The sequence below is a fragment of the Vicia villosa genome, linkage group LG2 (assembly GCF_029867415.1).
Source record: "Vicia villosa cultivar HV-30 ecotype Madison, WI linkage group LG2, Vvil1.0, whole genome shotgun sequence".
NCBI lineage: Eukaryota > Viridiplantae > Streptophyta > Magnoliopsida > Fabales > Fabaceae > Vicia > Vicia villosa.
This window is the reverse complement of record NC_081181.1, coordinates 83,438,906-83,510,994: the sequence shown is the minus strand read 5'-3', so window position 1 is coordinate 83,510,994 and position 72,089 is coordinate 83,438,906. Positions and strand designations below refer to the sequence as shown.

General features: G+C 35.0%; 5 protein-coding genes and 1 long non-coding RNA gene across 6 annotated transcripts in view; 5 read left to right on the top strand and 1 right to left on the bottom strand.

Moving 5' to 3' along the window:
- The first annotated feature begins 15,972 nt into the window (after nt 1-15,972).
- On the top strand, nt 15,973-17,704 carry LOC131649488 (uncharacterized). The gene is made up of 5 exons (XM_058919249.1): nt 15,973-16,100; nt 16,339-16,586; nt 16,714-16,916; nt 17,035-17,409; nt 17,585-17,704. Exons 1-5 carry the CDS (start codon nt 15,973-15,975, stop codon nt 17,702-17,704), a joined length of 1,074 nt encoding a protein of 357 aa, XP_058775232.1.
- Nucleotides 17,705-28,200: 10,496 nt separating this feature from the next.
- LOC131646362 (uncharacterized) lies at nt 28,201-29,296 on the top strand. The gene is made up of 2 exons (XR_009297433.1): nt 28,201-28,511; nt 28,991-29,296. It is a non-coding gene; the product is annotated as an uncharacterized LOC131646362 (long non-coding RNA).
- Nucleotides 29,297-45,606: 16,310 nt separating this feature from the next.
- On the top strand, nt 45,607-46,728 carry LOC131649487 (uncharacterized). The gene has a single exon (XM_058919248.1). The coding sequence runs from the start codon at nt 45,607-45,609 to the stop codon at nt 46,726-46,728; it is 1,122 nt and encodes a 373-aa protein (XP_058775231.1).
- Nucleotides 46,729-55,350: 8,622 nt separating this feature from the next.
- LOC131649486 (uncharacterized) lies at nt 55,351-55,815 on the top strand. The gene has a single exon (XM_058919247.1). The coding sequence runs from the start codon at nt 55,351-55,353 to the stop codon at nt 55,813-55,815; it is 465 nt and encodes a 154-aa protein (XP_058775230.1).
- A 10,778-nt stretch (nt 55,816-66,593) lies between these two features.
- Nucleotides 66,594-71,471, top strand: LOC131651602 (protein PTST homolog 2, chloroplastic). Its single transcript, XM_058921261.1, has 8 exons — nt 66,594-67,342; nt 68,205-68,367; nt 68,711-68,906; nt 68,996-69,243; nt 69,723-69,868; nt 69,962-70,109; nt 70,971-71,039; nt 71,141-71,471. Exons 1-8 carry the CDS (start codon nt 66,819-66,821, stop codon nt 71,237-71,239), a joined length of 1,593 nt encoding a protein of 530 aa, XP_058777244.1. The 5' UTR covers nt 66,594-66,818; the 3' UTR covers nt 71,240-71,471.
- Nucleotides 71,472-71,795: 324 nt separating this feature from the next.
- LOC131651603 (ultraviolet-B receptor UVR8) overlaps nt 71,796-72,089 on the bottom strand; it is a 7,940-nt gene continuing 7,646 nt past the window's right edge. The window contains exon 10 of the mRNA XM_058921262.1: nt 71,796-72,089. This exon is cut by the window's right edge and continues 275 nt beyond it. The gene's annotated coding sequence lies outside the window, so the exon portion shown is untranslated.

Genomic DNA, 72,089 nt, shown 5'->3' with positions numbered 1-72,089 from the left:
AAAGTCGGGAATTAGGGTTTTTTAAGGCATGGTGAGAACTCAAAATTTCACCTACACAACTCAAAAAACTTCCAACATGAAAGTTGTAGATCTTGCAAAATAAAACAACATCTTACAAAGGAACTTTTTTCAAAAGATCAATCATTTAAGAGTTTTAGAAGTTTTGGAGTTTTAGGTCATAAACACTTAGAAATTTTTCTGAGTGTTTTAACCTAGTTTTCTTCCAACTTTGGCCTCATTTTTCACAAATTTGCCAAAGGAGTTTGAAGAAACTCCAAACTAATGATTTGAAGTAGATGTTTAGGGCTTTCCAAATTGTGTTCAACCTTCTCCAAATTCATTTTGAGCTAAGAGTTATGCTTGTTCAAAGTTGGCCTCATGAAGTGAAATTATAGGTCATGCATCATTTTTGAACTTTGAAATTTTGTGCACATGACCTCAAATATGGATGCTACACGACCCATAACACATCTGAAAACATGCCATGCATTCATTTTCACCATGCCATGATAATTGAGGAAGATTCCTAAAACAAGAACATGTGATTATGTAATGATTACATTTGTGAATTTATGGCAAATTGATGAATCACCCAAGGAATCTTCTCACCAACCAATTAGAGCTCACTTGACATCTGAAATGTTCCCTAAGATCAGATAGAATCAATGGATGGGGGAGCTGGCTCGAAAATGCAATGATCACACTTGGATATTCTTTGAAATTTCTTCATGGCTAAGAAACCAAACTTGCTTCACTAAGCAAGCTCACTCTCTCAATCAGTACTGAGTCATTTGCCTATAAATAGGAGAGCATACTTCAGTAGAAAAACACACCAAAGCAACCATATTCCTTGCTTTCTCTTTCTCTTCTCATGCTTATTGTTTTTCAAAGTTCTTTGGCAAGAAGAATCGATTTCTTCAAACCAGAGCTTATCTTTGGAAAGTAAGCATTCTAACATCTCAAGGGAGGTCATTTGAGGTGATCCAAGCACCTGGATCATTTCTGCAAGTGGAGGAACACCATTGTTGCTCTCACTTTGGAGCAGTTGCAGTTGGAGGTCCATAGTGCAATTCAGAAGGTTTCCAATCAAGCTAAGCATCCAGGCACGTTCCATAGGAGGTAGTGAAGCTGTTCAGATGGCTGCAGCTCATCTGTAACTCAAGAATCATCACCCTCCATGTTCACTTGAAGCTGAAATCGAGGGAGGTCCATAGAGTAATTCAGGAAGATTGAGGTTACTAAAAGCATTCAGTTAGCATCACTGAGTCACAAGGAAGCTTTTGGGATCATTCATACAAGCTCAGTTGCTCTCTATCATCCTCACGACTTCCATTTTCAGAGGTAAGTTTCTGAACCTCATCTCTTTAATTTAAGCATTCTTTAAGAAATAGCTCGATTCTATCTTGTTCAGCATCATCAAAGGATTGAAAACCCTCTATCATCATTCATTTATCTTTCAGCATAGCCATTTAATTTGATTTTTAAGTTTTAGGGTTCTTCACGATTTCTGGTAAATTAGTTAGATATAGTTGATATAAATTTATGATAGTTACATATTTAGAATCGTGAGTGAATTTAGAGCAAGTTTGGTCTTTACATCTTTGCAAATGGTTGGGAAATGAGCAAGTTCATAAATTTGAAATTTGAGAGCTTGAGGTTGAAGACGAAGATGGTGGTGGCGCGCAATTTTCAAACTCAGGTCTAAGTTTATTTTATTTTGATTGATACCTGTTTCATTAACGACTAAAACGTGATAGCCCAGTGGTAAAGAGTGTTTGAGTGTTGCGCGTGCCCAAGGTCTGGGGTTCGAATCCCCCTCGCCCCAGACCTTTTGATTTTATTTCTTTTTTCACTTCTATGCATTTGAGTAATATATGAATTGCAATGGAACCATGCATATGACACCAAGCGCGCGTTGGCTCAGTGGTGTTGTTTTGGGCTGGTAATACAAAGGGCGTGGGTTCAAACCTGGTTGGTGACAAAACCCTATTTTTTACCACTTTTTCCCATTTAATTTCTTCACAACTTTAACCAATTATTTAACCTATCAAATTAATTTATTTTCACTTCATTTTTCACACACTTGTCATTTAATATATCTATTTTGTGAATAATAAAAAAAATCATAAAAATATTATTTATTTCATATATTTTTATTAGGTTTAAAATAGTATGTTTTAAGTGTTTTTCTTAAATACTTTAAATATATATTCACTTTGTTTTAACCTAATCATTTTGTAAATAAGGTTTATGATAAAACCCTGTTTGTTTAGGTTTTAATTAGGCATGGATCTTCATCTTTACCTTAATTAAGTTGACTTTTGTCAATTTTCAAAACTATTTTCAATCTCCGAATAAGTCAAATGATTAGGGTTTTCAAACAACAAAACCTTGTATCATTCTAAATCATTTTCCAACTGTTTTTATAACCAGTACTGTAAAGTACTGGGCCTCTAATAGAGTGTAAGTCCCAAAAACCTTCTCTTCTTAGCTTGTTTTCAAAACTGTATTTTCAAAATCTTCTTTCTGTTTTCAAAACATTCTTCTGGTATTTGAAGGGCATTATTCCCGGTGAAACTCTTCAGATACCTATGTGACCTTTGTCCATCTTCACTTCTTCTGTTTTCAAAAACCATTAACTGTTTATCATATATATATTCAACTGTTATCAACAAAACAACAAAAATTACTGTTGAGGCTCTGTACATACTTCTCCAAAGGCCTCCACTCCATCCAGGTTAGGCTTTACAAGCTTTCAATTTACAGTCTTTATTTAAATTACTGTCAAATATAAACTGTGCATATATTAGTTTAGAACTACGTTTGAGTATAAACCCTAGGACAGTTAAACTATATATATATATATTATAGGAATATGGCCTAGGATTGAGAATGTCTTCCCGGTGAAGGCTCTTTCCTAATTAGAGATCTGTAGTTCAAACCCCCAAGATGAGTTATTCCCGGTGAAACATCTTGGCAAAAACCTTAGAATCCAAAAATATAGGACACATCCACCCAAAGAGGAATTATTCCCGGTGAAACCTCTTACCCATTTGCTTAGAGCCAAAATAAGTTCAAAACTACATAGCTTTCTCTTGTGCTATAACAAGGACCCTCGATTAGCCTCCTCTCGGGCTTTGTACAAGGACCCACAGGCTTCTTAAAAGCATTTCCAGCTTCCTCTTGAGCTTGTATACAAGGACCCATCAGGTTTCTTATAAACATAGGAACAAGTCTTTAGTCACCTTTTAGCCTACCCTGGTGAGTTTCTTCCAATTAAAACCAGACTTTAAACAAGCTAAGTTTGTCTCAATTTCACAATTGAGTACACCTTTTGGAATGAGAGACATGGACAGTCTCTGTCACTCTTATCTTCATCAATCTTCCTTAGCAGAGTCTAGGATCTATGTTTATTTTCTCCCCAGCATGAGTCAGCCTTCATCTTGGGCTTTAAACAAGAAGTCTCCACTAGATAATCTTTCTGCCAATCATTTCAATAAAAATCCCTGGAAAGGGTTAGCCTCCAAATCAATCCATCATTTCAATAAAATTCCCTGGAAAGGGTTAGCTTCCACACATTCCTTCATGTTAATAAAAATCCCTGGAAAGGGTTAGCCTCCAAATCAATCCATCATTTCAATAAAATTCCCTGGAAAGGGTTAGCTTCCACACATTCCTTCATGTTAATAAAAATCCCCTGGAAAGGGTTAGCCTCCAAAGTCAATTAATAAATAAATAAAGATTCATTTCTCCTAGGAGATAATTTCCCCAAAAGAGTCAAAACCCCTGGAAAGGGTCAGCCTCCAAAAAACATGATAAAGTCAGTCTTTTACCAAATAATTTCTCCAGCTGAGTCAAAATCCCTGGAAAGGGTTAGCTTCCAAAGAAAAACAGTCTTTCAATAAATAAAATCTCCTCAATAAAGTCAAAACCAACAAAAACAGTTAGCCTCAACCTTGGGCTTCATACAAGGCACCAAACAATAAAACTCCCTTGTCAAAGAGTCTGCCACAACCTTGGGCTTTGTACAAGGCAGAAAATAGTGTCTTCCCTAGCTAAAGTCAGCCACAACCTTGGGCTTTGTACAAGGCACACAAAATAGAGTCATTCATAAATTCAGTTATCCTCAGCAGTTAGCCACAACCTTGGGCTTTGTACAAGGCACACAAATAGAGTCTCCCTAATTAGAGTCAGCCTCAATTCTGGGCTTTGTACAGAACACCAAATAAAAATCCATCAAATAAACACTCTCTAATTAGAGTCAGCCTCAATTCTGGGCTTTGTACAGAACACCAAAAACTCCTTAGTTTAAATTCTCCCCAGTAGAGTTATTATTTCAATAAGTCAATAAAATCAATCAAAAAGCCTCAAGCTTGGGCCTCATACAAGCCAGCTAAAGTCAAATCTTTTATACAGTAGATAGACATAGCTTATCTCTATAGAGAGATATTTTTACTACTCTACCACATTCAAACAAACAAACATTTCAATTTCAATTTTAATCAAGTCTCCCATTTAGGATTTTGAAAGGCATGAGCTGGCAGTAAAACCCAGACATGTGGTAACTTTCCCTAATTTGGATGAGCATCTTTCTTTCATTTAAGAGGCATTTGACTGGTATACTTGCACATACACAAGTAAGGTCCCCCTCTTGAATGAAATGAATTCAGTTATTCTGTCACTCCTTTAAATTGTTTGTGGTAGAATAGTACTAATACCTCTCTGTAAAGATGATTTCATGTCTCTTTACTGTAAACAGAGATTTAATTCAAAGCTTCAACCTTGAGCTTTAAGCAAGGCACCAAAAATAATTAATTTCCCTAGTTAGTTCCCCGAACTACATTAAGCTCTGACTTCCACTAGGGATATGTAGGCATGAGGTTCACAAGGAATCTCAGCGAGCTAATAAAATACCAAAAATAGTCAGTTTGTCTGTCTGTCTGTCTTTCTTTAATCAATTCATTTCCTTCTCCTAATACAAAGGAGAAACTTTCCCAATCATTAGCAATAAACACAAACACAATGACACAGAGAAGGTTCCTGTAGAGTACTACAGATATGTAGGGTGTTTAAACACTTCCCTATGTATAACCGACCCCCCGGACTCCAGAATTTCTAGTCTAGGTGAAACCCCCACACTTAGCAAACTCCTAGGGTTTAGTTGAGATCTTTTTTTCCCTTTCCTACTCGTAGGACCAATAAGAAAGTTCGTGTGATATCGTAGGAAGAACTGAAACAAAATTCATCCCACCACGGGCGCATTCTCCTTCCAAATTTCGCGTGAAGGGTCTAGCGTGCCGTCCTCCCAAGTGAAACGGGGAGGTAAAGAAAACGACACCACAGTATTCCTATAGGATCTAACCCGAGGAGGATTTGACGTGGAATTCAATTTTGCTTAAGATGAAAAAGCCTCTTTCTAGTTGGAAAGGTCGGTTCCTTAGTTTTTGTGAGAGGATTACTCTGTTGAAATCTGTGTTATGTTCTCTATCTATTTTTACTCTATCATTTTACAAAATGCCGGTGAAGATTGTTAAAGAGTTTGTTAAGCTTTCAGGCAAGTTCTTGTGGGGGTGGAGGAGAAAAAAAGGATTGATTGGGATAAATGGAAGGATATCTGTCTCCCTATGATAAAGGCGGTCTTGGCATAAAATGTATCGACAATTTCAACTTGGCTTTCCTTAACAAATGGAGATGGAGGATTTTAGAGGAGTCGAATTCCCTTTGGTACAAGATTTTGAAAGCTTGGTACAGAGATATTTGTTTACAGGTGGTGAATAGCTGCAACATTATTAAGGCTCCGTATTTTTCTTCGTCCAAGTGGATAGATCTAATTTTTGTAAACAAGAAAAGAATTGATGATGTTTTTGTAAAATGCTACAAGTTTGAGATAGGGAGAGGTTATACAACAACTTCTTTTTGGCATTATATTTGGTTGGAAGGGGAGTGACAGCGAGGATGATGGGTTGGTTGGAAGAGGAGTGACAGTGAGGATTATTTGGTATTACTTGGATTGTTTTAGAACTATCGTTTGTGGCAGCGGACTTGCAACAACTGCTGCTTCTGTTGACAGCAGAGGAACATATTTCTTATTGCAACAATGCACATTACTTTTGGTCCTCCTAATAGATACGATAAAGTGTTGAATTTGGTCAGAAGGCGGAGGTGCCGTTCAAAATTAAGATTTTGATTTGGAAATGGTTGTTTATTGGTGATATTACTCATCCCAATTATAATTTTTACAAGTTCAACAAAGATCATTTGTTTTATCTTTTGTAAGTGCAATTGATTTATAATTTCTCTTTTGTCAAAAAATTTATCTCGTGTCTTTTTTGTAATCAAGTTTCGAGAATCCTTAATTTTCTCGTCAATTTATTACTTGCTTAAAAAAACACTCATATAAAATTTCAATAAATTAGTAATACTGATTATCCTAAACCCGCATTATTATGTAATATCCACACAAAAATACAAATATTTAATTATATTTATTAATTTTTTTGCATTTTATATAAAAAAAAAAAATTTAATTCCAAATATTTTACATATACTAAAAATACGGTAATTTTTATTAAAAAATTAGAAAATGATTATTTAGTTGTCAATCCCGTGTTTGAAAATGTGTGACTTAACTTTAAAAATAAACCAATGACTAAAGGTAAAATTTTGATACTATTATGGTCTGTTTGGTAAAAATAGCGGTTGACTGATAAGCTAGTTGATAGTTTATAGCTTATGACTGATGGCTGATGACTGATGACTTATAGCTTATAGCGAATGGTTGAGACTGATAGCTTATAAGCTAATTGAAGTGTTTGGTAAAATTAGTGGTTCAATTAACTTATAAATGTAAAATGACATAAAAGATATTTAATATATATTTATTTTATTTTAAATTAAAATAAATTATAAGGATTAAAAATGAATTTTAATTAAAATAATAAGGATAAAAAAGGAAGAAAAAATGATAAGCTATAAGACATAAGCTAAAACGCTATTTGAAATAGCGTCTGGAAAATAAGCTATAAGCTAGTAAAATAAGCTATAAGCTCGTGATGAAAAGACCGTTACCAAACGGGTCTAAATTATCATTTGAGTTTATAAGACATAAGACATAAGACATAAGCTATAAGCTCAAAAACATGGCTTACCAAACAGAGCCTTAGTTTATCGGTCTTAAGCTTGGCTATTTTCGAGCCATTAATATACAATAAATTCCGTATTTTATTAGTGAACCGAACAACAAGACTTTGACTAAAACTAATGTAGCGTAGAATTTTGACAACACATAACTTAATTTGTATATATATATATATATATATATATATATATATATATATATATATATATATATATATATATATATATATATATATATATATATATATATATATATATATAATAAATGTGCACCAAAGTGATGAATGAATTCATACATGTATTGACACTATTATAGAAAAGTCATATCATAAATGTTGGAAAATCGATACCACACAGATGATTAATTGTTGTAAGGTAAATGATAATTGTATGTATGATACTTTCAACCACGGACGTGCGACCGTGATTATATGTCTGGAAGCGCACTAACTATCACAACGGTTATTCTAAATAACTATTGTGATATAATTTAAAGAAAAACATTTAACAATGATTTTTCTACACAATTGTTGTGCTATATACACTGAGTTTACTAAAAATTATGTGAAATGCTTATTTCGCCAGTGCTCACTAAATATATAACATGTCATTAATATAGAACATTTTAATATGACAAATTAAGTTATATTAGAAGAACAAATAACACGTTCAATACTAGACAATAATTCTTCAACTCCTCATCCGCATTTTGCTATTTAATTGTTAGAACTTGTTTTAATGCTCCTAGTTCTTCAACTCCGTTCCTTCACCTCTTGTTTATTTTCCAACATATTATTTACATTGCAAACTAAATTAGAGGTGGAGGAATGGGAGGATGAAAAATAAGAAGTATTAAACCAAGTTCTCTCTGTTAAAGAGCAAAATGCAGATAATGAACTAAAGGATTCTTGTCTAGAATTAAACGTGCAACTTTTTTTCAAATATAACCTTATCTATCATATTATAATTTTCTAATGCAATCTGAAAAGTTATATATTCGGTAAGGTGTCGGAAAAACAAGGAAACCATATAAGATATATTAAACATATCTAAAACAAATATTAACAACAACATTCATCAACAACAAAACCTTAAACAACATAGAACATACATGTCATATAATGGAATCCAAAATAAAAGGAAAGGAGGGTGAAACTAAAGTGAGAGCAGCAAACATCGGTTTGCAGCGCTTACACAAGTTTGTTGCGCTCCCTTTAGCTTCATCCTCGTTAATGTTTTCATCCATCTAACCATACCTACAGATACAAACAAGCAGAAACACAAACAGTAAAAGGAACAAGTCAGACCATTAAATTTTAGGGTTTGAAGCAAAAACAATAGCTAAGATTTAAACTTTATATGTTAGGGTTTGAAACTTAAACAATAAGCATAAATAGAAACATAAACGAAATCGGAGTATAAGTTTAATGAACGAACATGAAGAAAGCTATTAGTTTGAAGAAGACAACATAGATGTATTAATTTGGTGTAGACTATTTGATTTGAGACTTCACACACAGTATTAGGTAAATTGTGTCGTTTAGAAAAAACATGAATTTGAAAGCTTTGAAAAAATTTCTACATTAAAATCATAATTTAAAAAATAGTTTTCTATATCTAAAAAAGCAAAAAAGAAATATTGAAATAAAGTGCAAAAAATAAAGAGTTTAAGGGAAGACGAAAAACACCGAGAATTATATAGGTTTAGTAAAATCAAAAGGACCTACTCCTCTCCCCAAGAATTTATCTTGGGAGTTTTCAATAAGTACATGAGAGTATATAGTATGTGAAGCTGACGAACCCCCTTATACAAGAAAATGGTGGTTGTCCGACAACCATAATAATACATGACAAATGATATGGTCGTTTGCATCTTCTCCATTGAAATATTGAGAGTGAAGTGTCCAAGCTTCCTTCCCCATGATATATTGAAGTAATGATACTTCTCTCCACAAAATATCTGATCTCAATTTGATTTAAAAAGATAACCAATAACCTCTTGAGATTTTAATAGGTTGGTCTTCTAATCTATGGTTTTATACGGGCTAATCATGAACCTAATGGTAAGATCATCAATATTGAAGAACTTCATCCTTTGAATGAACAAGGCTATATAATAGCCTTAAGGGATGTTCAACCGTATTAACAATCTTCAACCTAACTAAATATCAGGAACTAATCACACAAATTTCAACCAAAGCTTTTAACATGTTTAACTTCAAACCACATATTTTTATCTCTAAATGAACTGTAGTCATCCAAGATGCATAAAAAACATTCTTGAAGAACTTATATAATGTCATGCATCCAGAATTGCAAAGACACCTCACTCACAAAGATCTTTCCTCACAAAACATTTGGCTATAATAACTAGTGAGAGAAAGTGAAAATAAAATTTAGAGAGTGTGTGTCAATACACAAATTGAGTTCTGGATGAAATGAAATAAAAAATGAGGCCACTATTTATAGGCTTCAAATCCTCCTAAAGAGAAAACCTTTAAATAAAAAATGACTGTTACTAATCGATTAGACCAATCGAGTAGATCATTTAAAAGTAACGACTATGAGTTCCAAAATAAGTAAGAAATGATATATAGACGTTTCTAATCGATTAAGTGCATTCAAACTACCTTAATCTTCAAAAATGCACCAATCTAATTGATTGACATAATCGATTTAGATCTAGTCTAAAAATATTTTTGGCTTTTTCAATGCTCTCATCTCTTTCTATGCAACTTCTATATATACTTATCAAGGTTTATTCTTTTCAAAGCATCTTATAAAAAGGTTTTAAGAGTGTGTATTCTTATAGTCATCCACTTCTATAACGAAAGACTTTTGCGTTTACAAAATTTTCATTCACTTACTGAAGTGGGATGACTTCCATAAGTCTATATCTGATGTATTCATTGTGTTGACACTTTGCTTGAGATCTCTTGAGACTTTTGATATAATCTATTTGTCCGCCTTTGTCTGAAGAACCTTTGTAAAATCTGAAGCTTTATCTGAAAACTTTGTGAATCCTTTATCAAACTCATGGCTTGAATCTTTAACCTCTTAAGTATATTGGTTGACTTTCTTAATGATTGTGTCTTTACTGTGCTAAATTTTTTCTTTTTTGATATTTTTCAGTTGATATCATGTTGTATCTTTATCATGTTGAATATCTTATTTTGTTCGTCAAAATTGTCATCATGTTGATATTATCTTTCTTGTCTTCTGTTTCACAGTCCTTCACAATTATTGTAACACCCTTCTAAACCCCCGAGAAATATTAAATAAATTCAGAGTAAAACATGCAAAAGGATGTTACAACTCCATACATTAAATAAAACACCTGTCATGCTTTTCCGAGGAACATAATAAAATCAAACATGTTTAAACACAGTGGAATCAACATTAATTTGGATAATGTAAACTTCAATCATCAACATTAAAATTCACCATTTCACTTCAATAAAATTATCCAAATAATTAAAAACAAGTGTTTATTAAAATAACTCTTAAAACAATTAACGCTCCCCAATGTTACAAGACCAGAGCATGACACCGATACGACCCCAAAATAAATGGATTAACTCTATGAGCTATCCTCACCAAAGAAAATAAGTCGTTACTCCTCAATCTGAAAAATGTCAACATGTAAGGGTGAGACAGATTCACAATTAACAAATGTTATAAGCTCATAAATAACAAACATCATAAGCAATTGTCCACCCTATTGTATCATGTTACGAAACTTAGTGTAAATCATCCACAGTTACGAAATACAAACCATCACAAATACAATTCTAAGTTATAACACTAGGAGTCTCCCAATCATGTTATAACAATACATACATCAATGCAAGACTCTATGCATGTGGTACCACACATGGGATAAACTCATCCAACTGATCTATTCTTCACCAAGATACAGCCCAACAGGCACAAATTCCACACAATGAGAATTATGCCCACCATTTGATCCACAACATCACCGGGATCCATCACCAAAATGTGTATGAATGAATGCACACATATGACATACTTATAACATCACCGATCCGATGCATCGCATCATCTCATTACAACTTGCAATTTCATCACCAATAAGCATGCACATGTCTTAGCAGTCACTCAATCATATCACACATATTCATGTCAAACACCATCCAATCACAATGAAAATCAAGATAGTTTCATCACCATAACAACACATTGCTACATTCACACATATATGTACACAATGCTACAATTCATCATTTAAAGCTCTTAATCAGCTTCGCAACACCCAAAACGACACATAAATCGGACGCTCGGATCAAAAGTTTCGAATATTTAAAAATAAAATAATTTTTCAAAAACTTCAGTGGTAGCCGGTTACCTCAATCCAAGTAATCGGTTACTGTCTGGCGGACAGACCAAAATCCCACTCGTAACAGCGGTAACCGGTTACCCCAATTCCAGTAATTGGTTACTGCCTCCCAGACAGCAACAACAACACCAAAACGAATAGTGGTAATTCAACTAAATTCATCATATAATCAACAAACATTATAGTACACAAGTCAAGTAACATCATGACACAATTAAATCTATTCATTAAGAAGAGCATATTTATTGTCAGTTCATCATAAGGCATCATTATGAGCTCACACGGATCGAATACGTACAACCAATTGTATCTAGCATACAACATCATTATCAACTCATATGGATCGAACACATACAACAAGCATAAGTTATATTAAATAATTTTCTAAGGGTTCTCAATCCATTTTTATAAGCTAGGAATTTATTATAGCTTTCCAACGGTCCAAACGGCACGTCAATCAGACTTACAGGTGAAAAGATACGAATTTTCGAAATTCTAAAAATTTAGCTTAACATGCAGGGTAACGGGTTACCTCATTTCAGGTAACCGGTTACCTCAGTCCAAAAGTCATTTTTTTCACTTTTTGCTCTCAGGTAACCGGTTACTTCACTGACAGAACCAAAAATTATGCATTTTAATGGTGTAGCTCCAATCCTTTCACCATCCAAACATTCCTAACATCTAAATATCATCCCAAAACGTCCCAAAACATTTGCAGCATAGAAACAACACCAAAACAATCACTTTAACACATTTCTACCAAATTTTAGATACATTCAACATCAAGTATTATTCATAATCAATCAATTGCATTGCATTCATCAATTTGACCCTAAAGGTTCCAAAATCTCAAAACCACAATTCATACAATTGAGAACAACAATAGAAATAATCAATCCCATTACCTCTAAATCGATAATAGATGCTAATTGGAAATAGTCAGCCCTTACCTTAGCCAAAAATCTTGAATCTTCCTCTTCCTCTTTTTATGCCCTTCTTCCTCTCTTTCGCGTTCTTCTTTTTCTCCTCTTTTTCTCCTTTTTCCTCTTCTATTTTCAAATTCCTTTATTTTCATAATAGAGTATAACTTTAGTAAAAAGGCCTAATAATCTTACCCCCTCTTTACTAACCACGGCTCTGGCCCTATAGCTCTATACTCCACATTTCTCTCATTAATCCAATTAAAATACCGAATTTCTGAATAGTTAATTTAAATCTCAATTAAATTAATAAATTGAAAATATGAGGTGTTACAATTGTCATCATCAAAACAAAAACATATTACCTACAAAACAAGGATTCACATTCTCCCCCTTTTTAAAGACGATAATTGTAACACCCCAATTTTATTAGTTAATTGTATAGTTTATTAATTAGCTATATATATATTATAATAATTAATTAATTAACTGTTTGATGTTGTAAGTAATTTATTTTATTTTAAATTATTTGATATATGTTCCATGTGATGGGTTAGTCGGGTTGAGAATGCCGAACCGTAGGGTTATCTCTAGAATATAATGTCGGCTTATGATGGAATTAATTAATTAAATTAAAATTGTAGAAAATAGTAGAACAATAAGTAAATGGGCTTAATTTAGTGGAATGTGAAGGGTAAATATGGGGGTGTGCTAGTAAGCCCATTAGTGGTTATTAGAGTGAGTGTTATTTGGTAAGAGTTTAATAAAAAGAGAAAATAGAGTTGGTAAGAGAAAAAAAATGAGAAGAGTCAAACCTAAAAAAGGAAAAGGGAGAAAGAGAAGAAAAAAACCTAAGGAGGAAACCCAAGAGTCAGTTTTTATATGATTATTGGGATTGTACGAGAATGTATGATAAATAAAAACATGTTTACGATGAAGTTCCTAAATTCCCATGATTTTGTAATTGTTAGTTTTTAATGATAATCCTTAATATGTGATGATTAATTGTGTTTGTATTGATGGATTAAGTGAAATTCATATATAATATACTGTTTTGATATTAGAGAAAAATATGTAATATAGTGTCGATTTCGTTTATCATATACATATATACATGTATACAGTAGCTTTCTTTTACTATGCGATACACTTAGAAATTAAATAAAGAGTGACAAAGTAGCAGGTACTGTAGCGACAATATAACAAATGAATAAATCACAAATTAATTGAGAATAACAAATTAGCAATACTGTAGTGATATTGTTATTTGCAAATTGGAATCACGTTTCTAGTATACTGATAAGTCTGGTACCACTAGCTCAACATAAAGTTCAAATTTACTAATATATATATATATATATATATATATATATATATATATATATATATATATATATATATATATATATATATATATATATATATATATATATATATATATATATATATATATATATGAGGATATGAGGAGGGATATATTTACTCCAAGAGTAAGTGTAGAAGACTTACTCCAAATCTTAACCATTAATTTTCATTGATCTAACGGTTTTAATTGATCATTTAATCTAATTATTTTTGGAAATATTTTCCAATATACAAAATTAATTAAAGCCCTTAGATTAATGGTAATCAATGGTTAAGATTTGGAGTAAGTCTTCAACACTTACTCTTGGAGTAAATATATCCCTCCTCGATATATATATATATATATATATATATATATATATATATATATATATATATATATATATATATATATATATATATATATATATATATATATATATATATATATATTAGTATAATTAATAAAATAATATTAATAATAATAATTATTATTATTATTATTATATTTTATTATTATTATTTGTATATAATTTTTAAGAGTTTTAAATTAGAGATAAACATTCACTTAATTAACTAATTTAGGTTAATTTTAATTTTGTTAGAGGTGTCAACAAAATTATTGGAGTTGTCAATAAAGTTGTTAGAGTTGTCAATAGAATTGATAGAGTTGCTTTCGAGCGGTTAAGAGTTAAACTTGAAAGCCGTAGAATTAATATTGAATGTATTTGATTCTTTAGAGTTTTATTATTACTTGAGTCAGACTCTCATTTAATTAAATTCATGAGATTTGTCAATAGATTATTTTTTAGCACTTTAGAGTTGTAGGAATTGTTGTAGAATTGTTTAGAGTTTCTTAAAAACCCTGTTGAGTTATAATTATTAATATTTGTATAACTTTTACGAATTAGGAGTATAGAATGAACTAATAAAAATACTCTGTTGAGATGTTTTGAACTTATAAAAATATTGAATCGTTGGGACTAGTTGTTGTGTATTGTGATAATATTTTGGTGCAGGAATACTATGAATATGAGTAGTATGTGAACAACTCATGAGTATGTGGTTGTTGGTGCAATTGTGTGATAATTCAAGTGTGATGAATTATAGTATATATGCATGAATGTTTAGATTAGGGAACAGTCTTAATTGTCTATGATTGTTGTAATTGCGCATGCGTCATTTGGTCAAGAGACGATGTTCGTTAGTTCCATGGAAGCTAGTGACTTGTCTCAAACCTAGAGTGGGATTCGAAAGCTTAGGGAATGATTTTTTGTTGTGTTATTAGACTAAGGAACGAACCCGATATAAATGTAAAAATCGAAGAAAGTAACAGGTGATTGGTATCACATCCATAAGTATTGCATTTTCTTGCATTGAGTCACCTTGTGTTTATGTGAAAATGTTGAATTGTGTGAATTGTATGAAAAGAATGTATTTTGTGAAAATGTGAAGTGTGTTTTATTCTTGAAAATAGTATTATGATGGAGTGATGCTATGTATGTGAATTATATGAAGTGTGGTGAATTCATATTGTGTATGTATGTTATTCGTTATATGTTATTATATATTTTCTATTATGATGTGAATTCTCACCCTTTTGTTGGAATGATGTTTTATAAAGGCATCGCTCAGGTACCGAAGATTAGAGTTGGTACTAGTATGCTTGGAGTTGGAGAAGCTACTTTCTTTATTTTTCGCATTTTGGGTTTTGAGTCGTGCTATGGTCATGTAACACTGGGAAATGTTTTAATTTATGTTTTTCGAAGGATACTTGTATTCTTTATTCTGTTTTGTTAATCCTAATAAAGGTTATATGATGTTTGGCTTTTATGCCTAAGATTTTTAATAAAGTGAAGTTATTATGAGATAATAATGTGTTTTGTCCGAATGAATATGATTCCGCTGCGAAAGTGCATATGTTGAGGTTGTGGAAAACATTATTATTATATAAGTGTTAATGAGCATGATAAGTGTTTGTGGTTTTTTGAATTATGTGTGACACCCTTAAATGGATATGCATGATATATTACTCTTATTTATGTTATATTTTCCGCGGGGTTTAGAAGGGTGTTACATTAGTGGTATCAGAACATAGTCTTTCAGTTGACCAAGTTGTTAAAGTATTATTCCCCTCTTGTACTTGATATGTGTATGTGGCATTATCAATACTTGTTGTTCTAACGAGAATTTGTTGTTTGAATTCTCAGAACAATGGTTGGAGGAAGAAATGATGATGTTGCTAAAGCTTTGGCATTGATGGCTGGAGCTATTGGAAAGAATCAACATATGCACTTGAATGTTGGGAATAATCAAGATGATGAGTTATGTGCTTTGGGAAGGTTTTAGAGAAACAATCCACTGATTTTCAAGGGAACACATGAACCTGAGAAGGCACGGGCAAGGCTGAAAGCAATTGAGAAAATATTTCGAGTCATGAGTCGTTCAGAGGCGCATAAGATGTGGTTTGACACCCATATGCTTGAAGAGGAAGTTGAGCACTGGTGTGGTAACACTACACAGAGATTTGCTAAGGAGGGTACTGAGGTTACTTGGACTATTTTGAGGGAAGCATTTCAGGCCTGAGATCAAGCAAGTCATTGGTTATCAGGGAATTAGGCGATTTTCTGAATCAATTAAAAAGAGTAGGATTTATGATGATGATATTAGAGCTAAAACTACTTTCTATAAGAATTTGAATGATAACAAGGGAAAGGGGCGGTTTAGAGGAAATCCATATGCAACTCCAGTTAAGTTTTATAAGTGTGGGGTAGAAGGAGATCATACTGTTGAATGCATAAGTGTTGAGTATAAACGTTTCAAGTGTGGCAAGCCAGCAAGCCAGGCCACACAGCTTATGAGTTCAAGCGTGCAGGTGCGACTTGCTACAAATATGGTGAGCAAAGACACATTAGTACTAAGTGTGATAAATCGAAGAAGGCTTTTCCCTAACAGGTTTGAAGACTACTGATGATGATGGATTAATCGGAGGTATGTGTTTTATTAATGGTACACCTTTGATTGCTATAATTGATACTGGAGCGATGCGTTCTATTATTGCTTTGGATTGTGCTAAAAGATTGAATCTCGAGTTATCTAATATGTGTGGAAGTAAGGTCGTTGATACTCCTATTATGGGTTCAGTGATTACTTCATCTGTGTGTTTGAATTGTCCGTTGAGCATTTTTGGTGTGCGTTCCATTAGATCAACTTGATGTTATCCTTGGAATGATCTGGATGGAATTCAACCATGTTTATATCAATTGTTTTTCTAAGATAGTTATTTTTCCTGAGTTTGCGGATGAAGTAAACTTGTTTATGTCTTCTAAACAAGTGGAAGAGTCGGTGAAAGATGGCGATGTATTGTTTATGATGTTGGACACTTTGAATGTTGGGGGGAAAAGAGAGATTGGTGATTTAGCAATTGTTCGTGGTTTTCTAGAGGTATTTCTAGAATATATAAGTGATTTACCGCCAGAGTGGGAAGTGGAGCTTGCGATTTATTTAATTCTTGGAACTAGTCTGGTGTCAATGGCGCCATATTGTATGTCGGCATTAGAATTAAAAGAGTTGAAGAATCAACTTGAGGATCTTCTTGAGAAGAGATTCATTCGTCCGAGTATGTCACCATTGGGTGCACCAGTTTCGTTGGTTAAGAAGAAAGAATGTTATATGAGACTTTGTGTTGATTATAGACAACTGAATAAGGTTACTATCAAGAATAGTGTCCACTTCTGAGGATTGATGACTTCTGGATTAATTGGTTGGTACAAGTGTGTTCTGCAAGATAGATTTGAGATCTGGGTATCATCATATTTGTGTAAAGGCTGAAGATATTCATAAGACTGCTTTTAGAACAAGGTATGGTTACTATGAGTATTTGGTTGTGCCGTTTGGTGTGACTAATGCGCCAGGTGTGTTCATGGAGTTGTTAGAACAAGATTGAGAATTTACGTTCAAAATCTGGTTTTGATGATAACAAACATATATTTTGTGAGAAAAATTTTATTACTAATGCTTTCATTGAGTGTGCAGATACTATGCTACAAAGCCTTATACGACAACATCATAAATAAATTCAAACAACCTTCAAGGAATTAAACAAGAAATATCAAATACATAGAGTCTCATTACAACAAGTGAATCACATGTGTAAATGATCAGAAGTTCTGAACATAAAGCAAGAATTCAACAATAAGTGACAGAAGATCAGAAGTCATCATAGAAGCAAAGGCTTGACATTACAAATAATATTAAGCTTCCTTAGAAGTACAAGCTACATCAACGTTCTCAACAAAAGAAGTTTGTGACTATATTTTCAGAAGCTTCAAAGAACAACAGGAATTGCTCCAATTAAATCACATGCAAGGAATCACAATACTCAATGAAAAGACAAAATTATGACATCTACTGTCGTCCACATCTTGAAAAAATAAAGGAAAACACGCTACCAAGAGAAACTGTCTGGAAATAAGGAAAACAAGGAAGACACGCTACCAAAAGATAAGATTCTCCTTGGAAATAGGTGGGTCATCATTTGGTATACTGCAACCATTAAATTATATGTTCAAATATAGTTCAAACGATAATATTCCAAGGGTAATAACAAACTTCTATAAAAAGAGAAAAACTATGATAGAAGCTGTGTGTAGGTACGAGCGAAGAAAAGATGAGAGTGAGACAGCATAAGCAAGAAAATAAGTATAAGATTAATTAAGCTGCTCCATTAGAGGCAACATACACAAAGTGTATGAGGAAAAAATTATGTTGAAATACACATCAATAGCCTATGAAAAGAAATCCAAAAGAGTGAAAAAGAAAACTTTGCATGTTCTGCAGTATGCTCCAATGGAGTTATAAGAAATCCACAAATACTTGATCAGTCCATATATTCCTCACATTGAATGACTAGAGAAACTGAATACACTGAGTTGCTGCTCGATAGTGTTTCATGTTTACTTATAATCATTAAATGTGTTATCAGCTGTAACAAGTTCCATGATCAGTATTCAATAAGAAGATGAAGATCAACTCACAAGAAGCAATCAACATGAGAGCTATTTCTCCATATCAGCTTATGAAGAAGAAAAGAATATGGTCATACAAGAAGGAATTACATTCAAGAGTTGAAGCTCTAATCTCCTTACTCAAACAAGAGAAGACCAAACTGAAAAGAAGCAACCTGATACAAGAGTTGTTGCTCTTAATCTTCTTCCAAAAGAAGAAGATCTCATCCAGAAGTTGAAGAAAAGAAGACGGCAAGAATATGTTTCAATTCTTGTAATAATATGTAAAGCACATAGAGTTGTTGCTCATTTTGTGTTATGTCTTAGGAAACTTCTGATAGATTGTTTAGGCACCAGAAGCGACTTCTAGTCAGTGTGTCATAAACATATGTACTTAGAATGGGAGAATATCTGCTTAATTAAGAAGCACACTTGTAATCTCCAGAAGAACAATTCTGAAAGAATTGTTGTTCCTTGGACATCCTCTGATATGGATACTTGATAATTCCTTGAGATCTGGTTAGACTCTAGGAGGGATCTAGGTCAATAAACGTTATATCTCGTGGAGATTACTGAACTGTTTATTATCTAGGGTTAGTCATGAGCAGTTGGCTTGTGCAAGGTTAGTGACGAGCAGTTGGCTTGTGCAGGGTTAGTGACGAGCAGTTGGCTTGTGTAACACCCCATATTTTTCTAATTTTAATTTAATCGGAAATTAAATTATTATTTAGAATTAATTGGTATTTTGTTGAATTATTGGAGAATTATGGATTAAGGGCCATTGGGCCGGATGGTGAGATTAGTAGTATGGGGGTGCTAAGGGAGTAAGCCCATTACTAACTATTTTATGTTTTCATAAAATAAGGGAAATAAGGAAAAAGAGTCCGAACATGAAAAAGGAGAAGTTGAGGAGAAGAGCTGAGGAACGTAAAGAGGAACCAAAGAGGAAGAGGACCAAAATCAAGAATTTGGCTAAGGTAAGGGGGGACTCTTCCAATTACCATCTCTTATCGTGTTATGAATGATAGGGCATGATTAGGGATATTGTTTAGGTCAATTTGATCACATGTCAGAGTTAGGTTTCAGGATAATTTTAATAGAAGTTGAATAATTGATGAATACCTCTGTGAATTCTATATAGAATTGTATGTTAATTGATGTTTGTGTTGTGGGCATTGTACCAATTGTTGTGTTGTTGCGTTCTTCCATGAACACTGAATGTGAGTTATGGGTTTGCAATAATTGGATAGAAAGTTAGGTTTTAATGTGTAAAACTTACATAGGATAAGAGATTGATGAAATTGGATGAATACCATATGTTAATGTGTGAAAAGATGGTGTTTTAGACTTAAAATCATAGCATGTTATGAGTGAAAACGAGTGGAAAATGGACTGGTACGAAATTGCATATTTTTGGAAAAATACTGGTGTTTTGCGTATGGAATTGTTGATACGCGTATGGGATGAGGCCATACGCGTATGGGCGTGTTGATACTCGTATGGAAATTCTCAGTGGAAAATTAGTTCTGTTGATATGCGTATGGGATGGCTGATACGCGTATGGGTTTGAGTGATACGCGTATGGGAGGTGCCATACTCGTATGGCTTCTGTGTGTAAAAATTCTGTTTTGTGATTTTCTTCGAAAGTTCTATGATGCGTAACTTTTGATCCGTAACTCCGTTTTTAGTGCCGTTTCGAGTATGATGAACCTTATGAGATAACCTATGAGCTTAAATGATAAAATGAGGTGTAGCTTTCAATTAATCTTGAATTATGAATTTATTGCTTGATGAATGATGTATTGTACATATATATGATGAGATATGACAATACATGCTATGTTTTAAACATGATTCGTATGATGATTTGTTTGATTTTGTAATGGAGCTCATGAGATATTTCATGTGATGATATGAGTATTATGTGAATACTTTGTTCGTTTGATGGATGATATATTGTTGACATATATGATGGGATGTGACAATATAAGATGTGTTTGAAAACATGATTATGTGGTGATTGTTGAGAATTGTACAATGATGATTGACTTGTTTTGGAAGATGTGAATACATGTATATTATTACTTTTGATGATGATGATGATTAGTGTAATACATGTATGTTCTGTAATGATGGTGATGATGATTGATTTGTGATGAAAGATGCTGATACATATAAACATACTTAATAATGATGATGATGAAATGAGTATAGGATGATGGTACTCATAGAATGATGATGATGAAAGTATGTTGTATATATGTTTGCATGCATTCATGACCATTTGATGAGGGTTGAATCCTAATGATGAGAGGATTCAGTGAAGGGCGAGATTGCCATTGTGTGGAATCTGTGCTGGCAGGGCCGTATCTGGATGATGTTAGATCGGTCGGTGGGTTATTCCCATTGATGATGTTTGGTACCACATGCATAGAGTCAGTTGCATTCATATGTATGAATTTGATAACATGACTGAATGTACTTCATTGTTATGATTGGTATTGTGTGTTTTGTGTGATGATGGATTATCTGAATATAGATGGATTGGGTGAATAATATAACTATTGATGTGTTGTTATTTATAATGCAATAATATTTGTTAATTGAGAATGAGACTCACCCTTACACTATATTTTTCAGATTGAGGATAGCGGATTTTCGGCTTGGTGAGGATTAGCTCATAAGCCATCGTTTAGTTTAGCGTCAGGTGTCATGCTCTGATATTGTAACACTGGGGGACGAAATGTTTCGAGTTTAATTGAATAACTCTTTTCTGTTTTAATTAATTTTGAGGATTATGGCATCGATGATGTGATGTTAAGTTTGATGATTTACTCCGCTGTGTCAACATGGTATATTATGAATTATGAGTTATAATGAAATGTTCCTTAGTGAATGCATGAAAGTGACGGATGATAATTGATTTATTTTAATTGTGGCACCCTTGTTTGCATGTTACTCTGATTTAATTATTAATTTCCGTGGGGGTTTAGAAGGGTGTTACAATAGTGATATCAGAGCAGGTCGGTCTGTCCGGCCAACTGTCGAGGTCAGTTGAGTTGCGCGACAGTTGTATATTATCGGTGTTTTATCCCTTGGTACGCGACATGTGAGTGAATCACTGTCGGTACTTGTTTGTTTTGTTGCAGATGTTGGATTGAAACAAGTGGGGGAGAAGCTTCACTTCTCGGTGATGTTTCAGTTGTAAGATGATTGGTTCAGTAGGCTGTTGTTGGCAACAGTGCAAGCGTTGTTGGAGTTGTTGTTTACCGAATCGAAGGTAACTTGGAATTAAGACTTGACTGGTAATTAAGTTGGAGCATCTTGAAGGAGGATGATTAGATGTAATTGATGATTATTTGCGAGAGAGGGAAATTAGAAAGTTGCAATGTATCAGCTCTGCTAGTGGACTGCGAAGTTGTCAGTTGAGTAGCCTTGCGTCTCGGAAGAGGTTCAGTTGCAAGTTTGCAAAGAAGATTGTTGTCATGATATTTCAGAAATGGAACTTCAGCGATGGAATGTGTTGCTCAAGTTATAATAAGTTTGGAAGCGAAGAGATATGATAAGGAACTGTTTAGAATGTGGTTGATTTGAAGAGGATGAGTTTTGGAGCGGAATTTCCGTAAGCAAAATGCAGGAAAGTTGTTGAAGCGTTATGAAACTTCAGAAATTCGTAACTGGAGTTCTAGACATCCGATTTGAGTTCCGTTTGAAGCGTCGGAAATATAATGATATGGACTTTGTTATAAAAATGTTTGCAGCAGCTGTAACAAATTTAATTGTGATAGGATGATGTTAGAAAGAGGTGAAGTTACGGTTACACTTGTTCTTAGAACTAGACTTGTTCGTTGGTACCGCACGAGACATCAGTGTCAGAGTTAAGAGGATTGAAGGAATAATTAAAGGTTTGTTGAGAATAAATTTTAAAAATTAAGTGTACCATTTGAGGGGTTTTGGAAATATCGTTCAGAGTGTCGCTGCATGGCGTCGGTTTTGCATTTTTGGATAACGATTGGAAAATGCATATCTTGAGTTCCGAGTATCGGATTCCGAGTAGAATGCTATTAGGACGTGAAATATGTAATGGGATTTAGAGTAAAACCACGAGTTATGAATGTTGTCGCAGTATTTTGCTAAGATGAGGATTTTGATTTGGAACGAGATGGATAGTAATGTACGAGTATATTAGTGATTGTGAAGTTGGAAGTACTTAACAAGCGTGTGACGCTAAGTGACTATGAAGCGGGTTGTGTAAAATGTTTGGATGTTGTCTCACCGATAAGATACAATGAGAGGGAAGCGTGCGAGTTGTAAAGACTCAAAGTGAATTATTGGGCTATGACGATGTTAATGAGTTTGAGTGCAAACTCGGAAAGGACACTATTATGTAGTAATGAAGGTTTATGCTTAAATATGGTTGTCGACTATCTATTGACAAATTTAGGACTTGATCACCCTAAATATCTTGTTGGTAGTAGATGGAATCATATAAATGAGATGAACTTGTTTTGTTACCTTAATGGTATAAGTTATGATGGGTATTAAACCGTGTGAATAATTACTCACCATGCTGTGTGAACTTATGAAGAAGTGAATATGAAAGAGTGCAACATATTGGACGGTGACTTAAGACGGGTAATCACAGTCGCACAACGAAAGTGTGATGTAGAGTAGTGTTATGAGTATTACTCATGGGCAGTGAGGAATTAATATGTCGGGAGCCTACGTTGAGAATATGTATTGATCTATATGTTGGATTTATAATCTAGTGGAAGAATGGATGTCGTTCCGGAGAATTGGTACTCTTTTGAATAATTTCCAAGATGATGAGTATGTTATTGTGGTTGTACGTAATTAACGAGTATGTATTCTGCGAAGTTAAGACGATGAGTTGATACTATATGATGTTATAATAATTTGGTGTTGTTGTAAGATGTTACTGTAGATTCCAGATATAATGAGGAATTATAATCTATGAAGGACGAAGTTGAGTTAATTCTTAGAGAAAAGCGGGACTCAGTTTGAGCTATTTTATAAGAAATGGTATATTGAGGCTGATGAGTGTGATTATAATTACTTGTGTGTACTTGTTCTAATGGTTAGAATGTTTAAATAGAAGAAGTAAATCAGGACTTTGTTTTTGAGTGCGAGTAAGTATTGCTAAGTGGTAGATTAGTACCATGTATGATAAAGAAGGATTCTTGAACGAATGAGTAAAGAGAGTCGGAATTGGGTAAAACTAAGAAATCTAATTGGTAATGATGATTGTAATGAGTAATCAAAATAGTGCAGCAAAGGAGGAATGTAACGTGTTGGATAATTGCTGGTGTGACTTGAGAGGAGTCACATAGTTGAAATTCAATGGTATAAGAATGTTATTATCGAGTTTCTTGAAGGAAGCAGTTGGTGAAAAGTGTAAGTATTATATCATCGCTCAGATGGAAAAGTGTGTCTAAGGTTGGTACGTTCGGTAGATGGAATGCTTTACTGCAGTGTTGATCAGGTGTGGTCATACCATGGTTGTGTAATTATATTACTCAGTTATTGAGACATGTTTTCTGTTGGTAACATCAGATAGATTTTGATGATCGACTGATGGGAATGTTACTTATGAACTAGAGAGTCAAACGAAGGACTCCTATCTGGAACTTTTCACTGGAAGTATGTTTTCGAGGACGAAAACTCTTTTAGTGGGGGAGAGTTGTAACACCCTATATTTTCTAGTTTTAATTTAATCGGAAATTAAATTATTATTTAAAATTAATGGGTATTTTGTTGAATTATTGGAGAATTATGGATTAAGGGTCATTGGGCCGGATGGTGAGATTAGTAGTATGGGGGTGTTAAGGGAGTAAGCCCATTACTAACTATTTTATGTTTTCATAAAATAAGGGAAATAAGGAAAAAGAGTCAGAACGTGAAAAAGGAGAAGTTGAGGAGAAGAGCTGAGGAACGTAAAGAGGAACCAAAGAGGAAGAGGACCAAAATCAAGAATTTGGCTAAGGTAAGGGGGGGCTCTTCCAATTACCATCTCTTATCGTGTTATGAATGATAGGGCATGATTAGGGATATTGTTTGGGTCAATTTGATCATATGTCAGAGTTAGGTTTCGGGATAATTTTAATAGAAGTTGAATAATTGATGAATACCTCTGTGAATTCTATATAGAATTGGATGTTAATTGATGTTTGTGTTGTGGGCATTGTACCAATTGTTGTGTTGTTGCGTTCTTCCATGGACACTGTGTCGCACGCTCGCGAAAAAAGAACAGAGTCGCCACCAATATATTTATCCCATAAGGGAAAGGAATATCAGGAAACCTAACAAAGGAAGGAACAAGGTCTCGCGACCAGAGAATCAAGGTACGGGAGTCGGTTACGCAAGGGGAAGGTATTAGCACCCCTCGCGCCCATCGTACTCAATGGTATCCACCTATGTTTGTTTCTATCTAAAGGGTGTGTCTATGTCTAAATCCTAAATGTGAATGCATGCAAAATGTAGGGAAAATAAAGGATTGTACTCGCACGGGCCCTACCCCGCTGCCTACGTATCCTTTTCAGGAATCAGAGTTACCGTAGCTCGGGTCACGATTTTCTATTTGTTTTTGTGTTTTTTAGTTGGGCAGAGTTAACGTTCGCGCTCTTGCATAAGGGATCGCCTACGATGCGTTCGAGCGGAAATAACAATGCCCTTAAGAAAGAAGAGAGAGAGAGAGAGAGAGAGAGAGAGAGAGAGAGAGAGAGAGAGAGAGAGAGAGAGAGAATTTGGTTTGTGTCTTTTAGAGTAGATAAGTGATGAACAGTTCCCAATACCGGGCCACTCACCACTTTATCTACTTTGTTTTAATTTTGAACCCTTATTAGGTGTTTTAAATGTTTTTGGTTGGGTATTTTTTAAAGGGAATTTGTTTGCGATTTGAATCACATAAAAGTGTATAATGGTAGAGAAACAGATTAGGGAATGGATCCCACTCATCTCTCTTCCATTATATAGTGTTCGAGAAACAGATTAGGGAATGAATCCCACTCATTTCTCTCCCACTAAGTGATTAAGAAACAAATTAGGGAATAAATCCCACTCATTTCTCTCTCACTATTAGTAATGTGTCATTCGCATCTTCTGTTTATTAGGCATTTTAGAAGTTGAAAAGAAAAAAAGGAATGCAAGGGAGACTATCCTATCACTAGCCTAATGATTGTTGTTCTAGTCTAAGTCCTAATGTTACCATGGTAATGGGGTAGATTCTAAAAGGAGCGTACAAACAAAATTGGCCAAAAATATGGCCAAAGTCACACAACAAAATCATACTCAAAAACATACAAAACTTAACATGGAAATTGCATAAAAGAATAAAAGAGACAATTCAAAAATTAACCTAAAATACTACTATTTTTATGACCTTTTATGAAGGAGAATTCAAAGTCTAAAATTAAACCTAAAAGTGGCCTAAAATACTAACAAGTTTTATTGATTTTATATCGTTTTATCACTAAGAGAAAAATTAAAAAGAAAACCATGTTAAAAACCTAAAAAACTAATAAGAGAAAATATGTGCTCCGGGGGTTTAAAGCTGGATATGGTGGTGCGTGAGTAATAAAGGCGCTGGGCCCAAGGGTGTTGGCCCAGCTGCTGTTTTTGTTCTTTCAGATTTTCTCTATGTCAAAAACGGAGGTGTGATGGGCCAAGTGGGGTGTGGAGAGAAGCAATTTTGTGGCCCAAAGAATTTCATGGATCAGATTTCTGTTCAGATTAGTTCAATTAACCTCACTTAGTTTCAATTAAACTCTAATTAACACCAATTAACCTAACTAATTCTAACATTAATTAAAAAAACAAGTAAAAGAGGAATTTAGGGATAATTCATCGTGACAATTGAACTTAAAACCTATCTCCTCTTCCTCTCTCATGTAACGGCGGTGGAGCCTCCCTCAGATCCTTCATCTCCGATCAGAAAGTCACAGCGCCGTCGTGATAAACGAACTCCGATGACCCCTCCTATCCTTCTCTATTCCCATACTCACCTCGCTTCCCTTAATTCCCTATCAATTCTTCTGATCAGAACCAAAAATAAAAACCCTAGGTCTAACAAAATGCGAAATCGAAAGGCAATGGATGCAAATTCAATCTTGCGACCTTAGGATTTTCATTCAGCATGGCGAAATGCACATCATAGCATCGAAGGTTGAAAAATAACGCGCGAGCATGAAGGAGAAGGAGGCTTACCGGTACCGGAGTTTCTTGAAGATGATCAAATGGAAAAGAAAATACCAGAGGCAAATCCAGGTAATCGTCTCTTGCTCCTCTATTCTCCTTCTAGGTCCTTCTTCTCTGAATCTTGTGTGTGATGAGTTCTTGGTGCGTTTGAGAGAGTGCTGAGGATGATGATGGTTGTTGCAATCAGGGAGTGGCTGAGCTCAGGTTGGTTCTGGGCTCAAGGCGAGCTCCGAGCAACCTTGATTGTGAGCTTTTGTGTGAGGAAGATGGGGGAGAGAAATTGAAGGATGGAGAAGGTTCAGAGATAGAGTTTGAGAGGTGAGAGATGAAGAAATGGTGGCTAGAGAAGAGATAAAGATGATGACGAGTGAGGGTGTTGATTGGTCAGAGTTGAGAGTGAAGGTTGGTGAACGTAGAAGAAAAATGGTGGATGAAGTGTGTGTTATGGTGAATGGGCGTGGAGTGAAGAGGATGAAGGTGAGAAAAAGTGGAGAGAATGTTGAAGATGAACGAAGTGTGTGTATGGTGAAGATGTGTGTGAAGACTTTGAATTGTGGAGGGAGATTGATTTATATAGAGATTGAGAGGGAGTGAGCTGAGCCATTAGATTAGAGGGAGTCTGTTATGAGATGAATGGTGAGGATTGAACGGTTTTGGTGGTTATGAATTGGCTAGAGGTTGTTATTTCTGTTATGAAGTTGTTTCAGTTAGTTAGTTATAGGACTGTTATTGTTTGTTACAGGTTATAGCTGAGCTGGAAATTCTGTTAGTAAATGGTAGTTACAATCTGTTGGGATTTAGTTAAATCGGTTAGAAGTTGGTTAGAGATTTTGTTTTTTCTGTTATGCTGTTGTGAAGTAAAGTCCTGCTAGCTCAATTAAATGGCCTGAACTGTATTGAACTTGCAATGATGTTGCCCTGCTTTGAATTTTGCTACTGCCTGTTTCTCACTTGGATATATGACTGAAGCTTTGTGACGTACGTTTTGCGTGCTGATGCCATTCTCTCTTGCAGGTTGATGCTTATTAGTGGGCTTGACGTTATTCTTCTTGGATTGCAGTATATATATATATATATATATATATATATATATATATATATATATATATATATATATATGTATGTATGTATGTATGTATGTATGTATGTATGTATGTATGTATGTATGTATGTATGTATGTATGTATGTATGTATGTATTGTTTATGTCCAGTTTTCCTCTTTCAATTTTCAATTTCCATGACTCTGATATTTTAGGGTTTTCTTCGGTTTGTCATTGTTTTGCTGCAGAATTTGATGAAGAAAGTTATTGAGTCCACAAGCATATGACTGGTCGATGTTGATCGGTGATGCGTGGCTGAATGAAGGACATGGATCCGATTGCAGTTTGAAGATTGGGCGAAGTTATGCTGATGAAGATGAACGAACGAGTTGCGAAGAAAACTTGTGTGTTAGATGGAATATCATGGCAAAAGGCTTTGGTTCCCACATGTTGTGAACCTGAAACTCACCCATTTCCTTCTTTCCTTTGCAGGTCTGCCACATGAATTGCTTTGAATTAATATGTGTGGGTTATGTGAAAGCTAGTTTTTGTTAGAATGCGAACTTGTTAATTGCGTAACCACTGATAGAAATAAGTTTGAGTCTCTGATTTTTCTCTCCTTTTTGTACAGAATAGATGCAGGGCGTTATGTGAACTTTTTTCTATTTGTATGGGTTGTTTTGAATTGTTAGAACTGGTTCAATTAGCAAGTGGTGGATCTGTTTTGGCCTTTTTTGATGTAGAGCTGTTACAATTTGAATTTGATTTATGTGTGATGTACATAGGATGTTATGTGTTTGTTGAATGTGTTGAATTTGATTATGTAGGTCTTTTGTATAAAGCTTTTTCCTTCTGGTTTTGGTAATGTGCAGCAAGTTTGGAATTGTGTATGAAAATGTATGGACTGTTGGGTTTTTAAACTTGAAGTGGAAACATGCATTGGTTCTCATGGTTTGATAATTGGTATGTAGATATGTTGCAAACACTGCTGTTTGGTCAAAGAGTTTAGAAACACAGATTAAAGATGAAGATTGATTATGAAGAATTTGAAGGTGGAGAAGGCACGAAATTTAGGACATTGTTTCTTCTCTTTTTTAGACATTAGGATGAGTTTTGCTGCAAGTTTCATGTAATGGCATCATTGTTTCTTCTCTTTTTTAGACATTAGGATGAGTTTTGCTGCAAGTTTCATGTAATGGCAATGATGCATGTGTCTTTGACTTGGAGTGTAATGAAAATGTAGGATCCCCTCTTTAAATAGTGTTTGTTTAAATTTCCGGATTTTGATGACACAAACATTGGATCCCACATCCCTTTTTTAATATGCATCTCGCTTGAATGAACCACATGATAAGATCAGGCTAATAACCGAAAACCTTAACATGGACTTTTAGTCAAAAAGTCAACTTTTCATGGTTGATTTTGACTAAAAGTCAGAACTCGTCATAATGCCTTCCATCTTGAAATGATTCTTTACAAAATCCGGAGCATGTAATTTGCAACATAAGTAACCAAGCCAATCAATCTCTGCCCATACGATAAGACCTAGATGAAACCTCAATATATTGATATAGCCATATAACGATCATAACAAAACCCTTAAATTCACTGATAAACTCAAGCACAGAGGCACAAGAAACCCTAATCCATGATCATTGATTTAAGAAGACCAATTGGTGAAAGTTAGCAATTCTCAGCCGTAAGTCCTTAACTAGTTTCATGCCCCTTGATTCCTTGTTAGATTATTGATTAAAGATGCATGTTATGGTTAATGCCCTAATGGAAAGATGATGCATATGAATGCGACACTTAAGCCAGATAAAAATTAAAGGGTGGGACAAATTTGGGGTATGACAGCTGCCCCTATTTAATCGTCTTAGACTTGAAGGTGAGATTGGCGCCAGCCTTTCGAACATTCGAGGTAGAAGTTGAGGAGAAGAGCTGAGGAACGTAAAGAGGAACCAAAGAGGAAGAGGACCAAAATCAAGAATTTGGCTAAGGTAAGGGGGACTCTTCCAATTACCATCTCTTATCGTGTTATGAATGATAGGGCATGATTAGGGATACTGTTTGGGTCAATTTGATCATATGTCAGAGTTAGGTTTCGGGATAATTTTAATAAAAGTTGAATTATTGATGAATACCTCTGTGAATTCTATATAGAATTGTATGTTAATTGATGTTTGTGTTGTGGGCATTGTACCAATTGTTGTGTTGTTGCGTTCTTCCATGGACACTGAATCTTAGATATGGGTTTCCAATAATTGGATAGAAAGTTAGGTTTTAATGTGTAAAACTGACATAGGATAATAGATTGATGAAATAGGATGAATACCATATGTTAATGTTCTGAAAAGATGGTGTTTTAGACTTAAAATCATAGCTTGTTATGAGTGAAAACGATTGGAAAACGGACTGGTACGAAATTGCATATTTTTGGAAAATACTGGTGTTTTGCGTATGGAATTGTTGATACGCGTATAGGATGAGGCCATACGCGTATGGGCGTGTTGATACTTGTATGGAAATTCTTAGTGGAAAATTAGTTCTATTGATATGCGTATGGGATGGCTGATACGCGTATGGGTTTGAGTGATACGCGTATGGGAGGTGCCATACTCGTATGGCTTCTGTGTGTAAAAATTATGTTTTGTGATTTTCTTCGAAAGTTCAATGATGCGTAACTTTTGATCCGTAACTCCGTTTTTAGTGTCGTTTCGAGTATGATGAGCCTTATGAGATAACCTATGAGTTTAAATGATAAAATGAGGTGTAGCTTTCAATTAATCTTGAATTATGAATTTATTGCTTGATGAATGATGTATTATACATATATATCATGAGATATGACAATACATGCTATGTTTTAAACATGATTCGTATGATGATTTGTTTGATTGTGTAATAGAGCTCATGAGATATTTCATGTGATGATATGAGTATAATGTGAATACTTTGTTCGTTTGATGGATGATATATTGTTGACATATATGATGGGATGTGACAATATAAGATGTGTTTGAAAATATGATTATGTGATGATTGTTGAGAATTGTACAATGATGATTGACTTGTTTTGGAAGATGTGAATACATGTATATTCTTAATTTTGATGATGATGATGATTAGTGTAATACATGTATGTTCTGTAATGATGGTGATGATGATTGATTTGTGATGAATGATGCTGATACATATAAACATACTTAATAATGATGATGATGATGATGATGATGATGATGATGAAATGAGTATAGGATGATGGTACTCATAGAATAATGATGATGAAAGTATGTTTTATATATGTTTGCATGCATTCATGACCATTTGATGAGGGTTGAATCCTAATGATGAGAGGATTCAATGAAGGGCAAGATTGCCATTGTGTGGAATCTGTGCTGGCAAGGCCGTATCTGGATGATGTTAGATCGGTCGGTGGGTTATTCCCATTGATGATGTTTGGTACCACATGCATAGAGTCAGTAGAATTCATATGCATGAATTTGATAACATGACTGAATGTACTTCATTGTTATGATTGGTATTGTGTGTTTTTTGTGATGATGGATTATCTGAATATAGATGGATTGGGTGAATAATATAACTATTGATGTGTTGTTATTTATAATGCAATAATATTTGTTAATTGCGAATGAGACTCACCCTTACACTATATTTTTCAGATTGAGGATAGCAGATTTTCGGCTTGGTGAGGATTAGCTCATAAGCCATCGTTTAGTTTAGCGTCAGGTGTCATGCTCTGATATTGTAACACTGGGGGACGAAATGTTTCGAGTATAATTGAATAACTCTTTTCTGTTTTAATTAATTTTGAGGATTATGGCATCGATGATGTGATGTTAATTTTGATGATTTATTCCGCTGTGTCAACATGATATATTATGAATTATGAGTTATAATGAAATGTTCCTTAGTGAATGCATGAAAGTGACGGATAATAATTGATTTATTTTAATTGTGGCACCCTTGTTTGCATGTTACTCTGATTTAATTATTAATTTCCGCGGGGGTTTAGAAGGGTGTTACAATTTGTGCAGGAGTTACTAGGTTGATGAACGTTATATCTTGCTAAGATCACTGAGTAGTTCATCATATAGCGTTAGTCACTCGCGGGTAGCTTGTGCAGGAAGTGAGTCACAATAGTTGGTTGTGCATTGTATTGTGAGTCATGACAGTTGTTCGTGCAGATGTAATCAGTTTGGTTATAGTGGATTAAGTCCTCGATTGAGAGAGGCAAAATCACATGAGGAGGGTGGACTAGAGGTAGCCTTGTTGAGAAGGTGAAGCAAGATAAAATTGAATGTGTTTTTTAGCTTCTGTATCCTTCATTTAACTCAAAACATTCACACAGATTATCTTTAGAACTGTATTGGACTAAGTTAGAAGTTCTGATGAACTTAAGAAGTTAAATTGAATGAATATCTCATTAAATATGTCGTGCTTCCGCAACATTGATCTAAGCATATCCAGATGATGAGATACAAGAAGAAATAAAAGGATTTACCGAAAGGGAAATAAAATATGAAAGAACACAATTCAACCCCCCCCTCCTTTCTTGCGTATTTCTCCACCTTCAATTGGTATCAGAGCATGGCTCTATTATTGATCTCATAATCAAACACTTAACCGTGAAGAGAGATCCAGAAGGAGAAAAACCACACTGAGGAGAAAACAAAGTCATATTCAAACACTCAGTATAATCAGAAGCTATCAAAATCAAGATTCTCAGAGCTCTAAAGAAATTATCTACATATCAAAGGAGGTCGTGGATCAAATCTTAAAAAAGCTCAAGACATCTCAAAGAAGAGGGTGTGCTTGATGAAAACATTCAAAGTCAAACAAGTGTAGCTAAATCAAGCCAGTTGGTCAACCTTAACTCATCAGGTCAAATCAAAGGAAGAAGACACGGTGTTGCACCCCAAAATTTGCCCATCTAATTTTATTTCTAATTGGCTTAAGCATCACGTTCATCTACATATCTCAATTAGGTCATTTAACATATCATGCATCACTAATCAACAAATTTAGCATAAGGATCAAGAATCAGGGTTTATTTCCCCATGATTGCATTCATCAAAGTTTTTATTGAGATCAACCGGATTAGGTTTACTTCACTATTCATTTATTAACCAAAAGGAGCCATCTATGGAGTTTGGACGCAATTATCTGGCGCACTGCTCGAATTATAAGTTATGGTGCAATACTTATTCATATGAACAAAGGTGCTAGCGTATGACAAGCCTTATGAGATTGAGATTCGTATGATGATTACTTATCTTGGACTATGGCTTGGAAGAGAGGTTACTGGTGTGTATGACAAGCCTTATGAGATTGAGATTCGTATGATGATTACTTATCTTGGACTATGGCTTGGAAGAGAGGTTACTGGTGTGTGGTTGACTGTTGACTATAAACACTTTCAAGATATGTGATTTCCATCTTATTTTGTAGTTGCTACTTCAAGTACAAAAGGTGAAAGAAGAATTTGAGTTCTAAATTAATATCATAAATGGAAGGAGATTCCTTATTTGATTGTTTGAACCACAAGCTGCTATGAATATGTAGGAGTGGCAATAAAATCCATTAAGAGAATATCCATCCAATCCATCCAATAATTTATCCATCCAATCCATCCATTAACCAAAAAACAAATTTAATGGATTGGTCCAATCCATCCATCAAACTACATGGATGGATTCAATCCATCCATCTCATTTTATAAATCCAATGGATTTTAGTTTATTACTTAATAAATTACTTTTTTTATTAAAAAACATGAAAAATTTAAAATTAAACAATTTTTTTAACATTTTTGTTTCTCATAATATTCACACCCATAAATTTTCTTTCCTGTATCATATTGTAAAAAAGCATGAATATTAACGTTAGTATTAACGTTAAAATTGATGATGCAGGATTAATGATACAATATGTACAGTATCTCCTTGAAAAAAATTAATGATGCTCAGATACTTTGTCTATATTTAATTTAATATTAACGCTAAAATTGCTTAATTGGTACGCATTGAATTTATTTAATTTAACATTCATGTTAAAATAGTTTAATTGCGACACAATGAATTTTAATTTTCTTAGAATTAGAAAGTTAATAATAAAAAAAAGTAAAGTTAATCAAGACGTTAGTTAATTAGAGTTACTATAGAGACAAATATTTATAATTAAAATTCTTTTAAAAAGTTTCATAAAAAAATTGTTTTTGTAAAATAAATTAAAAAAAAGAATTTAAGTTAATTTTATGGATGGATGGATATCCATCCATTAGAAATACCTTAATGGATGGATTGGATGGATTATATCTCTGAGTGGATGGATTGGATTGGATTTTTCAAAAGAAAATTTAGTGGATTGTTACCGGATTAATGGATCGCTTTGATCCATCCATTAACAATCCAATCCAAATCCATCCAATCCATCCATTTTGCCACCCCTATGAATATGGTCATAATACATCCGGGTTTGAATTTACGCAAAAGAAAAAGGGAAGAAAGAAAGTACAAGAATGCTATCACCCTTTACAAACCAGAACATACAATGGAGTCACATGAAAATGGAAAAATTACAAGGAAATATACAAAAGACAGCAACGGTTGACTTTCTGGTCAACTGATGTCCACGAACCAGCATCATCTTTGATCTTTGATCTTGGCAGACTTGTCCCATCTCAGCTTCGCTCATTCAATTGGGAATTAACTTCGTGACTACTATCTATTACACCTTGAATCAGCCCTGCGAACATCCATCTGAATACGAGCCTCCCGCCATGTTGTAACATGTTGCAGGAACACTATTTTCATCCAAACTGATGCCACACATTAACCCGGTACAAGTTACACATCATATTGCGACATCAAAACCTGCAGCAAAACCAGAAAAATATCATACAAACTGTCCCAAAACTATAGACCACACATTTCATACATATAAAGTCATACCACATTCAAGTTTGATAAGATTATAAGCATACATACTCCAAACAATCCATACACTTTAACCATAATACAACAACATTTCATACAGTTCCTAACACATGATTGAAATAAAACAGCCCTGCATATTTATGACCGATCAACACTGATAGAAAAAAAAGAGACTCATTGAAGCTTCACATTCCAGTTGGCATAATTCAGCAGATGATGCTAACAGAGAATCAGTTAGGAGACTACGTTCCAATAGCACCACTTCAGTTCAGGGACAGTTAGTTCAAAAATCCGGGTTAACCAAAGCACAAGCAAACCGCATACGAATATCAAGGGAGGAGCAAGTCAAAAAACAGAACCCATAACCTACTTCCAACAGAAATCAAACACATTGACAATTAACCATTTGATCCATCATTTATCCACATGACCCTTAGCTTCTAAACTGAACATTAGCTTCAATAAACCAAAGAAACTGCCAATTAGGAAAAACCTACTCGTTTGCAAACTAACAGTCACCTAAATTCCCTTCTTCAAACTGAGTTTAACCTCCCTATTCATTCAAAACAAAAGCCAGACCATAACAGCCCTGTACATTCAGCAAAACAACAACCAGTTCAAACACCTTTCTTTCTTCAAACTGAGTTTAACCCCTAACTACCATTAACCTAATAAGTTAGTAACTAACTTTCACACTAACCTATAACAGATTTCTAACTAGCATTGATAACTGACCTTTTTACAAATAACTAACTTCCAACATCAATAACCGTCCCCTAACAGAATTATAACTACCTAGAACACCTCTAACAGATTTGTAACTGATTTCTAAACTGATAACCAATTACTGACAGTTATAACAGACGGTTAACCCTTTCATAACCACCTAAAACCAACATATAACCAACCTCTAACTGAAAGAAAACAGAATCGATAACAGAAATTGTAACTAACCTTCTCAGCTTCAATCTCTATATAACAGAACCATTCTTCATTTCTCAGCTTCCTCCACCATCTCCATACCCTTGCCACCATTTCTCTGCCTCACTCATCATCATCATCTTCACCATTTTCCTTCTCTTCCTGAACCATCTCTTCACTTCATCACCTTCATCCATCATCATCTTCAAATTCTCCATTCACTTTTCTCTCCAATTCATCTTCTTCGATCCTCCACCTCCTTCCATTCACCTTCATCACTTCAACTCTCTCTGCAATTCAACCTTCTGCAGAAACCTCAACCATTCATCTCAGCACCATCTTCACAAAAAAAACTTCTTTAACATCTTCATCCAAGAAGCTTGATCCATCTTTTGAATCAATAGGAAAGTCTTCATCGAATCTTCATCACTGTATCACGCAGCAACAACAACTACTGCAACATTCATCGTCGATCTCGACACAATCAAAAAAAGAAGAAAATTCAAGCAAAGGATCGAAGGCTATCACCTGATAATTAAAGCTTATTTCTCCAGAATTCTTGCATATCTCCACCGTTTGGAAGAGTCAACGGAACTCCATCTGGCTTTTAGAGCGGTTGTAGATTGAATCAGAGCGGAAAGCTTGGGACGCAGAGGTCGAGACGAAAGGAGAGTTTGAGCAGAGATGTTTGAGATCGAGTGGGAATGATTTCTCCGGCTGTCGCTGCGAGTGGTTGAGTTGATCGGCGAATGGTTGAGATGATCGGCGCACCGCCACTGTTCCCGTGAGAAAGAGAGGTTCATGTTCAGATAAGTTCAATAGCCATAACTTTAACCCTAAAATCCTCTTCTTATTTCTTTTTTCTATTTAATTTTATTTTTTGGATTGATTATGGTTAAGGTTAATTAACTTATTAATTGAATTAAGATCTAATTAAGTGCATTAAACGTGATTAGACTAATAAAGAAATCAAATCATAACAAATAAAAATGGATCAAACACACAATTTTCTTGGGCTCACGGATCTGTAACATTCACCCCTAAGCCCATGTTCTTTTTTGGCAAATAAATCTGTAACAAAAAAGATCTTGCAAGGCCAACACCCTGGGCCCTGCGCCTTGCTATTCACCACCATTGTATTCAGTCCACACCCCATGTTTCCCTTAGTTTAATTTAGATTTTACTTAGTTTTAGTAATTTTTCTTTTAGGCAATAAAAAACTAATTTTTCTTATCATTCTTAGGCTTTGATACATTTTTTGACATATAAAAATAATCATAAAAAAAATATTAGTTTAGGCTATTTGTTTTAGTCTTTTACTTGATTTGTAATTCAATTTCTCCATAAAAATCAATATAAAAATAGTAGTATTTTTGGTTCATTTTTGTACTATATTCTTGACTTGTCATTACATGCTTGTGTATAATTTTGTACCATTGTATCCTTACTCAATTTTGCTCATGTATCTTACTTATGACTTCTAATTGTGACTTTAATTTCCATGTCTCCTTTTATTCCCAAACATAGGTGGATACCATCGAGTACGATGGGCGTGAGGGGTGCTAGTACCTTCCCCTTGCGTAACCGACTCCCGTACCCTATCTCTGGTTGCAAGACCTTCTCTTATCTTTATTCAAGGTTTTCTGATATTCCTTTCCCTCTTTGGGATAAATATATTGGTAGCGACTCTGTTCCATTTTCGCGAGCGTGCGACACACGGTAGTATAGACCTTCTGAAAGAAAGAACAGACAGAATTACTACATCAGAAGATGTTCTCTCTCTCAGCAAAAACAGGAAGAAATGTGTATCTTCAAGATGGTAATATGTGAATATATAAAGTACTCTTGCATGTCTCGTGTTTGTTTCCACCTACTCTACTATCTGTCCTATTGAAATAAACATTGATACTCATATATAACAGCTTAAGTCTACCCATTTCAAAGGGGGCTATGAGACAGAAATAAGTTAATATGGTTATCTAACTCAGGGGATGATTATACATTGCAGGGGGAGAAAATAGTTTTTAAGCCTGCATCATTTCACCCGACCCTCTTAAAGCTTTTTTATTATGACAAAAAGGGGGAGAAAGAATAGATTTTGATGAATAAAAAAATAAGTTGCTTGATTGAACATGTAAAGGGGGATGAAATATACTAGCTTAATTATTATCTTCTCAAAAAAATTGTTCCATCAAAATACATGGTTTTTGTCATCATCAAAAAGGGGGAGATTGTTAGAATAAGATTAAGAATCTACGTTCAGAATCTGGTTTTGATGATAACAAACTTATATTTTGTGAGTAACAATTTTACTACTAATGCTTTCATTAAGTGTGCAGATACTATGCTACAAAGGCTTATACGACAGCATCATAAAGAAATTCAGACAAGCTTCAAGGAATTAAACAAGAAATATAAGATACATAAAGTCTCATTACAACAAGAGGATCACATGTGTAAATGATCAGAAGTTCTGAACATAAAGCAAGAATTCAACAATCAGTGATAGAAGAACAGAAGTCATCATAGAAGCAAAGGCTTGACATTACAAATAATATTAAGCTTCCTCAGAAGTACAAGCTACATCAAAGTTCTCAACAAAAGAAGTTTGTGACTCTGTTTTCAGAAGCTTCGAAGAACACCATGAATTGCTCCAATTAAATCACATGCAAGGAATCACAATATTCAATGAAAAGATAAAATTATGACATCTATTGTCGTTCACATCTTGATAAAATAAAGGAAAACACGCTACAAAGAGAAATTGCCTCGAAAGAAGGAAAACAAGGAAGACACGCTACCAAAAGATAAGATTCGCCTTGGAAATATGTGTGTCATCATTTGGTTTACTGCAAGCATTAAATGTTATGTTCAAATATAGTTCAAACGGTAATATTCCAACGGTAATAACAGTCTTCTAAAAATAAATAAACACTATGATAGAAGATGTGTGTGGGTACGAGCGAAGAAAAGATAAGAGTGAGACAACATGAGCAAGAAAATAAGTATAAGATTAATTAAGCTGCTCCATTAGGGCAACATACACAAAGTGTATGAGGAAACAATTATGTTGAAATACACTTCAATAGCCTATGAAAAGAAACACAAAAGAGTGAAAAAGAAAACTCTGCATGTTCTGTAGTATGCTCCAATGGAGTTATAAGAAATCCACAAATACTTGATCAGTCCATATATTCCTCGCATTGAATAAATAGAGAAACTGAATACACTGAGTTGTTGTTCGATATTTTTTCATGTTTACTTATGATCATTAAATGTGTTATCAGCTATAACAAGCTTCATGATTAGTATTCAAGAAGAAGATGAAGATCGACTCACAAGAAGCAATTAACATGACACTTGTTGCTCCATTTCTTCTTATGAAGAAGAAAATAAAATGGTCTTACAAGAAGGAATTACATTCAAGAGTTGAAGCTCTAATCTCCTTAATCCAACAAGAGAAGACCAAACTAAAAAGAAGAAACCTGATACAAGAACTGTTGCTCTTAATCTTCTTTCAGAAGAAAAAGATCTCGTCCAGAAGTGAAGAAAAGAAGACTACAAAAATACCTTTCAATTCTTGTAATAATATGTAAAACACATAGAGTTGTTGCTCGTATTGTGTTATGTCTTAGGAAACTTCTGATAGATTGTTTAGGCACCAGAAGTGACTTTTAGTCAGTGTGTCGTAAACATATGTACTTAGAATAGGAGAGTATCTGCTTGATTAAGTAGCACACTTGTAATCTCCAGAAGAACAATTATGAAAGAATTGGTGTTCCTTGGGTATCCTCTGATATGGATACTTGAGAAGTCCTTAAGATTTGGTTAGACTCTTGGAGGGGTCTAGGTCAATAAACGTTATATCTCGTAGAGATCACTAAACAATTTATTGTCTAGGGTTAGTCACAAGCAGTTGGCTTGTGCAGGGTTAGTCACGAGCAGTTGGCTTGTGCAGGGTTAGTCACGAGCAGTTGGCTTGTGCAAGATTTACTAGGTTGGTGAATGTTATATCTTGCTGAGATCACTGAACGGTTCATCATCTAGGGTTAGTCACTCGCGGGTAGCTTGTGCAGGAAGTGAGTCACAACAGTTTGTTGTGCATTGTATTGTGAGTCACAATAGTTGTTCGTGCAGATGTAATCAGTTTGGTTATAGTGGATTAAGTCCTCGATTGAGAGAGGAAAAATCACTTGAGGAGGGTGGACTAGAGGTAGCCTTGTTGAGAAGGTAAACCAGGATAAAAATGAATATGTTTTTTACCTTCTGTATCCTTCATTTAACTCAGAACATTCACACAGATTATCTTCAGAACTATACTTGACTAAGTCAGAAGTTCTAATGAACTTAAGAAGTTAAATTTAATGAATATCTCATTGAATATGTCGTTCTTCCGCAACAATGATCTAAGCATATACAGAAGATGAGATACAAGAAGAAAGAAAAGGATTTTCCGAAAGGGAAATAAAATATGAAAGAACATAATTCAAACCCCCCTTTCTTGTGTTTTTCTCCACCTTCAGGAGTATATGAATAGGGTTTTCCATCCGTATGTGGACAAATTTGTGGTTATTTTCTTTGATGTAATTTTGATTATACGAAGAGTGAAGAAGATCATACTGAGCATTTGAAGGTTGTGTTAACAGTGTTGAAGGAGAAACAGTTGTATGCTAAGTTTTATAATTGTGAGTTTTGGTTTAAGGAAGTAAGTTTACTTGGCCATGTAATTTCGAGCGGAGGTATTGTTGTTAATCCATTGAAAATTGAAGTTGTGTCTTAGTGGGATGCTCCAAAAAAAATTCTGAGATTATAAGTTTTCTTGGTTTAGCAGGTTATTATCGGAAATTTATTGAAGGATTTTCCAAACTAGCCTTGTCGTTGACGCAATTGACGAGGAAAGGTCAGACTTTTATTTGGGATGAGAAATGTGAAGAGATTTTTCAAGAGCTTAAGAGAAAATTGACGACAGCTCCTGTTTTGATTTTGCCTAATTCGGCATAACCGTTTTTTGTGTATTGTGATGCTTTGTTAATGGGATTGGGAGGTGTGTTGATGCAGAATAAGCAAGTTGTGGCTTACGCTTCAAGACAACTTAAAGTGCACAAGATGAATTATCTGTCACATGACTTGGAGTTGTGCTTCTCGGATATGTTTCAGTTATAAGTTGTTGGTGCAATATACTGCTTAAGGGGACAGTGCAAGTAATGCAGAAGTTTGTTGGTTCCCGAATTGGAAGGTAGCATGTATTCAAGATTTTGGTTGTTTAACAAGTTGGAGCGCCTTGAAAGGAGGATAATTTTTATAAGATGGAATTTAGAAAGTTGCTATGTTCAACGTTGTTGGTGGACTGTGAAGTCATCAGTTTGAGTAACCGTTCCGTAAGATGTTGACGTAGGAACAATGAGTAAGTGACGGATTGTGGTAGACCTTATTGTGAAATCTTAGCGAGTAACTGAAAAAGTTATAGTAGTTGTTGAAACATTCTGAATTGCAAATTAAAGTCGGAAAAGCGAAGAATAGGAAGTGTTGATAATGGTGTAAAAGAATTTTGTTATGATGTTATCATAAGTTTTTTATTAGTATGTAGCTGCAAGACGTTGGTGTTAGCATGTTCAAGTGATTTTGGAAGTTATTGAGTTTTTATGCTTTTGGTGACTTTAGTGCAAGTTTAAAGAAACACTATTATGGTTTAGTAACGATGGTTTATACTCCATTATGGTTATCGGTTATCTATTGACAAATTGAGGAACCGATCACCCTTAATCTATTGTTAGTAGTAGACGAAATCATGTGAATATTATGCGCTTGTCTTGTTGCCTTAATAGTATAAGATGTGATTGATGTTAAACCGTGAGGGTAATCGCTCATCAAGTTGTTGAACTTATGAAGAAGTGGATATGAAAGAGTGAAACATTTCGGACTTTGACAAAGTAGGATAATCAGAGTTGCGCAGCGAAAGCGTGATGTATCGAAGTTGTTATGAGTACTACTCGTGGGTAGTAAAGGATTAACATGTCAGAAGCCTACGGGGAGGACAGGCCTTGATCTATATGTTTAATTTGGAAGAATGTGGATATAAGGACATCGTGTCGGAGGATTAGAATCCTTTTGAGTAATTGCGGAAGTAGTAAGTATGCTATTATGGTGTACGTAGCTAGCGAGTATGTATTAATTGAAGTCGAGACAATGAGTTGATCCTATATGATGCTATAGTAATTTTGGTTACCGTTCTTACGATGTTGTTGTAGATTTATGTGAATAAAAAAGGATGATACTCCATAAATGAAGAAGTTGATTATGTTGGATATGTGGCTATGGTAATGTCACCATGAGAATGATGCGACGATGGGAATCATATTCATTGTACTTGGTTGATAATTAATATATATAGTTTTAGGAACGAAGTTGTGTAGATGACAGGTATTTAAGAATATAGTTAAGGATGATGTGACGTTGAATATTCAAGCATGAATGCGTTATGATTGTTACTACTTGCAAGTTGATGCCCCAAGTTATTGTTGGAATATTTGACACGTTAGTAACGGTTATGCCAAAGAGGTACCGGGATGGTTGACATATGTGTAGTCAATTTGATACGTGTTAATTGGTTGTTATGTTGGAAGGTTAGACGTGGAAGCGAAGTTGAAGATAGTAGAGTCGGATAAATTTTTGAGGATGAAAATATTCTAAGTGGGGGAGAGTTGTAACACCCAGAAAAAATGATTATTTGCTTAATTTAGACATTTGTGATGTTTAGTGAGTTTCCGTATTTTGGGACAATTTAGTCGATATTAGTTCGGGATAGCGGATCGATAGTTAATCGAGAATTTTAATATTTTCAGTATTAGAAATATTATTGGAATAATATTTGAAGTTTTAGGAATTTCTCGAGTAAATAAGATTGGACCAGAAAATATGAAGTATTGAGTAAATAGAGAGTTTATTAATTAATTAAATGGGCTGAGTACTGTGTGCACATGCAATTTTATTATTTGGCCCTAATTGGAATTTGTGAGGCTTGAGGTAATACTATCTAGGTTTTTAGAAACCAGTAAGCTAATATTGGAGGAAAAATAGAAGAACGGCAGAGAGAAGAGAAAATTTGGAGAATAAAAGATATGCGTGAAGTTTGTCGTGAAGAGAATAACGGATGGATTACGCGAAGCTTGGAATTGACCGGAATTGTAAAGTAGACTCCGAATATAAGGTAAGGGTGGGTTCAATCTCTATAACCGGGTACATGATAGACCGTATGTGGGTTGGATTGTATGAATTATTGCCTCTGTGTTTTGTTGATCTGTGTTGAAAAGCTGGTGTATATATGTTGTGGTTATGTTGATTTTGTTGTTCTGGTAATTGTTGTTCTTTGTTGATTGTTGGTGGAAATTAAGTTGATGTTCTGTGAACGATTAAGGGTTGGTAGAATTATCATGCTATTGGTTAATAGTTGGATCGATCGAAAGAAAATATTACAGGAAACATATGGCTGAATTCTGGAAAGAAACCGATTAAGGTATGAAGTTTGGAAAATTGGTGGCGGTGGCCGCCCATATAAGGGGTGGGCGCCCCAAATTGATAAAGGAAAGTGGCGGGGCCACATGATTGAGGGGTGGGTGCCCCATACAAGGGGATGAATGCTCCATATGTTGAAGGTGGGCGTCCCATGCCTTTTTGGAGTGAGGCAGACGCCCTAGTATGTGTTTTGTGGGACCAACATGGTTTTCTTAGTATATATATGTTACCCTAATATTTTTACGAATAGAAAATAAAAAGTATACCCAGCTAGTGACCTTAGAAGTTAAGGGAGGAGGCTTATGAATAGAGGTTTTTCAAGAAATTAAGGCTCACATGGAAAATGTACGAAAGGTATGTCGAAGACACACGCAGGTTAAACTGACTAAAGTGGGGATCATATGTAATAGTCGAAAGGGTTTTTGTCGGCCACAGAGGCTTCTATTTTACTTAGCAGAAAATCTCTACATTTACATTCTTGACAAGCGCCAGCGTCGAAACATAGAGCGGTTGAACTTTGAAGAAACAATGGCGGGAAGTTTCAAATTCAAAATCTAAGGGTATTTATTCCAAGAAATCGTGCCTTGTAGGATCCAAAGACATGGAAAAATCTCATGGAGCAGTTGCCGTTTAGCTTCACTATCAGTCGTAGATCAATTTAGGCAGTTATATTATGTATTACTATAAATAAGTCATTTTTGTGTAAAATTAGGGTGGTTCGCTGGTATACTCAAATTACTCGTTAATACTCTGCCCAATTTGCGACTGTAGGAATGAAAGAGTTGCTAAGTGCTTGATGTACGTGAGTCACCACCATTATTTCAATGCATAACTTTTATCTTTCAGTCATTTATCTTGACATTTTTACTTGTGCTTTACTTGTTGATCAACATTCATTTTATACTTTCACGTTCATAAAAGGGTCATTTGCACTTTATTTCGTTTAGAGAAAAGTCTGGATCCAACACTCCCTGTCGGTCACAAGTCACCACAGTAAGTCAGGATCTTAACGTCTAGATTCGTCTGTATTATTAGACATAGATTTGTCCTTGTCGGTCATGGGTCACCTGGCAGTCGAACTTAACATTGTGTGGAAAACCGTTGCATTGGTCTCAGCCTTAGAAAACCGTTTCTTAGGCCATTTCCCTCGATAGAGCTAGTGCAACCCTAAAAATATTAGCACTTGTCCTAAGATCAATTAGTCGATCTTGCAAGTAACCTTTAGTTTTAGGACTTGGGGAGGACCAGCAGTTGTTTACCAATTTCCACAGTAAACAAAATGGCACGCCCAATGGGACAAATGTGCTAAGTTTTTTTCTGTTGAGTGTATGAAACTGAGAAGTGGAAAATACACCAAAAAGGATAACAAATATGTTAGGAGGCACGAACATGAAATGTCCAATCCTCCTAGCCCAAACAAGGTGGATAAAGATCCCTCAGGGTCTTTAGATTCATCGAACGCTATCCTTACCGAAGTCAAACCTTATCCTCCACTATCAAACGTAGCCACGACAGCAGTGGTAGCAAATATTCCTGTGCCCCCATCGGGAAGTGCTGGATCGAGAATGACAACAAACATACCATTCAGGCCCAGTTTGCCTCGTTTTGGTACTGCAAACCCTCTTTAAGGAATGTCGTATTCATTAATGCCAGGGGTTCAATCAACGTCGAACGTGGCGTTAACAGCAGGAAATGCTCAAAGTGTAAGTTCGTTTGTACAAGGGTCCACACCTAACACAGGAAATAGAACAAATCAAATCAGAGTGATGCCTTTGTCGAATACGTCTGTGGCGGTGCTTCGACAATAGATGGATGACAGCAACCATGAGTTATTCAACATGTTAACTAATGAAATGGGCACTGTTTTCCATCCCATAATGCAGGAGTCCGCTGAGTCAAATAGGCAAGTTGTTGATCAATTGATGCGCCTATGTAATTTCTTTGGGGCACCTCGAACACCTGGTCGACAGCCTCCGCAAGCAAATAGGCACGAAGACATACCTGTTCGAATGGGGATGGACCAGGTTAAGAACGAAACCGTTCAACAATGTCAAATTCCCAAGCCACAACAGAATCAGGTTGGAGCAAGGGAAAGGTGCCAACCAGTAGTAGTGGTAGGTCGACAGTAAGACGCTGATCAAATTACTGATCAATATAGATCAGAAGAAACAGCTATAGAAAACGACCTGACAACGATGGTCGAAAGAATCATGGCCAGAAACGGAATGAGCACTTCTTTACAAAGGCCAACGTATTCATCTCCGCTAGCTGACTATATCGTACAAACGAAAAACCCTCGGGGGTGGAAAGTGCCAAAGTATACGAAATTCGGAGGAGAAACTGGAGAGTCGACAGTCGAACACATTGCGAGATATTTGACTAAGTCAGGGGATATGGCGAATAATGAGAGCTTAAGGGCGAAGCATTTCCCTTCATCCCTCACTAAAGCAGTATTCACATGGTTTACCACACTACCCCCCAACTCAATCGACTCATGGTCTAGTTTGGAAAAGATTTTTCATGAGCAGTTTTATGAAGGCCACTCAAAGATTAGTTTGGTCGAGTTGTCAAACATTAAAAGAAGGTTCGCTGAGACCATCAACGATTATCTAAACAGGTTCAAATCATTGAAGGCTCGTTGTTTCACACAGATACCTGAGCACGAGCTTGTTCAAATGGCAGCTAGGGGTTTAGACTATTCTATTAGAAAGAAAATAGACCCCACATGTGTCAAAAGCATGTCGCAACTAGCCGATAGGGTTCAACACCTTGAGCGGCTGCGATTAGAAAAAGTTAGACACACTAAAGCTAAAACTAAGAAAGAGAGGGTAGCCTATTTCGATTACGACGACACCAATCCTATATACGAAGCCGACTATATCTCGCTGACTAAGGAGGAAGTCGATTTGGCTGAAGTGAAAGCAAGACCTACGTATGGATGCAAAGCTCTTTTCCCATCGAAAGGGAAAGGCCCTGCAGAACACAATGCAAAATTTCCCGCGAAGACTTATACCTTTGATGTTAGTAAATGTGAGGAAATTTTTGATGTGTTGGTCAAAGATGGTCAAATCTTATTACCTCCAAATGCTAAGTTACCACCATTAGAACAGAGACAGAAGAGAGGTTTTTGTAAGTATCATAATTACCTTGGGCACTCAACTTCTCAATGTTTTCTTTTCAGGGATTTGGTTCAGAAATCGCTGCAGGAGGGTCATTTGAAGTTTGCTGCAAGAAAAATGAAGATCGACTCTGACCCTCTCAGGCATGAAGAGGATTTGTTTGTTGAGACTGTCGACATTAATATGGTGGATATCTAAGAATTCTTGATGACACCATGCTCGAGGAGAGTACTGGCGAAAGCCCACAGGTGAAAATGGCTGATGCTTACCTCAGAGAGGATGAGGATTTGTTGGACTTCCTCTATCAATGCAAGAACAGGGATACTCAGGTCGAGTTGTGTCCAAGATGTAGTGCTTTGACCGACAGGATTGCTGCTGAGAATTTCCAGAGACTACAGCTGGAGAGAGGAAGGGTTCAGTGGAATAAGAGAGATCCTAGGAGGAATGTCCAAAATAAACCTACAAGATATATTCCTTCGGCTGCTGCTCCCAAAGGTACTTGGATCAAACCCCAGATGGGTTTGGGGGCATCAAAAGCTGTCGAGAAAATAGGAGATTCGAAAGGGAAAGCAGTGATGAATTACCAACTGGAGTTTCATTCCGAGAAAAGAAGCCATGTATCTGAAAATTACATGGGGAAAAATCCTATGAGTTAAACTCAATGGAGACGCTTCCATTGGAGAAAGAAGGCTGAGAGACAGGCTGCAGCTACTGCAAGACAGGCTGCTAACCACCAAGTTAGCGATCAAAGACGGTACAAAGTAAAGGTTGATTTTGCTGTCAAACAACAAATCAAAGATTTGGTGGGAAAACTTGTGGCAAAAGATTCTGAAGAAGCGATTGACGATTTTGCATCTAAATCAGAAGATAGTCTTGACATATTGGTTAATGTGGTGTCTATCTTGCCTGAAGAATACAACAGACAAACTGAAATCGAAGAAACTGAGGAAGCTGATGCTGCCAAAATGGCTTTACACAAGCTAACTTGTTACTTCATGATGAATAATGGTTCCATTAAGAACCAAGATGCTTTCTTTGAAAGGCCTGATATGGCAATGAGAAACCATCTAAAACCCTTGTTGATCAGATCTAAGGTCGATGATGTAGCTGTCAACAGGGTATTGGTCGACTATGGCACCACTGTTAATATTAGGCCTCATCATACCTTGAAGAAAATAGGTATGTTCGACACTGATATCAGGTCACATAACGTGGTTCTCTCCGACTATGAAGGAAACATCAAAAACACCATGGGAGTGATACAGGTGAATATCATCGTCGGCTCAGTGACTAGGCCGACAATATTTATGGTTATCAAGGGGAAACCCAGCTACAACTTGTTAGTTGGCAGAGAATGGTTACATGGAGTCGGTGTTGTACCTTCTTCTATGCATCATCACTTGATCATCTGGAGGGAAGACAGTATTGTTGAGAATATTGAAGCAGATCAAAGCTATTTCATGGCTGATGTTAACAATGTCGGCTAAAAGCAGTTCGACATGCAGCTAGCAAATATCGCTCCTTGCCAACCAGCTGAAGACATGTATGAGAACCTGAGTGAGGCATTTGTCTCTTTGAAGCTGCATCAAACTCAAGGTTTTATATGGGACGTGGAACGCTTAGTTGATCCATATGCAACAGAACCCGTGTCGACAGGCTGGGAGAACATCGACAATGACGATGTCTGAGCTAGAAGCTAAGGGTGTGCATAGATTTTAGAGATCTAAACGGTGCCACTCCCAAAGACGAGTATGCTATGCCAATAGCAGAAATGCTTGATGGTTATTCTGGATATAACCAAATTTTTATTGCAGATGAGGACGGGCTGAAGACGGTTTTTCATTGCCCGAGGGCATTAGGGACCTATGAATGGATAGTCATGCCATTCGGCTTAAAAAATGCCGGAGTAACATACCAAAGGGTAATGAATTCTATTTTCCCCGATTTCATTGAAGATTTTATGCAAGTTTATATCGACGATTTAGTAATAAAATCAAACTGTAGAGGATCACATTTAAAACACCTTCGAAAATCCTTTGAAAGGATGAGGAAATATGGATTGAAAATGAATCCATTAAAATGTGCTTTTTGCGTGCAGGTGTCGCCCTCGGTTTTTTACCATACCTCTCGCGGAGATATACGCGAACTGACTCTTTTCTTTCTGCTTTTTGTGTTTTTGAAAATCAGAGAGTCGCCACCGACCTTTTATTTTATCCAATTAAGGAAAGGTTTATAAAAGAAATAGAAAAAGACCTTTAAGAAATTCTGGGTAAGGGGGTAGGTTATACAAAGGGAAGGTGTTAGCACCCTTTGTATCCATGGTTATCCATGGGCTCTTTAATTTGCTTAGCTCACTTGTTTTGAATCACTTTTCTATTGCCTTGAAATGCTTGTATGTGGTTTCAAATACCTTTGTAAATTGACTTTGTAATGATCCTTGTGCGGATGTATACAAAGTGTTTTATCTTTCGAAAGATGTTTTGAAAAAAAGAACGTTAACTTCGTAATGATCCTCGTTTGGATATATACAAAGTATTGTCTTTTTTGAAAGTTTTATTTTGAAAAACAACAGTATAAGAGACATTTGTTTGTTTTGATTTGAGCAAGCAAATTAGGAGGTCTACCCTAAGTTATAAGGTCTTTTCCTATTTCCTTTAGAAAATTCTCCTTTCACCGGATGTAAACGAAAGTTCGATTTTGCATTTGAAACAATAGAATTTGACTTTGATTTTTGAAAAGAATAAAAGAGGGGTTACCCTAAGAGGTGCAAGTGTGATTGTGTTTTGATTCAGATATTTTATCTTTGAAGTTAGTGATCTAACGATTCAATTTTATTCTTTGGCATACACACAGTTTTATATGTACTGAAAATTAAAATGCGGAAATGTAAAATGCGGAAAGTAAATCTACGCTATTACATCGATTTTGCGGGAAATGTAAACTACGTTATTTACATGAATTTGACAACCTATACACTTGATCTATGAATTTAAATTGCAAGAAATTAAAAGAAATATTTTTGGATTTTTTGATGATTGATTTTAATTAGAATTAATGCATGATTAATTTAATTAAAATGGGAAAAAAGTAGAAATAAAATTTAAACCTAAAGATTAAGTTCAAAATATGTTTAAAATGCTTGTCAATTAATTTTAAAATAAAACTAATTTTTTTGGAATTTTTGAAATTGATTTTAAGCTAATTAACATATAATTATATAAATAATTACACAAATAATTAAAACTTAAAAATAAAATTATCCTAAATATGTACAAAATTAGCTTATGATGTATAAACTATAATTAATATAAGGAACAATTTTTTTATGATTTTTTGATTGGTTGAAATAATTAAAGAGCAAATATATAAATATATACTAATTAATTATATAAAATATTTTAATATTTATGAAAAAATAAAATATTTTATGTCAAAAAATAATAGATTATTTTAGAAGCCTAAAAATATTTTTATTATATTTTTTTTATTTTTGAAACTATTTTAAATTAATTTTAGAAGTTAAACTAAATAAAAGTAGAAAATAAAATAAGGCTGTGGTCCTGTGTGATTAATCTGAAAGTCTATGACATGGGGGCGCGTTTTGGTGCGTTGGATATGTTAAGATCATGATCTAATGGCTTAGATTGTGAGGGAACATGATATGATAGTGGGTGACATGCGCTGAATCCAAGGAGAATTCAAATTTCTGACTGGGCCCACACGCAAGTTGACCAGCGAATGAGAGGAAGGTAAAGTGCCACGCGAGCGGTCAACTTTTCAACCTTACTATTCATCATCTTCTTCCTTGGTACCTGCGGAATTTCCTGCAAACTTACCTGCGGATTTTCCTGCGGATTTTGCTTTCAATTTTTTAACCTTTTGAATGACCTACAAAATGAAAATAGGAAAGAACAAGGGCCACCCAGATCACCTAAATGGACCCTTCTGAACATGATAGCGTCGTTAGTTTTTTCATTTGGAGCTTGTATCATGGAGAACGAAAGCTTCAAATGTTTGAAGCTCAAAAATGGTGGAGCTTCAAAACCACGTTAAAGCTTGCATGTGATCACTCAAACCTACTCTATATCATGCCATGAGTCCATGCAAGTGGTTAGTTTTCATTTTAATCAAGCATGCATACGAAAACGAAAGCTATATGTGTATGTTCATGGAAAACATCATACATATGTTATGACTCTCATGGGACCATACAAAGAGTTTATTCTTACTCTATATTACTTTAGGAGATGATTGGAAGTGTTTGTTTGTATTGATAATGATTGGAATATAGAAAACGAAAATTTACAAAGTTATGGAATTTATGAGAATTTTGTGAAGTTTCTTGCTATGCCTTTGCTATATTTTCGTGTCTTCCCTTTGTGGAGTATGCTGCTTCATTTATAAGCTAGGATGTGCTTAAAATTGAAGCTAAGAAGCATTGATGAGCTTTTTTGAAACTTTGATTTTTAAATATTAAAAATCTTTGAAACTTTGACCAAAGCTTGATCTCCTTTACTTCTCTTGCTTTGTACTTCCTTTTGCTGCAGAATATAAGCTACCTTTGATGACTCATGCTTAAGATTCAAGCTACACATTATCCTTCCATTTTCCTTTTTTTAATTTAATCTTAAATGTGATAAATTTAAACCAAAAAAGAAAAAAAAATGTTATGGGCTTTGTCTTGGTCGTGGGAGGCCCTTCACATTATGGGAAACATGTATGGATCATGAAAATTTGGCCCCATTTGGAAAAAACACATTTTTGATCAATGTTGATTTCATGCATTTTCCCAAAAAAATGGTCAACTTCAACAAGGCATAAATCCCTCAATTTTTATCATATGAAGGAGTTCTTGTACTTTTTGGAAACCTCAAAGAGTCCTCTAACCAATGTCTTTGGTCTCATATCAAAATGATTTTCCATGCTCCTTGTGTGTCCTTTTGAAAAAAGTGACTTTTTGTTGACTTTGAAAATGACCTGTAATGTCTTTGTCCATATTTTTCAAATGGTGAATCTAATGACCATGGGACCAATTGCATTTGAAAGATAATTGAATTTCCTTCAAAATGAGATTTGGTTTGAATTTTTTGGATGAAGGATGAGAGAGTTATGACCAGTCAAAGTTCAATTGACTTTTTAGGAGAAAACCCTAGTTTTGAAACTTAGGGTTTTGTTGATTTTTGATCTTTCCTTGATGAATTATGATCAACCAATGATCAAATGATGAATCCTTTGACAAAATATGGATTTTGACAAAAAATTTCATTTTTGACTGTCTGTTGACTTTTTTGGTCAAACGGGCCGTCTGTTGACTGTTTGAGCTGCTGACTGTGCGTCTGAGTGAATTGAAGTTTGAAAATTTGTATGATGGTACTTTGAGATATATGGAGGTCCATGAAATCCATTTGAGGTCTCAAAAACTTGTTCTCCTGAAAAAACAAGAAAACCCTAGTTAGGGATTGTTTGTGTAGGAGACAGTTAAGCGTACCTGATTTTTGTGCAGTGCTGAGTCTCTGCTAATCATGTGATATTCAGAAGACTTCTAGAACAAAAATCTTGGAATTTTGAAATGCAAAAAGTTTGATTTGATTGATGGTACAAAACACGGAGAATTGCACTGTCAGCGGTTTGACTGTCAACTGACTGTTCAGGCATGTAGCAGTTAAAGTGAAAATTCAACAGTCAAAGTTAATATTTTTGTTGTTTTTATTTTTGGTTTTGTTTTGTGTTAATGATGAAAATTTATTTACATGACTTGTTAGAAAAACACAGACGTAATAAATAAATAATATGTACTGTATGCGAGCAAAATTACCGATAATAACCCTGAAAATCATTTAATGCACAGAAAAATAAATATTTAACTGGCAGAAAACACACAAAATATTATCTGGATAATTAAGCAACAATATGACAAATAGTAAGACATTTAATATTGACAGTACAAATATTACATACTATAATGAACAGTACGACGAGTAAACGGTACATTAAGAAAATAAGAGATACGGCAAACTTTAAGAATGACGATTAATAACCCATGCTACAAACAATAACAGGTAGATGATTGGGAGTGTCAACATCCCAGGTCCACATTTTTCAGGGCTATGCAGACAGAAGAAGGACATGATTACCACCACGACGGTGATGATCATAAGAAAACACGTCTCTATCCGCTTCGCCATTTTTACCGGGGGAAGAAGAGAGAATGAATATGAAGTAGAAATTTGAGAGATGAGTTAGAATTTGATGTGAGATTTTATGGAAAAAATGAGAGGTATTTATAGAATGAAAAGAAGGATAGAGACGTTGGGGAATGAAGTGATTCCGTACAAAAGGAAAATTTGAGTGGAAGTAAGATTTGAAAGAAAGTGTATGATAGTGTTGGAAAAAAGAGAGATGTATAGAATAAAGTTAGGATTTGATTTTTGAAAAAGAGATTTGAAAAGAAAAGAAAAGATTTTGAAAATAATGGAATATAGTACAAAAATTAGTGGGAAACAAAATTAATAATAATTTACTTGTTACCAGTACAGTCTGAACCCCGGACTTTGCGCCTGCAAAAGATTTATCTCTGTACCAATTGTGTCAGTACTATTTATCTATAAATAAATATCAAATAAATAGCGTGTGTGAAGTAATAAACAGTACTTGGCGTTTGCGTAAGAATAAATTCAACAGCGAGCCAAAATACCGTATAAGAAAAATTCTAAAAACCAAGTATTCATAAATCAGGATATAAAAATCCAATATTATATGAAACTCTTAATTTTTAGATTGAAGTTTTCTTGAAAAAAGATGCGGGCAAATTTTGGGGTATAACAGCAGGTAAAAGATTTCCTGGGTTTTGTGGTGCATAAAAAGGGCATAGAAGTTAACCAAAGTAAAACCAAAGCTATTATGGACGTCAAACCCCCGACGACCAAAAAAGAGTTGCAATCTCTGTTAGGAAAGATAAATTTCTTGAGGAGGTTCATATCTAACCTAAGTGGAAAGACTAAGGCGTTCTCACCACTACTTCGACTGAAGAACAAAGACTTCACCTGGAAAAAAGAGCATAAGGAGGCTTTCGACAAAATCAAAGAGTATTTAGTGAAGCCTCCCATACTGGAACCGCCTGTTAGAACTAGGCCCATGAGGTTGTATATAGCAGCCTCAGAATCGACTATAGGAAGTATGTTAGTTCAGGAAGACAACGATGGTGCCAAAATACCCGTGTATTACCTTAGTCGAATGTTAAATGATCCTGAAACTAGGTATAGTGATATAGAAAAATTGTGCCTATGTTTGTACTTTTCATGTATCAAATTGAAGCAATATGTAAAGCCAGTTGATGTGTATGTTTCTTCTTATTTTTGATATTATTAAGCATATGCTATCTAAACCAATTCTGCACAGTCGAATTGGTAAATGAGAATTGGCATTAATAGGGTATTCTCTAACTTATGCGCCTTTAAAAGCAATGAAATTCCAGATAGTAGCATATTTTCTTGTCGACCATTCTATGATAGCTATGCCTGAAAATTGTGTTGAATTAGTACCATGGAAACTGTATTTCGATGGTTCTAGCCATAAAAATGATGCAGGTATTGGAGGAGTCATAATCTCTCCAAATGGAATTCCAGCAGAGTTCAAGTATGCTATCGACGACACATGCACCAACAATGAAGCTGAATACGAGTCCTTAATAATTGGAATTGAACTGCTGCCAGAATTGGGGGCAATACATGTCGAGATTATGGGAGATTCCGAGTTGGTAATCAAGCAGATCTCGAAGGAATACAGATGTGTTAAGGAAAATTTAATCATGTACTTCGTGATTGTGAATATGTTACTCAAGAAATTTGAATTAACGAGTGTCTAACACGTACCCCGACGGGAGAATTAGGAGGCAAATGATCTAGCGCAAGAAGCCTCAGGTTACAGGAAGAGCGAAGGAGAAACTATCCAAGTAAGAAAGAAAGTTCGAGCAACGAAGTTGTCCCCCTCATATTTGTCAGTAATAAAATTGGGGGCAGCCGACGCTGAAAATTTCGAAATCTTGGTAGTAGATAATGAGCAAGACAGTGATTGGCGAAAATCGTTGGTCAAATATTTACGTAAACCCACTGGCTCGACAGATAGAAAAATCAAATATAGGGCCCTCAGTTTTGTGTTGATTGAGAATGAATTATTTAAGAAAACCTGCGAAGGAGTGCTTCTCAAGTTCCTAGGAGAGAATGAAGCACATGTGGCCGTGTCGAGTGTACATAGTGGAGCATGCGGAACACACCAGGCTGGACACAAAATGAGGTTTTTATGCGTTCAGGTGTGTGTTGGCCTTCAATGTTAAAAGATTGCATTGAGTTCTCCAAAGGGTGCCAGGAATGCTAGGCGCATGGGGGCATCCAACATATTCCTGCAAGTGAACTACATGCTATAGTAAGACCATGGCCATTCAGGGGTTGGGCTTTGGATGTGATTGGAGAAATAAAACCTGCATCGTCGAAACAGCAAAGATATATATTGGTCAGCATAGATTACTTTACAAAATGGGTTGAAGTTGTGGCCTTAAGGAATGTCGATCAGGATGCTGTGATAGATTTCATACAAAATCATATCATATGTCGGTTTGGACTGCCTGAAACAATTACAACTGACCAAGGAACAGTATTTACTGGGCGAAAAATGCAGGATTTTGCACAGGATGTTGGTATTAAATTACTGACATCCACACCCTATTATGCCTAGGAAAATGGCCAGGTCGAAGCTGCCAATAAAGTGATAATTAGCTTGATAAAAAAACATGTAGGGAAAAGACCTAAAAATTGGAACCAATAAATGGACCAAGCATTATGGGCATGTAGAACTTCTCCTAGAGAGGCAACAAGAACTACGCCATTTCGACTTACGTATGGACATGACGCTGTGTTGCCTGTAGAGGTGTACATTCAGTCGGTCAGAATCCAAAGACATCATGAAATACCATCTGAAGAATACTGGAACATGATGGTTGATGAGCTCGTAGATTTAGACGAAGAAAGAATGTCGGCTCTGGATTCACTAAGGAGACAGAAGGATAGGGTGGCAAAGGCTTACAACAAAAAAGTGATCGACAAGGTGTTCGCGATAGATGATTTAGTATGGAAAGTAATTCTGCCTATGGACAGAAATGACATAGTCTTAGGAAAATGGTCACCTAATTGGAAAAGACCGTTTAAAGTTATCCAAACTTTCTCCAATAATGATTATGAATTGGAGGAATTAGCCGCAGATCGACGAATCCAAAGAGTAAATGGTAAGTAATTGAAAAATTACAAACCTATCCTTCAGGAGATCACGATATCGACAAAATAAAGTAATAGTCGAGGAAAAAGCTGGATATATTAATGTAGAAACCAGCACAACGAGCATAAGTAATAAGTAGAAGAGTAAGGTAAAACAGAAAATAGAGCCTTATATTCAAAATGGTTAAAAAAGCAAAATTGTCAATATTACACAATTACAAAAAACCATACACAGATGGCCAAAATAAGATAAAAAATGGCCATATTTATTTTGAAATGCCTTCAAGTCGAAATGAAGGTTGGCAGTTTGATCTTCCAAAGTATCAGCCTCGACCTTGAGAGCCTTGATCTCCGTTTCGATTTGAGTTGTGGCATTGCTGACAGCAATGACATCCCTGGTCATTTTTAGCATATCCGCCTGAGTGGGGGCAATATCCTTGGCATAATCTTCTTCTTGTTTAGTAATAAGCTCCAACTCAGCGTTCAGGTCTAACATCTCCTTCGACAATGCTTCGAGTCGACGACAGATTTCAACAGATCTATTTTGTTTGGAAATTTGTCCTTGTCGTTTCTGACCTAACTGGGCTTTCAACCCCTCGATCACCATTTTTGTTTTGATCACGACGCTCACGTTCCCCTTCACCAATGCTTGTTTGGCCTCGACCAACTCTTCTTTCTCTTTCACAGATTTGATATTGTCAAGCAGACGAGGGAGAAGTTTTTCAAAGTCCAACACCATGAGCCTGCAAAACTCAGAAGTATCGAGTTTCTTTAGTTGGTCGATAGCATCTAAGAGTTTTTGACCAAGGGCCGAATCTTTGCGCAGCAAATCAAGCAAATCGGCACTGAGGGCATGCGTACGAATTTTATCTATCAAGTGCTTAATATTTGTGGCCTTAGGGCCTAACTTGTCATTATGGGATTGGGAATGGTCAGAGTCAGAAGAGAATGTATAGTGACTCACGAAGCTGTTTAATCTTGCCGGTGCAGCTTCGACATCAATATCCATCGAGTTGGTTAAAATTTGGTCGAAAGTAGAAGTCGAAGAATCAAGAGCTTTCTCCCCTGAAGGACCAACAATGGTAATACCTCCCTCCAGAGTGGGCTTGAGAGGAACATCTTGTTGGGTAGTAGAAGGTGAACATGGAGGTTCTTCAGCTAGAGGTTTCTCCGCTGGTGTCGAAGGAGACTCATCAACAAGCGTTTGTTTCTCCATTACCGTCGAAGGAGACTAATCAGCAAGTGTTTGTTTCTCCACTACTGTCAAAGGAGACTCATCAACAAGCGTTTGTTTCTCCACTACTGACGAAGGGGGCTCCAAATCGATGTTGTGAAGATCATGCTCCACAACAGCAGGCTAAGGGTGTGTACCTTCAAGAGAAGAAAAGATGATGTTTTCTTGATTAGCTTCTAGAGTCTGTGCGAAATCTGAGAGACTGGAATCAGGACCAGTCGATAAAGGACTATAATGCGTGGCAGGACTAGTGACTGAATCAAAGTCACTAAGATTAGTCGTGAGGGTCAAATCAATAAACTCACTAGTGGCTAGATTGGAATCAGCTGACTGGCGGTAAGCAACTTCGTCAGAGGCGGGAGTGTACTCAGTGGTACCAGGAAGACTCAGCTGCGAGCCAGACGGTTCAACCTAAAAGGAAAAACTTTAGAGAGAGATATTCGACACATAAAGCATTAGTAAGGTACAAGAAAATACCTGCCAAGTAGATTCGAATTCCCATGTTTGGGTCGCTACCGTCAAGACTGCCGCAGCCCCTTCTGCCAATACCTTTGTTGGAGTCGAACTCGAAGGAGGAGGAGTGTCCAGAGCTGTGTTTATAATTATAATTTTAGTGCAAGAGTCAGAACTAGCGTTAAGGGGCTTGAAAAATATCATATTACCTCTCCTTTTGTGGACAAGAGACTGAGGGTCAGATTCTTCGGCCGTTTCGACAACTTTCGCATCATTTCGAGCATTATCATGTTTCAGGTGCTTTTGTTTTTTTACTTCCTTGCCTGCAGGAAGAGACTCTTTTCTCTTTTTTTGTTTTTTGGATTTTGGGGAGCGGTGGGGAGACTTGGCTCCAGGAGATGGCTGAAGAAATTCAGAGAGTGTCGTAAGGCCAAGGAAATGAGTCGAAGCGAAAGCAAAGAGAGCACGAAATCAGAAAGTACCTTAGGAGTGTGAGGTTTTTCCTGCTTGGACAATTTGGATTTATCGGAGGGAGTAGTCAAAATCGCAGAGCGTTTCCGACTCTAGCGCAAATACAGTGTTAGTATCCGACATAATTCAACAAATACGGTAAAATAAGAGAAGGCAGGTAAACTTACAGAAGAACTGAATTTGCTGAGAGAACGTGAGATAGGTTCATCATCAGACAGTGTGTGATCAGGAATGGCTTGAAAAAATCAACTGTTCAAGACAAACAACACCAGAGTTAAAGAGCAAATAAGAACAGTCTGAGTCCAAATGGTACCTTAGAAGAACTGGGGTTGTTAGGTTTATCGACAGGGACTTCCTCATTGGCTGCATGAAGAGGAATAGCTATAACAGAAAGCGTAAAATTAATGAAACAATTATGTCGAGATGGGAAGGAAAAATAAGTTTCCAGATGTTACCATGGGGAATGGCATCAAGTGTTCTTACATATCGAAGATCAATATGTAGAACACCTGGGTAGTTATCCAACCTGTACTTCGTCGATTCCACTCTGGCGGCTTTTTCCTTATAGCCATTCTAGACATCCGACCAAGGGCAATAACACCAGTCGGGAATGGGTGGCCAAAAGGCCAAAGCCAAAGGGCTGGTAGGTAAGGGAGGAAATTTAATTTTCCCAAAGTGAAGTGCGTAAAGATATTTATCTTTCGCGTAACCAGGTATGTTTAAATAAGGAATTTTACTGGTTACCTTCTCCCTTAGTACTTCATCCGCCTGGGAGATGGTTCGACGAAGATTGTCGGGTAGATATGCCACCCCAAAGTACTTCTGGAAAGCTTGAATTTGCTTTATGTTTGTAGTCTTACACTTAGTGGGTTTTTCCTAAAATTGGTCAAGAGCAGCAGTTAGTTCAATGAGTTTCTTGTCAGGATCACTAACAAAAATGATAAAGTATGCACGCCACCAATCCTCAATTTCTTTGGTGCAGTAAAATGCAGGTCTGAAATCAGTGAAAATGAGGGAAGGTTTGTTGTTCCATATATTATCATAATCTTCTCGTACATAATCCCAGGATTTATCGGCGAGAATGTCGATTAAAAATTCATGGGAAGTGTACATAAACTTGGGGACAATCTGGCAAAGACCAAATTGTCGAGCCACCAAACTAGGTTGGTAGGCAACCATAGTGGGGCTCGTGCTAGTGATGGAGTAACAAAGAAATCTTGGCAGTAAGAGACGTTTCCAAAAAGCCATAGATGGTGTTTTGTGTTCTTCCCTTACTGGCGAAAACAAATCAGCCATCCAGTCAGGACCAACTTTGCCATCAGCAAAAGGAGCCATGGTCGAAGTAAAGTCGACTCTTTTCAGCATAAGATTAAAAATAAGATGAAAGAGATCCGGATTAGGGAGCCCCCTGTCGAGGGGAGTTAGCGGGAGAAGGCGTTCCCACACGCTATAAGCCTGAAGAGGAGAGCAAGCTTTCTTCCTATTTCTAAAGGGTTTCAATTCTCCAGAAAAAGTGGCATTTAGCCACAATTGCAACAACTAGAAAGGTTCATGTACAAGTACATTCTTTTTCTTGGTGCCATTGGGATTGTAATTTCTGATCTAGTTGACCACTTCTATCAGCGACGAATAGAGAGAAGCCAGAATAAGCTTCCCCAGAGCCACATGTTCGCCATGGTGCAGGTGACTTGCAAGGTGAGCATACTGTTTGGCCATTTGCATCGACCTGGAGCAAAAAACACAACGTGACAACCAATACATCAGAAAAGCAACATGCTCTTCATCAATGATGTCGGCTGTGTCTTTGTGATTGTGAGATAGAAAGTTGTTGTAGGTAGGGTTTTTGGTCTCTCCGACGTTGAACTATATAGGCACCAGGTCGACATCTAGGTGGTTAAAGACGGTACCAGTAGGTTTTAACCCTTTGATAGCCACAACATCCAGAAGTGTCGGGGTAATCATGCCACAGCTAGTGTGGAAAGTGTTTGTCGAACCTTCCCAGAAGTATAAAACCGTCGTCAGCATGCTGTGAGAGTAAGGAATACCAATAGGAGAAAGGCATAACAAGGTGTAAATGCCTAATTTCTTCCATAACGCCCCTTTTGAAGGTTCTAAACATACCATCCAAGCGCTGAACATGGGACAATCCAAAGGAGGGGTCGTTCTGAAGTTTCTGTTGAAATGACGGAGAGAGAGAGAGAGAGAGAGAGAGAGAGAGAGAGAGAGAGAGTTCATGGAAGAAACTAAGGGTTTGGTTTCTTGGCTAGTGGGGAAAAAGGCGCCACTATCAGTGGTATAAATCTCAGAGGGGGTATCAGCGGGTAAAGGACCTAAGAAAGAAACAGGTTTACCTTCAAGACAGAAGGGAATCATTACTTGGGATTTCCATATCTTGGCCTTTTCATCTGCAAAAGGAGGTTCTGGAACGTAGGGTTTACCGTCAAAATGGTGAAGCTCGTAAGTCGGAGCTGGAGAGGTTCTTATTTGGTTGCTTGCCATTGATAATGAGGGAGATTGAATACGTGAAGAAGAAGACTTGCAGAGGTTTAAATCTATTTGAACTGTGAGAAGAAGATTTCACATAAAATAGGAAGAAAAGAAAAGAAGGGAGTGAAGAGGCTATTTATAGCCAAGACGATTTGAAGAAAGAAGTGGAAAAGTTTTTAATCGTGGCAGTGTCTAGGACACGTGTGGTATAGTCAAGGAATAACGTGAATCGAGCCGGCCGTCAGAGAATACCATCATGACGCATTTAATGGACCCACGTCTCGAGGCGGAAAAGCGTGATATGGAGTCATGATTACTTGACGTCACGGAAAAGACGGAACAATGACGCTACTTTATAGGTAGTGGAAACAATGGGGTCGAAGTAAGAGTTGTGGATTCATAAATGCCATTATCTCATAGGTCGACGAGTACAATTGTCGAAAATGGCATCTCTGGGGGGCATTTTGTTACCCTAATATTTTTACGAATAGAAAATAAAAAATATACCCAGCTAGTGACCTTAGAAGTTAAGGGAGGAGGCTTACGAATAGAGGCATTTTCAAGAAATTAAGGCTCACATGGAAAATGTATGAAAGGTATGTCGAAGACACACGCAGGTCGAACCGACTGAAGTGGGGATCATATGAAATAGTCAAAAGGGTTTTTGTTGGTCACAGAGGCTTCTATTTAACTTAGTAGAAAATCTCTACATTTACATTCTTGACAAGCGCCAGCGTCGAAACCAAGAGCAATTGAACTTTGAAGAAACAATGGCGGGAAGTTTCAAATTCAAAATCTAAGGGTAGTTATTCCAAGAAATCGTGCCTTGCAGGCGCTAATGACATGGAAAAATCTCATGGAGCAGTTGCCATTTAGCTTCACTATCAGCCGTAGATCAATTTAGGCAGTTATCTTATGTATTACTATAAATAAGTCATTTTTGTGTAAAATTAGGGTGGTTCGCTGGTATACTAAAAGTTCTCGCTAATACTCTGCCCAATTTCCGACTGTAGGAAAGAAAGAGTTGCTGAGTGCTTGATGTACGTGAATCACCACCATTATTTCAATGCATAACTTTTATCTTTCAGTCATTTATCTTGACATTTTTACTTGTGCTTTACTTGTTGATCAACATTCATTTTATACTTTCACGTTCATAAAAGATTCATTTGCACTTTATTTCGTTTAGAGAAAAGTCTAGATCCAACACTCCCTGTCGGCCACGAGTCACCACAGTAAGTCAGGATCTTAACGTCTAGATTCGTCTGTATTATTAGACATAGATTTGTCCCTGCCGGTCACGGGTCACCTGGCAGTTGAACCTAACATTGTGTGAAAAACCGTTGCATTGGTCTTAGCCTTAGAAGACCGTTTCTCAGGCCATTTCCCTCGACAGAGCTAGTGCAACCCCAAAAATCTTAGCACTTGTCCTAAGATCAACTGGTCGATCTTGCAAGTAACCCTTAGTTTTAGGACTTGGGGAGGACCAGCGGTTGTTTACCAATTTCCTCATTTCCTTCCATGTAACTAAATGAAACATAAAAGAAGATGAAAGTTAGAAATTACTCAAAATTTTAAGATGAAGAATACTAAAAGTTAGGGATTTATTTATACTTTGTATAACCTACAACCATAGAAACTCCGACCTAGATTATGAGATGTACACAAAGTTGCAAGTGTTGAATCTATTCCACAATAACAATGCATCATTCTCCTTCTAGAATGAGAAAAAAAACTTGATATTTGCACATATTCGAAATCCATTACAAAGGGAGGTAATGGAACAATTTATTTACAATTGGAATAAGTGATTTACGGTTGGAAAATGTGATTTACGATGGAAGAAATTTTAGGGCTTGAAGAGAACATGAAGAAAACAACGATGCAAGAACTGATTTTAGGTTTCAGCTTGAATAACATAATACTTTAATTTAATATATTGAATTTTCATAGTATTAAATTTTTTAATTATTTAAAAATGACATGGCAATCATTTTAATGCCACGTAATTAAAAAAGGGTATACCTAAGCACTTTTTGGTTGAAAAATGGACATGGGAGATCAAAATTGTTATATAAAAAGGGACCGATATCGTAAGTTGGACAAAATAGGGGAACAAAAACTGTAATTTAGTCTACATTTTTTATTATAGATATTTTTATATTTTCAATGTTATTATAATATTTTATTCTTTAAATGCTACTAAATGTATTTTTTTTAGTTATTAATATAATAAAATATTTGTAATAGTCACGAATATGATTTGTGAAAAAAAACTAAAAATAATGTAAATTAAATAAAATGTGAAATATATTAATAGACTATTAAATTGGAAGTGTGAAAATTAAAGAGTTTTTAATGTAATAATTGTTACCTTTGTAATTGATATATTAATAGACTATTGAGTTGGAAGTTTGAAAATTAAAGAGTTTTTAATAAATTTTTAATGTAATAACTGTTACTTGGAGGAAAATTATTATATTCTGTCCAATAAAAAAATATTGGTTTATAGCAATATCAAAACGCATTGTTTGCCTTTGCAAAGATATATTATTCTGGTAAATGTTCCAACACAAAACGTGAGTATGCAATGCAACTTATCCAGAAAACACCCAAATCGGAGTTTGTTTCAAATGAGGTGAACTTTAATCAAACCCTATGTTGTTCAAAAGGAGATTGTTGATGAATTGAAGCATGTCGACTGAGTTATTATTTAGGTCATTTATTGCTCGAACAATTCAAATTTGAAAAAATGGGTCATGCACTGAAAGTGTAAAATATTTTTACACTGTCAACCAATCACCACCATGCATTCAATTAAAACATTTTTTTATTTTAAAAAAACTTTAATGACATGGCACATTCACGACTTCCTATTGGATGACAATGTAAAACTATTTTATACTGTCAGTGCACTATCTTTTAACTCTATTTTCCCCATAATTTGATAATTTCATTCAATATTTTAATGTAAGAAAGTCTAATTTGTTGGCTATATAATGGTTTACTTGGTTTAGGTAAATCTATCTCTGCAGTGCGTTATTGTTGATATCTTTTCCTCCTCCTCTTTATTATATCTTTTTAAAATTTTGAATTTTGAATTTTTAATGTTTTAATTTTTCTACTTCTTATAATTATAAAGTAATTTATAGATTCAAATGATTAACACTGAAAAAACATTTTGGAACATTAAGACAAAATAATAAGGTTATGGCAAGTCTCATATTTCAATTGAAATACCCTTTCTATTTTTATTGAAATGGTTTTAATGGATGTTGAAGGAGGACGAATTCAATGCATCCATTAAGAAAACATAGCTTTACAAGTTTAAAAATAAAAATTTAGAAAAGAAGATTTATAGCTTTGAAAACCTTGTTGTGACAATTAATGGTGGTAGTTACAAAACCACTCAACACAAATACAAACTACACTTTCACTATATAGCAGTGTTGTTTAGCTACTCTTTGATATACAAATCTCTGAGTCACCCTATATGTTTTTACCTGGTCAGATTTTATCTTTTATACAAACAGAAAAATAAGATATAAAAGATAATAATATGTTAAAATATGATATTGTTGGAATATTTTAATAATTTAGTGTTATATTAATATTCCAATAATCATGTGGCCAAATATATTAAGTGTCTTAAATAATTAAATCATCAAATAAAGTTAAAAGGTTAATTAGATTTTATTTAAAAATTATTTAATTAATTAACTAATTAAATAATTGGATATTGAGCTCAAATATGAGTCAATGTGAGGATGATCGATGTCAAAATAATTAGAACTTAATTAGCCATCACTTTACAAATAGACTGTGGTCTCCAATATATCGTACACAAGCAAATAATCTCTTCAACCCATTTGAAGAGTATTTAAGACATTAGGATTACCAATTCAAGAAAAATCATATAAGCCGATAGTTATTCATCTCTTAACTTTCTAAAATTAATTTATAAGTCTTTTAATTTTATACATGCTTGTATGACTATCAGGCTTCTGCGCTTTATTGAGCATGTATATTCAATTGACCGATAATGATTTAATCCAATAGATACATGATATATATTTTTCGACCTAATTTAATAAATTAATTAATTTAATTAGAAATTTTTTATATTATTTTTATTTTAATTTAGCACTTAAAAAATTTATGGACATATAATAATAATAATAATAATTGATTTAATTATTTATTTATATATATAGAATTAGTTTACATATATATATATATATATATATATATATATATATATATATATATATAGTTAATTATATTATTATTAATGATAATAAAATTAATTTAATTTTTTATCTATATGTATAGAATTAGTTTATATATATTGATATTAATATTTGATTATATTTTTTAATAATATTAATTGAATATTTTATGATTATTATTATTATTGTTATTTATTTGTAATGTAGTGTCAATTTAATAAATAATAGAAATAGAGTTTGTATCTAAAATCAATATCAAGTGACGTGTGGTAAAGTAAGACTAAGATAAGATGAACTAATGGATTGTATTCAGATAATTTTATAACTGAAAATATCAAAATACATGGTTTGTGTTAAGATATCAATAAAAAAATCACGTTAACTCTAAAACCACAACTCAATATTTTAACTTGCTTTTAATTAAGAAGCTAAAAATCTCAGCTTAAATGTTATCTACGTATGATTAGCATGCAGATCCAAACAGTCACTAAGTTGATTTCTCACCCTAATCTTGGCCAGTGATGTCGGAGGAATGAAAACGATGAAGTGTCATAATGGTGACAACCGCGGCTAATGATGTCGGAGGAAAGAAAACGATGAAGTTTCAAAATAGTGACAACCACGGTGAGTTTCTTGTGTCTCGAAGATGTGGGGTCTGCACATGATCTCTCATTTATGCTACTCCAATCCTACCGACATCAAAAGTTGAAACAACCTTTTGTCAAGTTGGGCTAAGAATATTTATTCAAAAAAAAATAAAAAATAGTTCACAAATCATTTTTGGCACTATGTTATGGACCCTTCTTCCGCCTCATTCTATTTGTGAACCTGAATGTATATCCAAATAGCTATTTTGTCAATCTTGTTTTATCACATCATTACTTTTTAAGGTATGCTTTTGGCATTAATCTCATCCACTCACCACTTTCAAGTTTCAACCCAATCCAACCGCGTGAACGATTTATAACCTGCCCTTTTTTTCACTTCAGTGCGGTTAAGCCTCGTTCTTATATTAGATTAAATTTTATGATAGTAACAATAAATCGATAAAAGTTGTATATAATTAATGTAAGAATTTAATTAAAATACAACAATAATATAAAGAATTTTATATCCTTAATAAATTATAATTATTAATTTGTTAAAAGTATTTGATTTTCATTTTAATTACTTTTAAAATAATAATGATTGTAAAGCATTGATAGTATATATTTTTTTACGCCTATTCGTAAATAGCAATTAAACTCTTAATATATAATAGAAGAGAAAAATTAAATTTATTTAAGAAAAAGGGAAGATGCACATATCCGGTCAAACCTTTTAAATCTCTTAACCAGTGCCCTTGAAACACTCGTTAGCATTATTCTTTAAATAAATATGATTAATTTTTTTACTATAATATGTTTTTTATTTTGAATTAAAATATATAAGCAAAATTTGATTATCTCAAAAAATTTGTAAACATAAGATGAAAATACCTAATGAACTTTATTTTCATAAGTTATGAAAAATAAATAGTTTGTAGAACTTATGCTAATAAGTAAAGTAAAATAAGTCAACGCAAACAATTTTTTAGTCGTTTGATCTTTTAGTTCGTTAGTCTATTTAAACATTATTTTAATTATTTATTTGTATATGTTTAAAATAAATACCCTTTTTATGGAGGCTAACAGACAAATTAGACTTTCGAAAAACTCAAATTTAGACTTAAAATTAACCCTCCGACAAACTATAGGTTAGACTTAAACTTCAATTTTTTTTAAAGATCAAACTTAAATTTACCCAAGTCCAACTCGGCCGAATCTATTTCCAATTTTAATTACACTTTTTATTTAAACATATTTAATTACTGCGAATCTTCTTGATTTTGTCAAATTAACTGCGACTTCAATTATAAATTAAGTAAGTATCCACTTGCTTATTTATTTTCTCGAAAATAGTTGTGTACAAGTATTGACAATTGTGGAAAGTGTGCAATAACAATATTAAAACATTTCTAGATCGCATTCCCAGTTCAGATATTATTGTTCGTTGCTTGGTTCGCGCGCTGCACCTTGTTTTCTTCACTACTACCATTTAGTTTTATCTTCTCCCGCTGCACTTGTTTTCGTTTCACGCCGAGCAAGTGTTCGACGAAATGCCTGAACCATGTTTTCTCTCAACGCACCCTATCTCTCGGTGTTTTTTCCCCATTTAACCGTTTCTCTCTTTCCCCCTATCTTTGTGTCTCTTCCTTCTTCCAGGAGGGTGCAACGGGAGCCCGGTTTGATTATTGGGCGAGGGGGTTTTTCCCTCAGGAATGGAGATTGTAATGCTAATAAGGGTTTGTGTTTGTCTTGCTCTCGGTTTTTGACGCGCTGTAAGGATTGGGCTCGAGATTTCTCGTCTTTGGAAGATGAGATTTTGGAGTTTATGCAGAAATCGAAGAACCCTGATGCGTTTCCCACGAAGGAAGAACTGCTTAAAGCTGGGAGAGCAGATTTGGCTGAAGCTATTGTGAAAGAAGGTGGGTGGCTTTCTTATGGGTGGGATTTAAATGATGGGGTTGTTGAAAGGGTTGCTTTTGAAGATGGGAGTGGCAGTGACATTGAAGGGTATGGAACAAGGGAATCTGGGGTTGCTGCTTCTTCTAGTTCTTCTTTAGATAACTCTTTTCAACCAGCTGAATCAGTGTGAGAATCTTGTTTTAATGATGCACCTGCTCTTATCTTTTGGTTTTTAATATTCTTTTATTGTAAATCCCTAACATGATTATTGGAGCTTTTAATTTGGAATATCTTGCTTGAACCTTTACTATTAGCAGTCTGTTTGTCTGTTGGTAGCTTAGTACGTTTGGGACATTTATAACTTTCTACTAGTTTTATTGAAGACTGGTGGTGTTGTATGGAATTGAGTAGTGGACAATAAAAAACCACGAGAATAAAATCATTGTTATAGAGATGTGAATGATGGGTTGGATATGTGAAATTACTAGATGAGATAGAATTATAAATGATAGCATTAGAGAGACCGTTTGGGTAGCACCTATCAGAGAAAGATGTTAGAATCATGACTTAGTCACTTAGGTTCCTTGGGCAATATGGACGAGACCTTTAGATTATTTTTATAGGACAGTTGATTACATGAAGTATAGCCTAGCTTCTAGGAGGAGAGGAAAGCCAAACTATTAAGAAAGACATAGAGGTCAATAGTTTGAATTTGAATATAAATAGAGCATTAAGACGTTATTAAATCCATGTAGCCAACTCCACCTAGTGCAGTAAGTGTTGGTTGATGTTGTATTCTTCTCCTCGAATTGTTTGTAGTTTTAAGCAAGCCCGGTATAGTTCTTGGGTGTAATACTGGTTTAGGAGCTTTTCATTTGGAACATTTTGGATGTATTTTTAATCTTGCAGCAATGAGCTAATATGTTAGTTTAGTTACTATTATATGTTTCTATCATTTTTATTTGATGCCTTGTTATTGTTCTTATCACAATGGATGAATTAGAAGTAACATTATGCTGTGTCCTAAGTGTTAAATTCTTTTTAACAGGGAAATAGAAGTTGAGGAGTCTGGCATTGAGGGTATACTGAATCGTCTGGAAAAACACAGAAATAATTCTTTTGGGCGTCGATTCGGAGAGAAAGAAGATGTCATTTCATCCAATAATAATAAAGATAAAGAGAAATGGGATCATAGAACCACGATAGATGGAGTAAGTAAATGTTATCCATTCCAAATGCTTTAGGCTGTTCCTTAGTTTCTATTTTATTACATATGTCCAATGTAAAAAAGAATATGTTGGGAATCATGGAGCACCAGTGATATTGAAAAAATGTAACATTCATATTTTCAGTGTTTCTTCTATTATATATTTCTCCCAGTCAGTTAAAGCTAGCTAGAGAGTTGTTTTGCTTTTACTCTTCAACGAACATGATTGTGAGCTGTCGTGACCGGAAGTTGAGAGAATCAAGTTTAAAATATTTAAATATAGCTTTTGATGCCTCTCACTACTGAAGTTTTAAAGTATTAATTTTTGCATTTCTTATGTTGTAAAGGCAGCTGACAACCTTGACAATAGTAGTAGACCATCCCCATTAAACCCAACAACCAGTCCTTTAAGTGGTTCACCAATCAAACTTGATCAGCACATATCTCAATTAGGTTCTGATAATGCAAGAAACTCAATTAAGCAAGAGACATGGAGAAGCTGGATTGTTCAGAGGACTGGTTTTTCAGATGCAGATTTTGAAGGTAATCTATCTTACATTTCAAGTTGTTTCATTCTTTGTATTATAATCAGGATCAACTAACATATTTGCAATAATATTATCGACGTACAGATGCTGAAATTATTCCTAGTGATATTCAGAAAGGAGGCGTGAGCAATGTTTCAGGACTACCAGAAATCGGCAAAATACGAGAGTCTTCTCGCGAACCAATAAACGGAGAAAGTGGATCAGATTCTCTTGACGTAATTGGAAATCCAAATCACAATGACATTAAATACCGAATCAAGCTTCTGGAATCAGAGCTATCCTCAGTACTTCACTCATTGAAGTCAAACTCCAATGAAGTTACAATGCTGACAGTAAGTCGTAAGATTTATAGTATAATGAACTAGTAATAGGACTTTCTGTGTAATTTACTTTAATAATAAGTCAAGAAATAGAACGAGATTCACACACTGCATGGGAGTTTCACTCACCAATTATCTTTACATAGTGTGATTTTATTTTATCCATTTTTGAAAAAAACAAATAATATAGATATCAGAATTTGTCACCACCTCTCTTTGCAAGGGCTCATAAAAGGTACATTTTACTATAAATGACAAAAAAATCAGTATATTAAAGACATTTTACAATATGTGTTATTTATTTGGCTAAGCAGTAGGCGAGTAGCCACTAACTACCACAAATGTGTGCTTGTTCACTGAAGAAATTAGATCCCAGAAGAATGTTCACTTATTAATAGAATAGTTTTTCATTCAGTATTTACATCTCTTTGAAGGCCTCTCGGAAAATCATAAAACAAGATTTGATGTGTCTGCTGTATATTTTTTAATAGGACCAGAAGAACTCTTCTGATAATCTCGAAAAGCTTTCCGATGCTTGGGAATTCCAGGAAACTGAAATCATGAATTCTCAAGCCAGACTGCGTTCGTTACGTGCTAAGTTGGCAGTGTTAGAAGGAAAGATGGCATTGGCAATAATGTATCCTCAGACTACTGTTTAAATAATTTCTTATACAAACACAAAAAAAAAAAAAAAACTAAATATTGACAATATTACATTCTTTTCTTCCAGGGATGCACAAAAGGCTCTGGATGAGAAGCAGAATAAAATTGATTATGTCCATAAAGCTTTGAGACGTCTGAAGAGTACTTGTGTAGTATGGCCTAATAATGCTTCAGAAGTATTTTTAGTAGGATCATTTGATGGTTGGTCTTCCCAGGTCTAATCTCTTTCTAAGAACTTCTTATTTAGTTTATTGTAGATATTAGATCCTGTTCATTTGTGCTATTTTAATCAATAATGAATGGTCTAACAAATTTTAGGATGATTAATCAAACTTTTTTTAAGTAATTTTCTCATAACATAGGAAGAGTGTCTTTTTAATTTTAATAACTAAAAGCTATTGAAATAAATGAGATCATAAAAGTGGTTCAGTTTATAAGTTTATCCAAACGCTTTATGGTTCTTGTAAATAGATTCTCTAAAACTATGGTAATTTGCATTTAGAACATGTGATAAAGTTAGAGACCTGTTTCACTTTGCAATAATTTTAAAAAGGAACTCCTTCACTCATCCCTCTTTTATAATTACAATAAGTCACACATCATGTGTTTTCATTGTGTTCTCACATCATGTGTTGTGTTCTCACATCATGTGTTGTGTTCTGGCTTTGGTTAAATAGTTTCATGTGACCAGTTTCTTTGAAAATGTTTTCATATGTTGGTGGCTTGGATGCCATATCAAATGTCAGGTGGTGGTTCACCCAACCGTCTTGCTTAGGATTTGTGTATACAATATAGATGAAAGTACTTTTGGTATCAGCTACCACTTTTGCCTCTGTTTTTGCCTTGAATTCATATTTTATAGGTCACTCTGAAGTGTTTATTCTATGAAATAAAATTGTCTTTGCTTTTGTTATTGTATCCTGTAAAAATCAGTTCTGTTTTATCGTTGATTTGTAGAATGACGGATTCTGCAGAACAACTTTTTTGTATATGGACTCCTCTAATATTTGATCAGATACTTATACCGAGCACAACATATATTTAAATGATATTTAACCGATAGTATTACATTGCAGAGAAAGATGGAGAAATCAACTAACGGTATATTTTCCGTGGTTTTACATATGTATCCTGGACAATACGAGGTTAGTTGTATTCTATCCAAAATGATTTCATGAACTCATCAAAGTTGTGATGAATAAGATATACACAGCAGGTGATATAATGACTTGGTTTTTTGTTGCAGATAAAGTTCATAGTTGACGGTGAATGGAAAATTGACCCGTTGCGCCCGGTGGTTAACAATAATGGATATGTGAATAATCTTCTTGTTGTTCATGATTGATGTAACAAAAATTGAGAGGATGAGAAAATATAAGTAGAGCACAGAAGAGGATGAAAGCATTAGGTTAGCCACCCAATTTTTTTAGCCATTTTTTCACTCTTGTACAAAGTATAGAGTGAGTAGTTTATTGATTCTTTTATTTAGTCCCTGTAACTCTTCTAGATGTAGATAACTTGAATGGTTTCAATCTAATCTTATTTAACCATTTTAACACGTTCTTATAATTGTGCAAGTGGTTCCATATTCACATGTTTCAATAAATGTTCTTCTTAACATACTTCTTGATTAATGGTGGAAGTTGAGAAATGGTTTAATTAAGAGTGTTTGTATGGTTCTAGATGCATTCATTCATGCCTTTTAGCTTGATCTTTTCATTTTCTTTGTAGTACATGTTTTTTGGATGGATGAACGATGAGGGTGGAAGAAAACACTGGTTTTCTTGCTATCTGACATTCCAAAGTCCCAGTAAATTTGATAATCTATAGATGTTTGATTATTAAATATCATATTTATTTACAGGCACATATTTATTCTAACATTACAATTTTTAACTAAATTTTAAAAAGTTAAAGGAAAATATTTTTGTTCATAAGATGTGTTACAGAACATAAGAGTCCGTGGTGTTTTACTTTGTTGGGAGAAATGATAGTATTTAAATTTACAAATAAGATTAAAAATAATCTTGAGCAAGGAAGCTCAATACTACCCAAAATTAATCGATATTTTTGGAATACTATCAGCTATCCTTCTGCCTCCTAGATCCAACCCTGAGAGAGCAGAGAATTTTGGCTTCCAAGTGCAATGCCAATGCCAGCCTTCCAAAGCAGGCTATGAGAAGCAAAACATTTTT

Bases quoted from the DNA above. Each gene is read 5' to 3' on its own strand.
- LOC131651602 (XM_058921261.1), top strand. From the start codon at position 66,819: ATGTTTTCTCTCAACGCACCCTATCTCTCGGTGTTTTTTCCCCATTTA. The intron at 68,907-68,995 runs GTAATCTATCTT...ATCGACGTACAG, and splicing joins TTCAGATGCAGATTTTGAAG to ATGCTGAAATTATTCCTAGT. The intron at 69,244-69,722 runs GTAAGTCGTAAG...ATTTTTTAATAG, and splicing joins ATGAAGTTACAATGCTGACA to GACCAGAAGAACTCTTCTGA.
- LOC131649488 (XM_058919249.1), top strand. From the start codon at position 15,973: ATGGTTGGAGGAAGAAATGATGATGTTGCTAAAGCTTTGGCATTGATG. The intron at 16,917-17,034 runs GTGTGTTTGAAT...TGTTTTTCTAAG, and splicing joins GTTCAGTGATTACTTCATCT to ATAGTTATTTTTCCTGAGTT. The intron at 17,410-17,584 runs GTTAAGAAGAAA...ATTTGTGTAAAG, and splicing joins TGGGTGCACCAGTTTCGTTG to GCTGAAGATATTCATAAGAC.
- LOC131649487 (XM_058919248.1), top strand. From the start codon at position 45,607: ATGGTCGAAAGAATCATGGCCAGAAACGGAATGAGCACTTCTTTACAA.
- LOC131649486 (XM_058919247.1), top strand. From the start codon at position 55,351: ATGGACCAAGCATTATGGGCATGTAGAACTTCTCCTAGAGAGGCAACA.